Source organism: Cryptomeria japonica, chromosome 6, assembly GCF_030272615.1.
Source record: "Cryptomeria japonica chromosome 6, Sugi_1.0, whole genome shotgun sequence".
In the NCBI taxonomy this organism is placed as follows: Eukaryota; Viridiplantae; Streptophyta; class Pinopsida; order Cupressales; family Cupressaceae; genus Cryptomeria; species Cryptomeria japonica.
This window is the reverse complement of record NC_081410.1, coordinates 40,259,300-40,331,388: the sequence shown is the minus strand read 5'-3', so window position 1 is coordinate 40,331,388 and position 72,089 is coordinate 40,259,300. Positions and strand designations below refer to the sequence as shown.

At 36.2% G+C, this 72,089-nt stretch overlaps 1 protein-coding gene across 4 annotated transcripts; it reads left to right on the top strand.

Annotated features, from left to right (window-relative positions):
• Positions 1-12,534: 12,534 nt before the first annotated feature.
• Positions 12,535-32,749, top strand: LOC131072131 (vacuolar protein sorting-associated protein 32 homolog 2). 4 transcript variants are annotated; one of them, XM_058008195.2, is made up of 7 exons: positions 12,535-12,693; positions 12,989-13,113; positions 25,687-25,786; positions 26,538-26,623; positions 26,772-26,863; positions 31,886-32,000; positions 32,090-32,749. In XM_058008195.2, the coding sequence occupies exons 2-7, from the start codon at positions 13,042-13,044 to the stop codon at positions 32,294-32,296; spliced, it is 672 nt and encodes a 223-aa protein (XP_057864178.2). In that variant the 5' UTR covers positions 12,535-12,693; positions 12,989-13,041; the 3' UTR covers positions 32,297-32,749. The 4 variants fall into 4 exon arrangements, with proteins under 4 accessions (XP_057864178.2, XP_057864179.2, XP_057864180.2 ...); XM_058008196.2 differs by having other exon boundaries at positions 12,537-12,693; positions 12,986-13,113; XM_058008197.2 differs by having other exon boundaries at positions 12,678-12,807; positions 12,986-13,113.
• The last annotated feature ends 39,340 nt before the right edge of the window (positions 32,750-72,089 follow it).

The window sequence follows — 72,089 nt, the reverse complement described above, 5'->3', positions numbered from 1 at the left end:
AGAGACAATATTAGAAAAGCGTTCACCCCCGTGAGTTTGAAGTAGGTGATCTAGTCCTCCAAGAAAATCCACAGAATCAACAGGACTGAGAGAAGAAAGGCAATTTTGAAGCTAATTGGTTAGGGTCATGTGTGGTCACAACAAAATATGGTTTAGGGGCCTATCAATTATCAAATCCATAAGGGGAGCCTCTCAATGACCCCCTCAATATCCTACACCTGAAAAGATTCTATGCCTAGTTCGTGGTAGTGTACCTCATGTTCAAAATAAAAAATACCCCCAAAAATTGAAAAAATATTTAAAAAAGCAACAAAAATAGTCAAGAAAAATACATTCATCTTTTGGTGAAAACCACTCCCAATGGTGCCTTGGGCATGTACATATGGTGAAAACTTGGCAACAGGCACCATGTGTAAAGGATAACCCTATTATCCTTTGGTCATTGCATCCATCTTTCCTAGCACGATATCTGTTGTTACATACCCCATCTGCATCTCCATTGCATCCATCTTTTTCTGTGTGATATCTCATGTTATTCACATCCCCTCATCTATTTCTCACCCCCATCAAATTCGCCTTTCACCTCACTTGTGCTTAGCTGCTTGTAGATAGCCTCTGCACTTGGTCCTCTGTGCATAATGTCTCACTTGTCCTGTATATCCTAGTCTCCTTTCATTGGTCACAGTGTCGATTATACATAGTGGGCTTTGTATAAGTGTCATTGTACATCTATGTACATCAGTCCTATCCTTTGAGATCATATTGCCTTTTGCTGGCTCTTCAACAATTATCCTTTAGCATATCTATCATCATGATCCTATCAGGTCCCTTTTTTGTCAATCGGTCCCATCGATCCTTGATCTCATCATCAGTCTGCGCGGGATGCATCCTTCCTCTAGTCAAACAATATCATCAATCCTCATTCGTCAATCATCCTTTGACAAAAGATATTTGAGACTCTTGTGTTGGCTTTTGATTCTTTTCGATCTTTGTTCATCTTTTTTAGTGCTCCTCGGGTCTTGTTTCCTCTTGGTCACCAGGATCTTTAATATCACGGTGCACTTAGAATACAGGGCTCAAGATGTGGTCTTGTTATTTTATTGGTTTTTCTTGGCGTGCCTTTTTTATATGTCCCTTGTTGTACCCTCATGAGGTCTCAATTATCTCATGTTACACTAGGGCATGTCTTCTGCTTGTGGTTCCTCTAGCATTGTTTCTTGCAATGTTTCTTGTAACTCTGCGTGGTGCTAGATCAACCTTGTGTATCTGTTTATACAAGTCAGTCCATGCATTTACTATGAAATCACCTTGGTTCCTTGTACCCTGGTGCATCACATACAATGCTAAATCAAAATAAGTTCTCACTACATGGTGTCTTGTTTTCGCGAGTGCTCGCGCTCTATGGTATCTTCATCTACATTGCATTGTATTCGCTTGGTCCCTTGCCTAAATGTGTGCACATCCCTTGGTCTTTTGTCCATCTTTTTGTCCTTGCCTTGTCTCCCTGGAGTATCATACATCACATCCTGTATCGTATATGGATTACCACATAATCCATACGTACATATTTTCATAAGCATCACATCCTGCATAATCATAACATACATATCTCATAGCGTTGCATCCATGACATGTAGCATGACAATCACATCACATACATCCATATAGATATCATCTCATAACATATGCATCACGTCATACCCATCATAACATATGCATCGCATCTCATAACATTGCATCTTGCACCCCAATTCGATTAGCACATCAACCAACGCATCATATATCACATAAACTCATATCATAATATGCATTCATTTCATCCCATCCTGCATCACACGCATGTTAGTATCTCATAATCATGTGCATCCATACAACATAAATCATGCATGCATCATAAACGCATAAAAGTACCACATATACAGATCACAATGGCATATGTGTGTGTGTGTGGTACACCAAAAAGAAATCATCTGCATGGTCCTCTGCATCAAGCTGTCACAAAATGCTTTGGGGTGGCTAGGTAGGTTTCTATCCTGCTAGTCCTTGTCCCTGATCCTATCCCCGCGATCCTTGTGCGGATCTTGATGCCGAACCTGTGCTCTCCTTTATGCGGGTCCTCCCACCGCTTGATCCACTGGTGCTCCGGCTTGATCTCCCTGCCCCCGCTAGATCCTCCACTGTGCAAGGAGTTGGCTGCCCTAGCCTTGGGTGGTGGTACGTATACCTCCTACTAATATACCAACACGACTCTCTTGTACTATGCTTGGTACCACCCTGCCCGATGAGATAAAGCCTCTATCTCTGCCATTTGTCACTCAATGATCTCAACTAGTACCTTCCCTCATCCTCCCCCCTGCTTGTCGTCGGGCCTCGTTTCTCTCTATCTCTCTCTCTCTTTGATATTTGGCCATAGACTCCATTATACATCGTCGAGCATGCTCGATTGCATCTCTCGAAGCTAGTTCTGCACCCCTCTCCTGGAGGAGCTTATCCCTGTCCACCTGTAGTTGTGCCCTAACTAGCTCTATTACATCTCGCTCTTGGCCCAGGCTATCCCTCTCCGCAGTCACTATTTGTAACCTCTGTTCTGCTCTCCTGACTGCCTCCTCGAGGGCATGATTCCGTGTTACTGGATTTGATGGTGTTGTTGATCCCTTGCCCCTCTCCTCTCTCATGTGCCATGGAGGTTGTATCGGGCACAGAGATGTCCTTCCCCGACTTTGTCCCTCCTCTTGTGCCTATGTGGGTCCTTGTGTAGGTGGATCCATCTCCATGGCCTCCCCTCCCTCTCCTCCATCTCTACCGGCACCTATGGCTCCTCCCTGTCCTTGCCTCCCAATGGTCGATCTAGTCCTAGTTTGGACCACTGCCTCTGCAACCCTCTATGTTGGGCGCCTAGCTGGCTGGTACTGACCAACTCTCCCTTCTCTTACCTAAGTCTGCACCCTCCCGACACTAAGGGGTTCTAGTCTTTCCCTTCTTATAGGCCTCGACCTGTACTCCTCCGACCAAGTGCCAGTGCCTGCTCTAAAGATAGTTGCCCATGATGAAGGGGTACATCTGCACCAACTAGTAGTCTCATTGCCATTGCTTGCTCAATCCTTTGAGTTATCCCTCATACTCCTCGTATCAACAATCGGTAAATCCAATACACATGCTTTAGCGTGATGATGATCTCCCCCATTGGCAGGTGGAACATCACTATCTCACTCCTCCATTGCTCAATCAACGTTGCCAACATTACCATGTGCGATCTCACATGGGGCATTCACATCACGTATCCTAGTCCGATCGTATCGATCCATGCCCACTTTATGGTGCTTAGTTCGGCTTCCAGTCTTAGTATGGATGACCACCTCTCCCATCTCACCAACATGTCCATGCTCCACTACAAAACACACAACAACTTGTCATCTTGTTTGGTTTCCCCCTTTCTTCTAGCCTATCCCATTCACCTTTCGGCATATTCCTCAGTCTCCCTTTGCCCTCAATCATGCTGTTGTTTTCAACAACTTTCTTTTTCCTCTTTTTTTTTTAGAATATAATGTGCCCAAATTGCTCATTATGATCATCACATGCCCTCCCACACCTTTTTTAGCATATCTTCTTCCTATGGCCTCCTTTTCGGGTGTCATTTTCGCCTCCTAGTCTTGTTTCTCGTTCTCTTCCCTATCGTCAGCTAGGGCAATGTTTATTTCGAGATATCGCCTGGACCTCATTTCCCATGCACCCTCTCGAGGGGGCACCCCTTCTCTCGTCCTTCGTCCATCGTCGACCTAGTCTGGGCATCTTTTTCTCGCTCCTCTTTCCTTGGAGTCACAAGTGTCTTATTTTCTTCGCATCGACGCTATTTTTAGTGCTACCGCAAAGAGGGGCAAAATGTAGACACTTAAATTTGACTAATTAATTTAATCAAATTTAAATCCTTTTAGTCTCGTATGTTAATTAAATAATCCATATTATTTAATTAAATATGGCACCCCTTTCCCTTTGGCTAAATTAATTTAATTAATAACGCCATGTCCCTAGCCTATTAATTAGTTAACTTTGTTAATTAATCAATCCCCTTTTAAACCTTTCTTCTATTAAATAAAATAATTCATTTTATTTTCTTTTATTCATATTCCCCTTTTCCTCCAGTGAATCAATTAATTCTAAAATAATTGATTTAGTCGCATGTCTCCTAACCTAAACCACCAGTTAACCCAGCCCCTATCCTAACCCATGGGTTCTAACTAACCTTGCTCATCTAGCCAACATTGTCTTATCCATCCTAACCTCCCCCCTCACATGTGTGTGCACATTCCCTATTTTCCAAATATTGGAAAAAATCCAATTTCGGGTGGTTATTGCCCAAAATGGACATGTGTCCCTGAGGACACATGTCATTCCCTTCTAAGACATGTGTCCCTCTTGGGGACACTTGTCATTTTTGGTTGAGTCCTTTGAGGACAAGTGTGGAATGTTATTTCACATTACATCTTGAGGCTTACCACTTGTCCTCTTTGTGTCTCATTTTCAACCTCCTCTCCATCAATTTCCTATTTTAACCCTCCATTTTCTAAGCAAATGATCCACTTTTTGTATAATCATATTGCCATAATTCTGAAATTATCACTCACCATGCATATCATTTTCATCGATCTCATCTTCACATCGTCAATCATGGAGCAAAATCAAGCATGCGCAACGTCGTGAGCACACATCGAACCGAATCAAAGGACTATCAAATCGAAGCTTAATTTTGGGTTTGCAATTATTTTATTTCATTTGTTATTTCCCATTTTACTTCTATAACATTCTTATCTTGAGTGTCTGATGGATTTTGTGTTTGCTATTGATTTGTAAATTTAGTATTTCAATTATCTTTATTTTGCGCACATTTTCACTCACACAGTCACAAACCAAGGTCTATGATTCACTTTTGATTCAATTGCATGACTGGTAAAGTGGTATGAGCTCAGACGTAAGAAGTCAACGCTCTACCATCCACAATGTAATGGACAGGTTGAGGTGACAAATAGGGAGCTTGAAGCTATATTAACCAAGACAGTTAAGCTGCATAGAAGAGATTGGGCTGCCAAATCACCTGAAGTAGTTTGGGCATATAAAACAACATGAAAAATAATAGTAGGGTTTACACCCTAAAGCTAGTTTATGGAAAAAATGCATTCAAGTCCATAAAATTTGAGTACAAGACACTTTGTACAATAATAGAATTGGAGATAGACCCTAGTCAAGCAGAAAGGAATCACCCACACTGGTTGAATGCACTTGATGAGATGAGGATTGAAGCACTTCAACACAATGATATCCTACAAAAGTAGAGAAGCAAGTGGCATAACCAGTTCATCAAAACAAAGGAACTAAAGGAAGGTGATTGGGCATTGTTATTTGATTCAAGGTATAAGGACCACAAGGTAAAACTTCAAACATGGTGGTTAGGACCCTATCAAATTCAACAAGAATTTCCAAGTGGAGTTGTTCAGTTCACTACAATAGACCCATTCTATTTTTCGTTAATGGTAAATGGGCATAGCCTCAAGTTAACAAGAAACCCCATAATAAGGAAGAATGTTTATTTAGCCTACAAAAATAATTCATCTCACCACTAGAATCACCCATCTCATCCAACCTATCTCAGAGAGTGAAGTGAGATAGTAAGTCTGGGATAGTTTAATTGTAGTTTAGAAGAAGGATTTCCAACAATGTAAATGGGCAGTGACATCATAAGGAGAGCACCAACATACCACACATTTTTACTAAAAAATGCATAGAATTTTCCATTCTTTGAAAGGTCTGGTTGGATTCGTTATTGTTTAAGGCTGATAAAGTATAATGACCACATGATTGAGAAATTTACAAAATATTTCTGGAATAACGAAGTAGTGATATAAGGGTTGAGAGTGGAAGCATCAGAGGTAGAAATTATAGAAGCGTTTGGTCTTCTATAGATAGGAGAAGAATATCTAATGTCTCTAGATGCAGTCTCGACCAGGGTAGAATTTGTTAGACCGAGGGAAAGGTTTGACTCCTCGTCTCAAGGGACCAAGTGCCTCTCCTTGCCACCATTGTGGACAAAAGTAGCTAACCATGTTGTCAAGTAATTTTGCTTGTGACTGGAGTCATTCCCTTTTTTACACTATCCATTTCAAATTATCAAGTCATCTACACCACAGTAGGTTGGTTAATGTTCCAAAGTGTTTGCACCATATACTCACTAGGATGGACGTAGAGTTTAGAAAAAAAATGATATATTCATCCTCGTCACACCATTGTCTAGTTGTTTTATTTATAAAAAAATAGACACAATCAAAACTAGAAATAACAACAATAACTATTATGCAATGTGGAAAATTAATATGTTTAATTAAAAAGAAGCCTATTTGCTCAGTTTCCCAATGTTACATGGAAAGAGTTCAAGGGTTGTGATGGTATTATAACAAACTGTTATAACACATTTCAACTAATAATGAAAATTATAGGGCTAAATAAGATAACGATAGGGTTGAGGAAAACATTAAACAAACTAGGGATGTAGAAGAAATTGAAACCCTTTAAGGAAATGTGCTAGAAAATACTAGGGATGACCTACCACCTCCAATATCACCTACCCTTAGCCTTAGTGAGCACATAAGTGAATAATTGGAATAAGAACATAGAAGTGAAGATTTGCAACAAGGTTGATCTGTAGCATCTAAAAAATCACTCACAACATTCGAGAAAATGATTGCAACATCTTCACCTAGAAGACCTATTCCTCCATTTCCACCAAAAACCATAAAAATAAGAGAATATTTTTCTCCCTCTTTAGTTAAAGAGAAGCATGAGAAACAAGTATTTGATGGGAAGTCGAAGAAACATAGGTTTAAGTAGGAATCCAAGAAATAAAAACCTAAGAAGGAATATAGGAAACAAACACCTAGAGAGGAACTTGAGGGATAGAAACATGAAGAGAAATAGGAAGAACCCAAGAATTAAAATAAAGTTTGGAGGTAGAAGTATAAAAAGGAAAATATCAAAGCGCAAAAGCAGCCTCAGAGAAATAGCCCTAGAAATAGGATGATAATTTTTAAATGTTGGTGAAATTGATTCTAAAAGAGAACATATGTTCATAAATCAGAGAAATGAAACTAGGGGTGATAAAATGCAAAAAAGAGGAAACCATAGGTGAGGATACGCAAAGGGGTCATATGCATTATAATTCAGAGCATGAAAAAGAATATAATGACCCTTATATAACCAAGAAAAAGGCTAAGGACATACAGAGATCAGAGTTGAAAGAGATAATTTCTCCTATGGAATCCAATAACGATGATGCTTAGATGAATGTTGGAGCTAACATTTCATTGGAATAGAGAATGTTCTCAAAGGAAAAGAAGAGGATAGAGAGCTGCATAAAACTCTTAAGAAAATTAAGGACTTGGAAGAGCAATTGAAGGGCTATAAGGAAAGATAAATTGGGTTGCAATGGAAAGTCAAGGAACTAGAAACACATTTTATAATGCATCAACAAGAATGAGTGGGGTCAGATAAGTTGGAAAACCTAGCTATAGAAGAGCCACAAAAGAGGGAACCACCTCCTACTAAGGAAACATATGCTCTTGTGACACCCCCACCACTTACAACACTAACCTTGGACTTGATCTATGGTGTGCGCACTTAAAATTTAAATGATATAAACAACAATAGGAAAAGGGAAAATAAGTAGTTAGGTCCAAATATGAGGTAGAGTTGGAAGAAAGAGACTCATAGGTGAAAAATTTGACAGTTAATCTAGAAAAGATGGTTGATGTAACAAACTAGCTAAGAAGTTGTAGGTCATTAGCCTAGGTATATGCCTTGTATTTGCAAAAAATATTTCTATTTTCAAATAAGTCAGCTTATTAGTGATACACCTATTCCAATCATTACACATAGACCATTCTTAATTGCTTATTCAAAGGCCACACCATAAATGAAGGACCAAATGTGTGAATATTACCTTCATAACCTGGTTGTGCCTTATAATGTAGATTGATACCCCTTAATACATGTGGGAGATGTTTAGCTCAAAGCCCTTGCATATTACCTCAGGAATGAACAAGAAAGGGGAGAGTTGTTTCAAGCATACCAGGAAAGGAAAAAATCACATCCTTTGTAAATCATTGTAGAATCAATTGAGCCAAAAAATTTGAAAATGAATGGGCTGACCTCATTAATAAACGAGAAGTGTATGAGAAAATTGTTCAATGCAGGACAAACGATTATAATAGGTGTTGAGCTTTTTAATTGCAATTGAGGTTGGAGTACTAATTCACAACTCAAGGATTTTTATCCGCACTAAGCAATCCTTCATGAACTAGAAGCTATATTTAATTATCAACCCAAGGATGTGAACTTGAAATGAGACATCATTGTATATGCACTATGGAAGCCTTCTAAGCTACTGTATCAATTGTGCATAGAAAATAAACTCAAAACAATAAATTGAACTGAAAACACAATAATACTAGAAATAAAACTAACTACACAATAGTGGTTGCAGGAAGACTAGTTATTTGCAACAACAGTGGCTGCAGGAAGACTGGTTATTTGCAACAACAGTGGCTGCAAGAAGACTGGTTATTTGCAACAACAATGGCTGCAGGCTGACTATTCTAAAACTAGTGAAGATAAATATGCTAAAAACAAAACTTATTATAACCAACTCACTAATGAAAGTAAAACATAATGAATAAAAATCTAAACTATTGCAAATATAAACTTTGATGGAATCATAGTTCCTTAGGTGGCCCTTGCCTGAGTTGCTTCAATCTGTCATTAGCATTCCATCTTCAATATACAAGCTTCAATGCTCAAATAATATTATTATTGCAAATAAAATATTACATGGGCATGTATCAGACTTGCTGATTGAACATAGACACCATTAACAAGACTCAACATTAACTTGGCACTCTCTCTACACTCTACACTAACTATTCTCAACACTACTTACTCACAACTCAACAAGATTTCATATTTATGCTTGAGGCTTGAGAGTTGGAGTAATTACAAACTCAACAACTTATTACAAATGGCATCTCTCCCATGACAACAAGGAGATGAATTATTCTATTCAAGACTGATAATAAAGACTAAACTGACAAGAGTTGAGAGAGTTCTAATCATTTTCAAACTCTTACAACTATAAAATACAGTCATGGCTAAACATGTGTACAAAATATATTATAATTACTTATGAATCACTAAATATTGTTTCCACGAGTTTCTCCAATGTGACTTGACTTCAATAACTCCAAATACACGAACTCATGAAGAAATAGAAGAGTCCAAGTTGAATTAGAACTCGATCCTTAACTACTTCCTGGAAATCTGCTAGTTTGTCTCAACCAACTTTTGGTGAATACTACTCATTAAATATTGTGAATTAGATCAAACGGTTGAAAGGGTTTTTAGATCTCCTTTTAAGATTTCCAGATCATTTTGAAAATCTTATTTTGTTAAGAAATGAGTGAGATATGCCCATTTTAATGAAATTGATCTTTTGACTTTTTCTGCACTTTTAGTCAATTGCTACATTTGTCAATTGCCAACTTGCTCCTCCTTTCTTCTAGTTGTATGAACGACTCAAACCACTCAAAAAAATATGTTAATCCTTCTTAAGTACTTTACATTCAATAATAACCATTTATTATATTATTTTACCTTTATTTAACATTAACTAGCTAGACATACATATGCATATCAAACACCATTAATCCTAGTTAATGCTTCACAAAACCAAGGTAAGTTTGGAAATGACTTGAAAGGACATTATAAACATGAAGTAAAGTATCATAAACCATGAAATATTATGGTTAATTTATAGGCTCATCATTAGGCTCAGAGCATTGGTAGCTAGGTTAGGTAAGGACATAAAGGAACATTGTCAGAATAGGTGGAGTGAGCTTACTCTCGAGCTCAAAAGAAAAGAGCCCCACTTAATTTACAACTACATTGCACTAGAATCAAGGGCAATGAGATACATCAAGGCTTCATTGGACACCAAGTTCCCATTCACATTTCATCTCCCACTCCTATATCTAGTAGTGCAATGGTCAGAAAGGAAGTTGGTAAATATGGTCAAAGAAATAGAGAAATGGGAGAAGATCACATAACAAAAAGGTTTTTATATGATATAGGGTATAGGTGTCAACTAGTCAATAGAATTTAGATTTTATGTGTTATAGTTTAATCTCAGGCCTTAATTTGCTTGAGGACAACCAAAGTTGTAGTGGGGAGGAGTGATGAGTCTTGTAGTTGACACTACTTTATCCATTTTTATTCCTTCTTTCAGTAGACTTTTATATGTTTGATGACTATATCTTGAACCATGTTTTAACTTAATAGATGATATATATGACATGTGATAAATGAATATGTTATTTGGATTTTTATAGTTGATATAATGTCATAACTTAATAAACGGTGCCGATGTGATTGGATACTTGCCTTGAGATACTAACCTACAACTTAAGGATTATTAGCGATTGGCTCACAACCAAAGTGGAATGTGCCCCTGCGACCCACATGGAATGAGTCAAAGGATGCTAACCAAAATGTAGCTATTATGAAGCTCTTTTGACATTGTCTTTGAAGAATAAATGTGCAAAGGATATGGAGTAGTTCGCAGGATAATAAAGTTGCGCTTCATTAAGTCATGCATATTGATTCTTACATGTTCCTATCTTTTTGTTTACCATTTGAATAAGAGTCCAATTTGGATTGAGACTCTTATTAAGTTAGTTGTTGTTTTCAGTTTCATAGAATAATAAGTCATATTCAATGTTCAGGAGGGCTGACAACAAGTGTTTATAACAATTTATGGGATGTAATTAGCACACTCTCTCAGAGTATGTATAAAGTCTAGTTTTGCAAGACTTTGGGAGTTTTTTCACATATGTGATACAAATTAGATTTAGTCTGGATTTTTTATTAATTAGAGAAGTAACTACTATCTATTATGTACTGTTGAAGATGAATACATTGAATGAATGTTGCAGTTAAGATTACTTTGTGATTAGAGGTTGCATCCCCTCAAGCAAGGTCACTTGAGGTAGTGTAATCCTCTTATAGTTAGCTTCATTTATTTAACATTAATTAGATTGTCATTACTTTCATAGATTAGTTGTTATATTTATTCTTCTTCAGTTAGGTGCATATAATCTGTTTCTGATGTTAGTAGTCTAGATTACGAGTTAAAAACTACAACATAGTCATAACACTACACTACGCGCAACCATTGCTGAGTTAAATTGCCAATTACTCGTAGCAACTTCTATGCAAATAGGTTTATATTCCAGCATTGCCTTTGTTTCAGTTAATTGTCAAATTTAGTCAGTTCCCTTTACTCAACTGATAGTTAGCTTAAAGAGTCCTTGGCTACACAGACAGTGCCAACATCATCCAAGTATATACATCCCTAGTTGATAATTAAACGAGCCTCTCTAGGATAGTAGGCTACTTAATTTGGGATCTATTGGTTCGTTAAGAGTATGCATCGAGTTGTCTATATCAACCCATTGCACTTAGTAAAGACTAGCCATTTAGTATATGCCAATTGAGTGACACATCCAATCCCATATTTAATAATGGTATTTTGTTCTAAATTTGATGCAACTATCTATTGTAGATATCTGTAAATGATTCATTAAGGTGCAAGAAATTCACGAGCTTATGCGAATGCTTCAAAATCTATCAACTTACTATCTACCATTACAAGTCACTTTCACAATCGTGCCCCTAGCCACACATCTACAAATTTGACCTATACAAGTGCATATTTGATATATGTAAATCCTTGAATGCCCACTTTCAACCCATCATGTATTTGAGTTTGTCCCCACATAAAAATGGTCGCGTGATTAGGATTTTATACTTGATAGGGATAATTAATGAATAGAACAATTGAAGACAAGAACTAAACATGTAACAAATTTCTTAAATCACGGTACAAGTAAGGATTACACTAATAAATACTTGAATGATTATAGCTACGAGACCCTCTCGTGAATCATGAGTGCTACATAATTTTTAAATGAATTATGCTTATCCCTCTAATTACAACTCCAAGGTTCATAAATAAAAATGTTTCATGCATTTTGTTAGCATAAAATAATAAAATGGAAAGAGTATAGTCAACTCGAAATTTGAATTTGAATCCAATTGATTTAAAATCATTTATATATCCAAATCAAATAATTTGTACATCTAAAATTAAAATAAATGAATCCAAGACTCAAAACAAATTCTTAAAAATCTCAAATTGTGCACCAACTTTTAATACAAATCACTGCCATTTGTAATTTTTTTCCCATTTGTATTTTTGTTGCATTGCGTGGAAATAGCCTCTCTAATATAAGTGAAAAAAGGAAAAAAAAAGAATAAAAAAGCAATCTACCTATATCGTACATCAACTACTTTTTGCGTTTGAACGAACAAATTAAATTCTATAAAAAGTGGCAGATGGCTGGATATATGTAAAAATTCTAAATATCTAGAAATAAATATAAAAAAGGAAAGAGCGTAAATAGTTGGTTGACAATTATTCTCTGAAGTCATATGCCTAGATAGATTTTCCGTCGATTGCACACTGCGCTCACGCGGAGAGCGTCTTTTTTCTTCACAATTTCCCTCCCTTGTATTTTCACGGTCCAATTTATTTCCAAGGCAAGCACTGCTGATTTTTTTTCTCCATTTCATGGATAATGGAGACCGATCTAATATTCTAAATAAAACTCTTCCATTTCAATCTTTTGTATTAACCCATTAATTATCGTTTATGTAAGCGATTTAATGGGGTCTCTTTGTTTTCAGGGTTGTTTAATTCTCCGATTTATTCATCGTTTATGGTAGCGATTTAATGATATTGAGGTCTTTTGTATTTCAAGGAGTTTTCTTCACCAATTGATTTGTAGAAGAGGGTTTTTATTTCTTATTTTCAATTTAATTTTTTGTGCAGTAGAAGCCGGATTCGTTCTTTATTGAAAGGAGGCTGTGATATAAGGAATTATCAAAATGTTCAGCAGGATTTTTGGGCGTCCCAAGCAGGACACTAGTACTCTTTCAACTCTCGACAAACTCAACGAGGTATTGAAATTATAACCCGTCTCAAGTTTTTATGATCTAATTGTCTTATGCATGATAACTTCAATCTATTTGGAAGTATAGCCATTCAATTATGCATGATAAATTAAGGGCACTTTCAGTTAGGTGATAGGGGTTAGATGATAGCGAATTTGAGAGTCTTAATTTTGATTAGTGGTCAAATCCAAGTTGTAGGATAGAGGATTAGTTTTCTGATTGGGAATTTATCCAATTGTGGGAAATCTATGGATAAGATGCTAAAGATCGATGAGTATTTATGTTCTCTGTCAAATTTATCCGAGACTCACTCACAACTGGCCTATTCGCTTTGAGTTATGCAGCCCCTAAAATTTAGAGCGCTATGCTACACTATTTCACACTCGAACATACCATTGGGGGATTTTGATCTGGGGCTCTGCTATGAAAGCTCCGTTGGTTTCCCATTTGAGCTTATTCAATTGACAAAGATTGAGGATTGTTGCTTGCAAAATCAATTAGTTTTTTTGTTGTCCAGTTTCCTACATCATCCTGCAAGGTCCTGTTGAGACTTGAAACTGAAATTTTTGGTTAAAAATGTTCTACTCCTAGTTATTGCATGGGGTGCAGTCTGAGACCAAAACTTAAATTAGTTGATAAATAATGGAACTCAGTTCAATCTATTGGTCGCATGTCCTAAAGTAGATTGGATATAAGACATTACGTGCATTGAAAGACTTGCCAATCTGGAAGCTGGGTTTGTGGTGAAAGTCCCTGGAATCTGGATAATATTTCAGCATTCCTCATCTCCACAGTATCGACATTTCTGGCAAGCAGTGTTCTCTAGCAGGTTATAATTTCCTGCGTGATGTAGTTCATAAGCTGTACAGTATAAGTCGGATACACGTATGATTGGATTCTGTTCCATGTTAATCTCTGTTTTGATTGCCAAGTCATGAGCAGATGGGCGTGGGGAGGCATTGGAATCGGAACACATGCCTGGAATGTGGTGAAATGGCTTTCTTCTTTAGATCACTCTAGCCATAATCCACTATCAGAAGTAACGTAAAAACTTATATAGGTAAGGTTTTTAAATGGTGGGCTTCAAGTATGGACAACAATGGCCCATCGAAAAAGTATAATAAATATAGAAATATTATGGTAAATTGCGTGTCTAAAAAATATGTGTTATTTAATAAAAAGAATTGTGAACGATGAAAAACAGAACTTTTTTTTGGTCTGTAAGCAGGCTTAGGGAGCCATACTCCAATATATTGAAAGAGGAGAAACATTTACAAAATCTGGCTATTCCAGAGGAGGGCCATTGCATTGTCTTCACAAGATTACATAGTTTTTCCGATAACATTGTCTTCACAAGATTACATAGTTTTTCCGATAGATTACAAAATGCTCTAAGAACAGCTACATGTGGTATCTCCCGAGAGCATATATTTCTACTATCCATTAACTGTTCTAAAAGCTAAGCTTTAACTTTCTCAGTCTCCTCACTGCTCTTGTCATCTTCAGACTCTGAATCTGCAGTGAAAGCAAACGACCAGTCGCTGTGGTCCGGATCTGCTGCACTCATAGTGGTGATCAGGAAGTCTAAATCTCTGTGAGCCTGAGCATGATGCTTTTCCACATTGTCAACAATTGCCTCTATCACGAAAGGAACCCATGAGCAGTTGTAATTTGGGTAAACTGCTGACCAGTCCACATTACTTTGTATGCCTAAATGCAATATCACCTGCCCCAGAAATGGTTTGAGCCTTACCCTCCATTTAGGGCATATGAGACCCTCAGCCATCTTCACAACCAGAGCCTTTTCCTCCCCCAAATCCAACATTACAGCTACAAATTGTGATGAGATAAACGTATTAATTCTGTACCTTGCCATCTAGAACCATTCTAATTGCCTCCAGCACAATTGAAGAGTTTGTTTTATGGATCTTCTTGAGTCGCACGTCTATAATCACCCAATTGAATTCAATTTGCCTCCTCTTTGCCCATAAGCACGCCATTGGCTCCATCATTTTAACAGGAAAGTGATGATATCAATGTGTATTAAGTTTCTTCTCCATTTGAAGGGCTCAGCTTGTGCCTCTTAATTATTACACTCAGGCCCAAATCATCCCACCAAGATAGCCAGTCCGATGGGTGAATTTCACATGGCTGAAATAAATAATTATTGTGGACAATGCATAAGAATCATTAAGAGTCCTGTTCTTGCTCGATGACATCACGTGCTTTGCAATCACACTTAGTTATTCAAATTGTCTGCCACATTGGTAGCCTAGTTTTCTAATGTGTCTACTTTCTTATTGATTTACCTGTACACATGGCACACCTTGAAGTCTTCATATTCTTTTAGAAGGTTTAAGCAGCTACTTAGTATATTATTTAGCTTCCAATCACATGTTTTTCCTGTCCTGAGGGCGTTAATTGTGAGAAGGAATTTTCCCTCAATTATGATTGTTTTAAGTTCTATTTTAAAATCCTCATTTAGCCCATACCACACAGCTTGCATTTCGGATTCATTATTGGTGCCATAGTGTAATGTCCCTTCTGGGGATATTCTGATATTTTGCCCTAAAACCACAAATTTAATTAAAATAAGAATTGTAATACAATTAAGAGTATATATTTACCAATTGAAATGTCTTTAACAAGATAAATCCTGGTTTAGATCCTGCAATCATGTTAGTCAACATTTGAAATGTAATCCATTTGGCCAACTATTTTTATAAGGGTTAGGAATCCAACATCATATAAATGCATACATAATCAATTTCATTAATAATCATCCAAGGCATATTCCTATAGTAACCATATTAGGAATTAGATAGAAACATTGGAAATCGCAATCTCAAGGATATTTATCCTTGTAATGTGAGAGCATGAGAGTGGAAAATGGTCCACTCCATCTGAGGTTCACCTTGGAGGCGCTCCATCCTCCTCGATCAAGCCTAGGAGCACCAATCAGCCTCCTAGTCCACGATTGCTCCGTCTTGGGGTGACGTGGTTGATAATAGTATGAAGATTACCTCCCTCCACCAAGCCCAGGAGCACACATACACCTCCTGGCCCACGAGCCCTCCATATTGGGGTGCTGTACTTGATGAAAGATAGGTTGGGTCTTCACCCCTCGTGAACTTGGAAAGTTTGATTGGCCTTCCTCTGTTTTGCAACCATTTCTAACCAATATAAAATAGTTTGACTGTATCAATATATTATAACATATTTATCAAATAGAAATATAATTAATTTTACTTAAAATTGGGAAACAATACTCTAATTGAAAAATAATGCAATTACTTACTAATTATCACTATATAATTTCAGCAAGGAATAATTAATTCATTCCTAAATTCATATCTTATACAACTTCTAAATTAAGGTTGATAGCCATAAATCAGATTTCTGCTTTTTATATTATATTTCAAGATTCCAATCAAATGTCTATTTCATTCCTTTCCAATTTTGATTCTTTATGGGATGCCTTCTCCCAATGAATTGTTCTCCCATTTATATATTCATGTGGAGGTGGGGTTTATACCCTTTCACTTTGAAGGGATGTGACCTCTCAAAGTGAACTGCTGCCTTGATTACACCCCCTGCCCTCTCATGACACCCACTGCCCTTAGTGTTTCCTTTGCTGGATTAAGGGTAAGATTTTATAATTAATGAATGCTGCGACCTGGGATACTCCTGGTTGGATCATTAGTTACATTACTATTGTTATTTAATACCTTTTAATCTCTTTAATTCTGGGTCAACACTAAATTTATATTCTTTGTCAGCCCTCCTTTCATTTAATCACTCAGGCTTCATAATGCTGCTATTCGTCTTTAGAAAGCCCTAATTCCAGCCTGCCCTACCCCAGATTGCTTGTTGTGATGATTAAGTTGACTCCTCAAACAATTCCCAAGATTGCTTGTTGTGATGATTAAGTTGACGACTCAAACAAAACGGATTGGTCTTCGCATCTTCTAGCTTTCTTTTTATGAAAATCTATTACACAATTCGCTTCTGCTGCACTACTCTGATGTTATCACAAGGTGTCAATTTAACCAAGGCATTGAAAATTTAAAAGGTTTATAATTTTAAGACAAATTTTTTCTTAACTTTCTGAGAGAAGGAACAAGGTCATCTTGTAATAGCATCAATGGTATTTTCAAGAAACTGATTTGGTTGGCCCTGTGTTGCACAATATCATGGATATTTCAGATTTCTTCAAGCAATCTTTCCACATATTAAGATGACGATCAGAAGCATGACACAAATCTATGGCCTTAATTGTGTTGCTTTCTATTGATGCTTGTCTTGTGATATGTAAGGCTACATGCATAGTGGGTGAAAGCTCTCAGGATGGAAAAGAACTCACTAAATTATTCTGTATCAAGATACAATTCAAGGGTAAGAAGATTGATGCATTACTTGATACATGCTCACAAGGCAACCTAATGTCTCAAAATTGTAAAGTGAGCTTGCATTAACTGCTAAGCTTAATTCACAAATTATTTCCAATGGAGAAGATTAAATCCTTGATCGACTTTAATGTGGTGAATACACATCTTTTTGATGGTTAGACCTGTAATGTAGTGCTCATTATAAAATCTTATTATAATAGGAAAGATACCTCATGGCTTGTAATGGGAAGTTGATTAGAATAAAGGTTAAGTCGGGTTGGATGAGGATTGTTTGAAACTTGTTAAAAGTAGCAAGTTTATAATTCTGTTACAAGTGATTATGGGCTCTTTCACGACTTACTGATTTCCTATTGAATAGACATCCATGAGAAGGCCAACCCCGAGCCACTTTTTATATTTAACCTTTGGTGAGTCTATTTTTTAATTGTTTGATTGTGAGAAGTAATCTTTTATTTCTGTAACTAGAGTTACTTGCCTGTTGCCTGTTTAAAATGGCATCGCTAGTGCTGATAAATCTCCTTAGAGAATGCACAAAATAGAAGAACTTGAATTCTTCTCTTGTCCACCTGCATGCCTTGAGCAATAGTGATATAGTCAAGGTATATAATCTCTATGCCTCATCTCACACTTAAATTCTTTAACAAATAGAGCTTGCTGCTTTAGAATCCCAATGGTCAGTTTTAGGTACTTCATCTGAACACGAGATCCTTTATTTGCATGAATTGGAAAGTAGCCCAAGCATTAATCACATTGAAGGATACGACCACAAACTCTATGTGACCAACAAGATATTTGAAGTTGCACATACTCTCGACAAGCAACGATTACTTTCTGGTAGCTTGACCTCAAGTAATTTGAAGGCATGCTGGAATCTTTAATCTACTAACGATCCTAGGGACTGCTTGTTGAATGCTATAATATGCATTTTTGGAGTCGGCAGAGGTAGGTGGATTGGTTGTTGTTACTGACCTTAGATCATTTAAACCCACCCTACTCACTTCAAAAAGCATATTGTTCAGTAGGCTCTATGGGTTGGATAGCATTGGGCGGAATTTCAGTAACACTCTAGTGTGTAATATTTCCCTCCTCTAGTTGCTTGAACTTTATGTTCTATGGATGTTCCCAAATAGTATGAGCTTGTAAGCCATTCTATAGAAGCGTTATTTTCCAAACAGTAGGTTCAGGCTCTTGAATGTTTTCCACTAGGTTCTTTTTTGTTGTATTTATGCATTTTGATATCAATGCTGTTGCTTCAAGTTTAATTTATATCTCAGCCATTTCTCTTAATAGTGAATAATCTGATCTCATTGGACTGACATTTCAGTTTGGACACTCGGTTGTTTTTATGTATCTGACTATTTATGTTCACCCATCTTTCTAAGGGTGTTTGGCTACATTTATGCACATGTTTTAAGTTGAATCTCAGGTGTCAGGAATTATGTCCAAGTGTTGATTTAACCTCAGACTAACTGTTTCAAGGGCTATATGTGTTAGACTATTCAAGAAAATGTGTTTGTAAATCTTTATAGTTTCATTTCAAGAATGCACTAATGGCACATTGTGATTTTTGCTAAATCTGCCTCATTTTGTGCATTTCTACTCTTAAGTGTTTCAGCAATAATCTAATGAGATAGTGTTAGTGTTATTGCCCTGGATGTATTTCCAGTGGTTCATTACTTTTATGAGGAAATCTCTTTTTACTAAATCATAAGCTTTCTTGATGTCAACCTTAATAATCATCCTCTCAGATCTTGCCTTTCTGATTTTGTGGATTGCCTCATGGGCAACTACAATACCTTCTGTTATTGACTTACCCGGGGTGAATCCGGTCTGCTCATCTGAGTAGCACTTTCAGTTTATTGCCTATTGCTTTAGATGCTATTTTGTAAACAACATTACAAATGGAAACGGATCCGAAATCATCCATAACTTCTACCTGAGCCTTTTTGGGGATGAGGGCAATGAGTGTTGTTCCAGTCCCTAAGCATTATTGATTTTCTTTTAGCATCTTCAATCACCTGATGTACGTCTGATCCAACAATGTGCCCAAATTTATGGATAAAACAGGCAGGAAAACCATCCAGACCAGGAGAATTGTCATCATTTAACTGGAAGGCAGTAGATCTCACCTCTTTCTCTGATGAAGGACAGTTTAAAAGCTTATTCTGTTCTGGTGTGATTAGTCTAGGAATGTGTCTGAGAACTTCTTCCTGCATCCTTGAATTGATTTCTATGTGACTATTTAGTAGGTCCTTGAAATGATCCTCAGCTATATTCCCAATTTCCTCCAAAGATTCTACCTTTGCCTCTCTATTCTTGATGGATGTGATTTTATTTATGTTCCTCTTGGCTTTTGTAGCATTTTGAAAGTATTTTGTGTTCCCATCCCCGTCTTTGAGCCAGTTTTCCCTCATTTTCTGTTTCCAGTAAAGTTTTTCTCTAAGGAGCACCTCCACATATTTAGCTTTGAGTTCCTTTTCTTTAATATATGTATCTTGGTACACACCTCCTTTGATAATTATTTCATTCGGTTCTGCCAACTGCTCTTCTAATTTTTCCTTTTCTTCAAAGATGTTCTTGAAAGGGGTCCTGTTCCATTCTTTAAGTCTGGTCTTTAGGTGAGAAAGCTTCTTGAAGACCTTGAATGATTTTGTTCCATTTATGCTAGAGGTCTGATTCAACCATTCTGCAGTTTTGTTTCCTGTTTGGGATCCCACAGCCACATTTTCTCAAATTTGAAAGGACAGATAACCGGATAGAAATCAGATTTAAAGGAGAGTTGAACAGGGGAATGGTCAGACCCACTTAGAGGTAGGATTTCAGTTTTGCTGATGAGGGGGACACTGGCTGAATTGCTACTCTGTAGAAATCTGTCCAATCTTTCTCACACAAAAAAACTCTCCTTCCTCCTGTTTGACTATGTTTAAACACCATTTGTTGTTATGATGTCTGTAAGAGAGTTGTCACTGATAAAATTCTGGAAACCCTCAAGTTGCTGTGTACTTTTAGGGGTGCCACCCTGTTTTTCTACGTTGCTTGCTATTGCATTGAAGTCTCCCCCAATGATACATGTTTCGTTTTGCTATTGTTGTAAGATTTCAATCAAATGACCCTACACTATCTTTTTCTGCTGCAAACCAACTAGGCTATAAATGTTGAACAGAAAGAATGTTACATTTCGTGGCATAAAAGTTACATTGCAGAATTGCCATTACTTTTTTTCCTGGATTATTTCCAGGGATACCTTTAGGATTCCATACGATTCCAATACCCTCTGATGTCCCCTCCGCTGAGAAGAAAGCACCTCTCCATTTTTCCATCAATGTTTCAATTGTTATAACTTTATGATATTGAACATTATTCCTACTCTTCATGTGCATTGTTCCAAATGTCTTTTTCTTGTGGAATGACCATGAATATAATAATCAGTATTCAAGTTGTAACTTTTATATCTGATGTTATGCCATGACATAATTGCAGCCTTCATACCCAACATTTAGCTTAAATGCCCTTTACTTGTTTGCAACATAAAATGATAATCTACTGGATAATTAATTGTTTTGGATTTTCAACCTTTTGTTGATCATTTTGTGCCATTTTTTGAAGTTTTCTTGTTATCACATAAAATACTGGTGGGGATGTATATAGCCACTATATTTGGTAACCTTTATTGGAGCCATAGCATAAGTTTATAATGCTGTTGTACTGCCAACCTATTTCTAAAGGCAAGGCCAAGAAATTGCTATGAATATTATATGGGTTCAAGCCTTACTAGGCACATTCCCCTTATTAAAGTGGTTGTGTTAGGGTGATCGTCACTGCTAAATTTGGTGTGTGTGTGTGTGTGACCTTTGTTGGAGGCATGACAGAAATTTATAATGCTGTTGTCCTGCCAGCCTATGTCTAGCATTAAGGCCAAGAAATTGCTCTGAATATGATATGGGTTTCAAGTTCTGTTAATGTTTGTAGCTTCAGTCGAATGATCATTTAGAATACATATAATATATGTTGATTAATAATAATATTAATCATATAAAATTTAATATTCAATATTAATCTATTATATTATTCTAAATTAATAATTGATTGATGAAACATTATAATATTGATTAAATTATTATAATTAAAGGAGAGACATGTCCGTTCAAGGACATGCCTCTCCAAAGGAATATATAGAGTATAATGTTATTCAATTTGAGAACAGATTGAATTCCAAGAATGCAAGTATCAGATTGAATCAGATATATACATTAAAATACATCCAATAAAACCTGGGAAAATCAACAAGTTCTGAAGCAAAAGAAAGATATGGTGTGTGCCCTGCAAGCCTATTTCTAGCTGAATTGGGGGATTTGGACCCTTTGACCTCATTTTCATTATTATAGTTTTCTTGTTGTAGTTGATGATAATGTATTTTTGGAATAGCAACACATCCAGAGAAGACAGAAGCAAAGGCTTCTTTGTTGAGTCTTAGTGAGCAACTGATCTTAGTTTTGTCAATACAAAATTGAAGTAATTGTTTCCATCAAAACACTGGGTCACCTTTTTTGAAGTTTTATTTCCATAGATGGTTCTGTTATTTTTATTTATACAGATAGGCATGACATAAGAATCTTTCACGTAATATTGCATAACTTATCTTGTTTAATATTGAATATGACAACAAACCAGGTAAAACATGAGCTACATTATAGTGCTTATTTTGTTGTATATTTTGATAGTTGACAAATAAAGCGTGATATTCATTGAGTATGCATCATCAACCTATCTGTTATTGTCTAACATATCTTCACATTGCACCTATACCGATGATGCTAATTGCTGTCTGTCACTGGAACTGATATATATTATGCCCTCCTTTTCCTTCTTTCCTCCTTGTTGAATGTTGACTTTGCATAGCAGAAATGAAATGACATTGATCACCCTTTTTATTCACTCTTGCAATTTGCTTCCAAGAACATTTCCTTGGCAATTCAGCATGTCGCTAAAATCTTTCAAAGATCCATCAGTCAGACTGTTGCTGGCTGCACACCATACACAGTTTGCTTCCCCAGAAGATGCAAGAATGTCAAAAGAGAATCATCCACCTACATCCACTTCCTCTGCTTCTATATCATAGCTGCTGATTTTGTTGCTTAGTTTGTTGTGTGGGATCTAAATATCCTGTAAGTATGCTTCAGCCAATGCCTTTTCCATCCTGTTTTCTCTCAATATATCCATAAGATTCAATAGGAAAATGGGTGCCACATTGCTGTTAAGTCTATGCTGTGGAAACTCCATTAACAATTCATTCCCAAACACCTTGTATATGGCACTCTCAACCATAGGTGATCCTACAAAAAAACTTCCTTTTATCATTCCAAATTGTATTTTGTCATGTTTGGCACCTCCCATTTGCCTAACTCGAGGTGAATTAAAAAATTCATTGCTAAATTTACATTCATAGCCCTCTTTGAGGCTTGTGACAGAGAGAACTTTTCCGGCCTGTACTGTATTTCTCCTTGATCTTTTTACACGCACCACCTGAACCAGGTCTGGACATCACCCAGTTCATTCTAAATCAAAGGTGTGCTGTCAATCTGCATTTCTGTCTTTGCCTAAATTGCCAGAACATTCAATATCCCGGATCATGATGGCAGTTATTGATTGATTCCATTCAAAATATATATGGGGATGATAGCTCAGTCCGCCTTAGAATGAATAAAGGAGAGATCCTTTATATGGTTTTATTAAATTACCTTCAGCTTGATTTTCAATTAAGTGTTTATTCACTCAAATCCTCCTATGTGGAAATCCTTTGGCTGATGATTTCATTATGCGTATGATTTTTGGTATAATTTGCGAAGGCATCATCAAATTTGTTACCTTCCCTATCACCAAATATGTATTTAACAATGTTATGATTGGCCACACTTGTTCCATAATGGTTTTTCGTTTCCAACAAGTGGCGTTCTCATACTTATGGCATTTATGATGACCATGGAGTCACCCTCTATGATAATATTCTGAATTTCACTTCTTATACATGCTTAAAGGCCTAATAGATGTCCTCGTGCCTCTACTTCATTATAATTCTGTGAAACAATCACATCATTTGTCCACTTAAGTCCCTCATAATACAGCCAATTCCTGAAAATTTTTTATTACCCATATCTACACCATCAATGTTCAGCTTGTTCTTCCCATTTGAGGCCGGGATCCGTTTGATATTGCTACACTGTTAGACTTGTTTTGTTGTATTTACTTTCATGTGAATATTTCAAACTATTTATTTACACCGAAGAGTCTGTTGGAGGTGTTCTTTATTCAATACCATTATGCTTTCTCCTAGGCAAAAGACACTATGGGAATTTTGAATGGAATGATACAGAGGTTGGAAAGGCAGTTTATAGAATGTGATCTCTTGGGATTCATTTATGGGATTAGTTTGATGCAATGACCTTTTCACGTTTTGATATCTTATATCTGTGGTTGTAGAGTGCAATATTTAATAATTTAATTTTTCATTAAAAATAGCTGAATAATACAACACAAGGTACAAGTTGAGAAGAAGAAACACCAAGATTTTGGTTGGTACAACTGTATCCCTCTATTTGCATTTCATAGTTTGAGGCATAGATGGCACACTCGCCGAAAACTCGGCGAGTGACAAAAACTCGCCGAGTTTTTGGACCTGGCGAGTAGTAATGACTTCTACTCGCTATGAAAACTCACCGAGTTTTTGCCAAAAACTCGGCGAGTTAAACTCGCCTGCGTTAGCATAACAACAGAAAATGGCAAAAAATACATGCATTTTTTGTTTTTCGATATGGTTTTGGGCTGAGAAGGGGGAAACTCACTTGGAAGGGCCACGCTGAGAGCCCACTATGCCCTCAAGTAATCGCCGAGTTTTTTGGTCTGTTCGTCAGGATTCATATATGGAATTTAACATTTAAGTATAAGTCTTATACTTTAAGTTATATTCCATATATACTGTCAGGATGTTTGAGAGTGGTTTCGGACCTCCAGGAGTTATAATGCAAAATCTAGTTTTTGGAGGATTCTTCAATTTTCCAGACTTAGTCAAATTTCAGGATCCTTCGGTGATGCCCCTTGGCCCCAACTTGGGGGCGCTGCCCCCAAACCCTCATCAAAAAATATAGGGGGAAACTGTGCTGATGGAAGTAGGGAAAATTTAACCTCCGAGTCTGATTAGGCTCCATATAACAACATAATTAGCATTGAAGAAATCCTGGTATTATACATTTTAGAGTTGAAAGTTTGAAACTATAAGTATGGATGATGAAATTTCAAATATGATTGAAGTTTGAAACTAGTTTTAGGCTCTTTTAGCTAGAGCTGGGAAGAGGAAGTTGTATTTACTTTTGGTTTTACAAAAACTATTTACTATTTTGCTTCCAGCCATCAGCATTTCTCATGAGGATGTGATTTTGTAGACACTTTGCATTTAAATATATCTAGAATCAGCTTGTTTCTTTTGTGTTATCATTTATTGACTCATTGGATGCATCTTCTCATTAAATTTTGCAAAAAAATGCATTTTTTATTAAAATTAAGCGTGTTTTTACGTTGCCGAGTTTTTCCCGAGTTTTCGCCGAGTTTTTTTCTTAGGGGCTTGGCGAGTCGAGCCGAGTCGCGAGTAGTTCAACTATGGTTTGAGGGCTTGATTACCATCTAATTATGTGTTGTAGTAAAGAACATTTGGTTAGGAATCACCAATCACAAAACCAATGGAAGGTTGACCATTATATAATTCTAATTTTGTGTTCCTACAGATGCTGCAGCTTGAAAGTTCAGGGAATGTCAGGTCAAGGTTACCATCTAATCCTAACATAATATTTATTAATACAGGAATTCTAACATTGTGATTGAATGACAAAAAACGTCAGTTGTGAATTTCTTGATCCTTTGATTTACCTTTTCCATATTCTCTTCGTTTTACTTGGTAGGGACAAATAATTTTTTGCTTGTGTCATAGACAATATATGAAGAGAAAAAGATGGCCTTCTTTATTGATATTTATAATTTTAAATGGTGGATGTATACAGAATTGTTTGTTTCCTTCTACATAGCCAAATTGCATATTTATTCATATTATAGTTTCTAAATGTACATAGAAGGCTGGAGGCCTTGAAGATCAGTTGACTTATTGCACTATTGAATTTTTAAGACTCTGGAGATGCTCGAGAAGAAGGAAAAAGTACTGCAAAAGAAGATTCAAGGAGAGGTGGAAAAGGCCAAAGAATTCACTCGTGCAAAGAATAAGAGAGGTATTTAATAAATGAACAATCTTCAATGTGAGTTCTGTGAAAGTATATGTTTCTCTAGCAGAAGGTGCACTTTATACTGGCTATCTTCTATGGAAATGATTGGCACTTAGTATGATTATATCTGATCATCTTCTTGTGCCTTTTACAGATAACTGCATATTTTTAGGATTGAAGAGTAGTTTTCCATTCTTCCTGATAAATATTTATAGGTCTTTTTCTGATTAGAGGGAAACTTGCAGAACAAAAGTGGAGTTACCAAATGCAATTTTTTTGGCATTTCAATCATTTTATTTACCGATATCATCTTTTCATTTATCTGACAAAGTAGAGACAAGTTTAGGATAAGGCTAATAATTTGTCAAATTGATGAGGCTCTTTAGATCTATGGCATGCTGCATGAAACCTTGTCGTATGACTCTGATAATATGAATCTATTGGCTGCTTCACATCATTCCAATGAACCAGCAAATGCGAGAAGAATTTACTTGATTTTATAAAAATAGTGAATAATCATGCTATCAAGATTATACATGATCCTTTAGAAATTTAGTCATGGAAGATTTTTATGAATTTTTTTATAACTGATGAGTACTGACATGTTTGACATCCTTTTATTTTTGAAATAACACATCTCATATTGGCTTAGAAAATTGAGAATTTGACAGTTTTTTCTTTTACTGCCATAGATTCTCCTTGATAACTTTTTAGGAATATCTTCAAGCACATTAAGATTGCTAATTATTGTCTACAGCGGCAATACAATGCTTGAAGAGAAAGCGGCTTTATGAAGTGCAAGTTGAGCAGCTTGGCAATTTCCAGTTAAGAATTCATGATCAGGTGATCTTTGGTTACTAAATAAATTGTTAAATTTTATACAATATAGAAAGTGAATTTTATTTCATAAAATAATACAGAAGTCTAGAAGATACAGGTTCTCATGAATTTCATTTCAGTTGTGTAACTGTTGAATGGTGAACCTATTCAGATGATCATGTTGGAAGGTGCAAAAGCTACAACAGAAACTGTTGATGCATTGCGGACTGGAGCATCAGCCATGAAAGCAATGCAAAAGGCAACGTAAGTGATTTTATGCTAAATATTGCTGTTTTTAAATTTTTGCAGGGTTTTACAGGGTATCTCTGTATCACCAATAAAAAGGAAAAGTGGCTTAATTACATTGGCAAGATTGTAGTAAATAAAACTAGATACGAATTGTTTTTCCTTGCATTTTGAAATTACAGTCTCATCGAAACTGTCAAGTTCACTTGCTTCCCATCAGCTAAAACCCACTCGCTGAGGTGGGTACTAAACTGCAGATGCCTACAGATTTTCAATTGAAAGCTCCTCTATCAAAACACAATAAAATTAAACATCTACAAGCCTAAGTGATAGTTATCCAAAGGCTGTTTTGAACCTGCTGTCCCAGCAGTCTTTGGTGTTTTCTGAAGATCATATTGACCTGGATACTTGCAGTGGCCAGATATGCAGGCAGACTTGGAGCAGGTTGTGCATTGCTTCTACTTTATTGTGATTGTTTTGACTTAAGATCCTGTCCTACTAATTTTTTATATGTTTCGTACAACCTTCAAATGTGCGCATTATCAGGCTCACCTCTATCTTCCTCCAGGTCAAAGCTTTCTATAAGATCCTTTATGGACATTATTGGGCCAGTGCATTACATAAGAACAGCCTCACATTGAAACTGTTAGGTCCACTTTCTTCTCATCCCTAAGTTTCAGGCTTCAGCTAACACCGGTTGTAATGTCCTCACTTTGAAATAAAATTTAATAATAAATGATAATAATAAAATTAAAATATTTAAAATTAAATTAAAATATAAAGTAATATAATTAAATACAATTAAATATGATTAATTATAAATTAATTAAGTTAATGAAAAGTCAAAAGACATGAAAGGAAAAGTTGTGACTCCCTCAACAATGAGATATAAAAGGGAGAAGAGAACCTCATTTGAGAGGGGGAATAATTTGAAAATGAGAGGTGCAGATCTGCTTTAAATAATAAGTGCAGATCTGATAATTAGAGGTTGTGTCCCTTTCAAAGGGCAGAAATAATGAAGAGTTGCACTCTTTCAAAGGGTGCTAATGGTGAAAGGGCGTGTCTCTTGCCAAAGGGTATACATGATGAAGTGGTGTGACCTCTCCCTCACATTGAGAGATATAAAGGAAAGGAATCAAAGCATCCAATAACATCACCATGGATTGATAAGATCAGAACTGTTATTATGTTACAAACAGTAACATCTTTGTTCTTAGTGGTATGCATGGGGATGAGCTGAGTTGTTCATTCACATTTTGGTATAAAGTGGTTATATATACTTATGGACAGAAAACCGGAAGAACAACATCATCATTGCCCAGTTGGGTGGTTCTATATGCACAGAGTCAGTAAACCAGATCACATGAATACATGGACTGGTGTCAGGGATGGCAGTATATACATAGCATAGTGACAAAGAACTACAACACAAACCACGACAGTACAGTTGCCATTACAAAATCAGTCATAGACACAAATTGCATACTCATATCAATGAATGACACCTTCAGAACTGCTGGTATCATTAACTTTATCAGTCATTACATATCCTCACTTGTCAAAATCCGGAAAGCTGATCAAGATAAGTTCCATTATTCGAACTAATCTCAGAATTTTATAGTAAAATATATCTAATTCTGATAAAATTGTATTTATTAATATATTAGTATTCTAATTTGTGGTTAGAATGGATGTCTCAGGTTTAAATTAAGGGAAATCCCAAGTGGGGACATTACACTGGTTCACTGAAATATCCACTAAACTGCAGAATCCAGCATATTTTTAATTAAAATCTCCTCTAACAAAACTGTAAAGACAACAAAATTTTAACATATATATATATAGGTCTAAATGATCGCTATGTAGGGGCTCATTTGAACCTGCCATACTAGCAGTGTCCAGTATTTTGTTTAGTTAACGTTGGCCTGGATACTGGTAGTGGCCAGGATATGCAGACACATGCTTAAAGCAGGTTCTGTATTACTTACACTGATTGTGGTTTACCCTGTTTCACCTCCTTTCCCGCCATTTTTTATCTGTTTACTAGAGCCTTCAAATATTCGTATTATCAAGTCTACCTTCATACTACTCCACATCATAGCCCTCTATCAGCTCCTCTCTGGATGTTATGAGGCCATTGCATATCAGATCTATGCATCACTCTTCATTTTTCTTCTGTGGCTTTCCTACTTTCTGATCCTAGCTCACTCTGGTTTTTTAATCTTGGACCCCTGTGCTGGTGTCTGCTAAAGAATGGGTAAGGCCCAAGACAATGATACATCAGGCTCTGAAATAGTGCTTCTAATTAGATATGTTTGGTTTTTAAGAGATCAGTTCAAAAGTCAAAGAATTCCCAAGTAATCTTTAATGAACATATGCATTCATCCGTTACAATACGTAGTCATAACTCCTTTTTTAAAGACGACTTTGGTTATAGAAAGGCATATATTCAAGTTTTTTGAACGTTAATCACTAAATTCAACATGCAGACCGAACAGATAGGTGCCTTTAATTCATTTAGATTGAGCAGCACACTATCAAGAAATAACATTTAGGCTTCATATTTTGCTAAAGGGAGCAGCTAATAGTGTATTCACATCATAGTTACCAGGTTTGGAAAATTTTATTCATTCTGGAGGTCAAAAGAAATCAGAAATCTGAATTTTAAGCAAAATTGAGTAAATTTTCGATCACACTTGGAATCCATATTGAATCAGATAAATCCTGTCCAAAAAATGCGGATCAAACTTGATTTGTGTGATCATGATTTAAGTTCATACTGCAAAACTCAAATCTTCTAGTTTAGATACCAGTTGAAGTGACCATGGTAACATTGACAGGATTCTTACTGCTAGACGTCTGAAACTTCTTCAGTGGATTTGAGGAAATCATGTTAGATGGTAGCTAGTATGAGTTCCCAGAAACATGTATTCATTCTGCCCTTCACGAACAGGACAATTTATTATAACCTAAGTTGCAGGGCATACCCCTCAGGTGCTGGTCCCATATCAAACCGGTCTGGATACTGGTCTTACAATGGGAGCAGCCTAGGGCCATGCCCTGGCTGCTCCCAACCATGATGACAGTGTGGATTTGAAAAAAAGGAAGTCAAAGCCTATTATTTAAAGCATTTTTTAACATTAATTGACAATTAATTTTACCTTTATCACTATTTTTGATTAACCATGAAGTATCAAATTATCAAAAATTCAAATGTCATTATTATTGTATGATACATTAAATGTATTTTCAATTTTTTTGCATATATATAAATATTATATAGCTGCATGCAAGAATGTTTTTCTTGTACCGGCTACCTGAACCAGCAACTTAGATTATAACAGCAACTGCAATTAGTATTTTTGACTATATATCCGTCAGTGTCATCACTTCATTTTGACTCATTAAATTCCCTCATTTCTATTTTTAACAAATGGTTTATCACAAGATTAATGGATGGCTTTTATTTCCCTGTCTATCAGATGCCATGGTATTTTCATTTTCTTGAAGCTAGATATTCAAAACTTTTAAAAGCACTATCTTAAACAATTACATTCACAACATGCCAGAAGGCAATACAGCCACCTGTTGAAAACTCTTACAAAAAGAACTGGACATGGGTAGCGATGAAATGAGTTAATCGCATTTAATCGCATTTGTACCGATGACTTCTTAAAATTCGTGCCATCAGTATGGGTTCCTCCTGATTAGGATCGTACTCATGGTTTGTGTTTTTGGATGAATCTTTCTTGTTGATGATTTTGAATATCTTTAGTAAGAATCTATTGGGAATTCTTCTCTTTTAAAGTATGGTGAAATTTCTGCTTTCTTTAAATTTCCTCATGGTAAAATTTCTGCTTTCTTTATATGTACTTGCATGCATGGCCAGGGAATATATATACGATTCATTCTTTTCAAGTAATTACATTCTGTTAATCTGATGTTATTTCATTTTCTAAAGAATTTTCTTTCTTTCCTGGATTAAAGTTGGGGCAAACTTCTCTTAATATAGAATATGTATGTGTATGCATATTTGTGTATTAAATGAGAAAGAGAAGGGAAGGGAAGGGGAGAGAGTGTGAGCAAGACGGGTTGTCCACCTAGTATTTTTCAACTGGCATGTGCCATAGGCATTTAGAAGAACAAAGCCATGTGCCAAATCTACCAATCACTGTAGGTAGTTTATTGAGATCGATTTCTGGCAAGTCTTCAATAGGCATATTTAAAATGTTAACCTCTGTTGTTGATCATATTATAAAATATACTGAAAAGGTTGATATTCAAAACAATAATACAGTTCTCACAGAAGACATTTACATAAATTGCTGGTTTTGTCTATTCATATAATTTGGAAAATATCAAGGTTACCATTGCTAGTGAGAGAGTTGGTTCTTGAGAATAAATTTTAAGTTTTTCCAGCATAATATGCATACCAAATATGTACCACTAATTGTTGGTTCTCATGTTAGTTAGGTGAGACTATTTGTGCCAGTAATCTCATCTAAAGTTTGTTTTCACAGATGAAGTGATATGTACCCCTTGGGAGCAGTTATTAGTTTCCGAATAAAATATTTGTAGTCATCAAACGTAGTTGAATGTTGTACCCTACAATTTTATAAACAAAAATATCCTAAGATCTTTTTAGGTTTTATCAGTCAATAATATGATTCCTTTAGTTCAAAACACAAGCATTGTAACTTATCAATATTATCATGTCATATAGAAACTTCAGGTTTTCTTCTTAATTTTGCACAAATTATTCTCTGTTAGCTTTTCAACTTATATATGTTTTCTTGGTAATACGGCACAAATTATTATCTGTTACCTTTTCAACTTATATTGGTTAAATTGAGAGATTGTCAGTGTCATTGCAACATAAGTTAAATTGAGAGATTGTCAGTGTCAACCAGGATTTTTTTACATAAAGTTAACTGGTAACATTTTCTTGGATGTTTGACATATTGAAGATGCGAATCAGTGATAGACTCAGAGAATGTTGTTGAAATAATAGTATAATATGATACAATTGTGTTTAAACAGTAATATTGATGATGTGGACAAGACAATGGATGAGATCAACGAACAAACTGAGAACATGAAACAGATTCAGGAAGCATTGTCAACACCTATTGGTGCAGCTGCAGATTTTGATGAAGTAAGCAGAAACATCGATTTAATAAAAGCTCCATTTTTTAAATAGAAATTTGCACTATATACCATTTCAATATGGTTTCACTTTTGCAGGATGAATTAGAAGCTGAGCTTGAAGAATTAGAGGGTGCGGAGTTGGAGGAGCAACTGCTGCAGCCTGCCACAACCACCCCAGCAATGCCTGCACAATATATTCCTGCTGGCAAGCATCCCACACAACCGGCACCCCAGAAAATGCGTCCACAGAATACGGCTGAGGAAGATGAGCTTGCCGCTCTGCAGGCAGAGATGGCAATGTAAAGGTCACAATCCATCAATACAAGCAGGTTGTAAGAACATTTAATACATAATATCTGCTTATTAGTGTTCAATTTGGACATTAATCTACTAATGAAGTTCAATATGGGTTCAATAATTGTCACATTTTTGTTATTTAATGATGTTTTCTGGAGCAGACAGACGTATGAATTGTACTAAGATTGTGGTTAATGCCAATGAATATATTCTCAAGGGGTGGGTTAGGTTATGCAAAAAAATTGTGATCTTAATTTTTCTATTTTAAATATGAAGTAATGTTTCATATTGGGTTGCTGTGAGCGTAAGGTTTTGTTGGAGGATGACAATTTGATCACCATGGTTGGCTCACAACTTTCCATGGTGCCATCCTCTTATAAATTTGTAAAAAGGAATGCTGTATTTTACATTTTTAGTGCTGAGATCATTCAAGATGCCTTGGCATGTGTTATTGTACAATTATGTTGTTCAGCATTTTTAGTTGACATCTAGTATGTCTTGTACAGCCTGAGCATTCAGATTATTTAGTTGATTTTTTGTGCTTATTTTTATTGTTCAATTGGTGATGCTTCACATCAATCTTGTGCCTTACCACTTAACTTCAATGTTTGGAATGTTGTGTAGTGTAAATGAGCCTATATGGAGATGCGATTTTTGGTTTGTTTCCTGAAGTTGAGAGAAATGCACAAAACTAGGGATTTGATGAGACAAAGGTGTTCAAAATGATTGATTTCTTTTATATGATGTGAGAAATGAAATGTATGATTTATTGAATTAAAAAATGGATATATTATTTCACCTAGCTTGTTTTAGATTTATTTCTATGCCTGATTACTCATGCTTGTTCGAAAAGCATGTGATATACAATTTTTGAATAAATTGCTTAAATGGAATGGAATTAATCAATGTCTTATTTTGCAAATACATGAAGGAACAACAAAATTTTGAGGTTTGTGAACACAAATGGCACTCATCTAGATCCTTCAATTCAAATATATTTCGTTAAAGTAGGCTTTTGGTGCAAATGCTTTAGAGAGTTGAATCTCTCTAATGCTTATCCAATTAGACCCAGGATGGACTATAATAAATTAGAAAAGAGGTTGAAGCCAAATGGGCAAGGCCTTGATAAATTATTTGGAAAGCAACAGAGAAATAGTCATGTGCAAGGTTTCTAGTCTTATAATCAAAAATTTGAGTTGAGCATTAATATAAACTATATTGTCAGGATATGGGACAAAAATAGGCCCAGACTTGTGAAAAATATATGTTTTACAGTGATATTTTCTTGGGAAGAATTCTTTATTTTATTTGAATAGCATGTTGGGAAGAATTCTTAATTTTTCTTCTATCTGGGGAACATAAATGTCAAATTTTTGTAGTTGGAAGAGTCCCCCTGACCATTATCTGATTCATAATATGTGCTTACTAACTCTGTTGCTAGAATACTGACCTGAGAAATCCTCAAGCCTACGACTCACATGATATCACCCTTGAATTCATTCCATAGCTATTATAAGTGATAGTTGAAGGAGGCATCTAAGAGCCACTGACTCTGTTGCTAGAATAATGGCCTAGATAAAACCTCATAACTCAATGCATTCGTTTAACAGATAACAACAGAATTGTTTTAAAATGAAATAAAACACAATAGAAATTGATCCGGTCAAGTACATAGAAAACTCATTGGAAACCATGGTAAGCATCTTACCTCAAGATTCTGCACAAATTGTGTTCTGTTGTCAAGGATGCTGATGATAAAAATTGGGCAGAGTTTGTAAGAAAAATAGTATGAAATCCAACCAAAGCAGAAATATTTCTAAAATGAGATGAACTAAGACAACTCAACTACTGTTGCTGCTTCAATTCATGACCACATAATCCAGCTACAAATATAATGTATAGCCACGCGCTAACTAGAATTTGCCAGCACATCCCACCAATGAACAAATCACGCACAAACATGTTGCATTTTTAATGATACATTGCTGCAGCTTCCTTCATATATTGGATATATCAATGGTTAACGAAAGATAATAACCTCTAATACAGGGAGCATAATTTGAAGCAATATTTTAGATTAGTTTGACTTGCATTTTATTTATTTGTCTGGTCGATTACATGCGTTAATTGTTAAATTTGTGCCCCAGATCAGTAATCAGATTTGTAACATTTAATTATGCTCTAGTTTATTAATCAGATTTGTAACATTTGATTAGTTTGTTGTAATTTAGTAAACTATAATCAAGTAAACTCAAGAATGAAACAAGGAAATAAGAGACAAACACAAATACCCTGGGAAAACCTCCAAGGAGGAAAAACCCAGCATTAAAGACCCACAAGTCAGATTATGTATTCACTCTTATTGCACAAATACAATACTTAGCTTGCTTCTCTGGATCTGATCTTTATATATCAGATCTGCCCTTTTAAATACTTCAAGACTGCACCAAAATGCCATATATCCTCTTGGATAAGTTCGCACAATCCTCTTTAGTGATTTTGCACCTTTAGTTGCAGAGCTAATTTGTTGATTGCCTGAATGAATGAATTGTGTTTGTGTTTGCAATTTACCCTTTATTTATATGGGTCTTTAACCCATATATCCTAGGTCGACTTTAGTCCCTTTTGGCGCCAATTTACTTTATTGTGGCGTGTTACTTTTAGTGTGGCATGGAGGATGGGCCCAGACTTGTCTTGGGGGCACGCTACCCCTTTAAGATAGGACCCAGTCCTAAATGGATTCGGATGTTGCCTTAAGGCAATCCGAACCCATCTTCCCTAGTTATAAACAACACTCCCTCTTAACTAGGGAAGAAGAGAATACACAATCCGAACCTTTAGAGTTCCATCTAGCACACAAGCATAGAATTACATCTCCCACCTAGCACACAAGCATAGGATGGTTCTAGCACACACGCATAGAAGGTGTAATATACAAGTGGGACTTTACATAATTACAATTTTCCATCTAGCACATAAGCATAGATTGGATACCTTTCATTCTTGCACACAAGCAAAGAATGATCAAAGCACAACAGATAGAGTCATTGAGATTGGAGCTCCCTCTCAATCAGGGTTTCATTTTCCACAATACCAAGTCTGTCTCTGAAGTATTCGAACTTCACCTTGGATAAGGGTTTGGTAAGGATGTCCACAACCTGTTCATCTGTGCCAATGTACTTTAGTTGAATGGCGCCTCTTTGCATGGCGCCTCTTTGCACCATGTCCCGAATGAAGTGATAGTGCGTTTCCACATGTTTGGACCGGTCATGGAACACATGATTTACTGACATCTTTATACAGTTTTGATTATCACAGTGAATGGTGGTAGGACCACTAGCTTGACCAAATAATCCAACAAGGAGTTTGTGAAGCCACACTGCTTCTCTGGATGCAACAGATGCTGCAATGTATTCAGCTTCTGCAGTGCTCAGTGCTACAAAAGATTGCTTTCTACATGCCCAAGAGATCACTGCAGAGCCCAAGTTGAAGCAGATACCCGAAGTACTTTTCCTATCCTTGACACTTCTTGCCCAATCTGAGTCTGAATAGCCTTCCAAGAAGATTGAAGTATTAAGTGAATATTTTAGCCCATAACCAATAGTGCCACACAGGTATCTTAGAATGTGTTTGGCAGCCACCAGGTGAACAAGTTTAGGCAAGCTCATGAATTGACTGAGGGCATTCACAACATAACATATATATGGCCTTGTATTGATTAGATACATCAAGGATCCAATCAGCTGCTTGTACTCAGATGGATCCGCAAAATCAGAGTTAGCTGCAAAAACACTTAACTTCAAATTAGATTCCATAGGAGTATGCATGGGTTTACAATCCATCATTCTAAATCTTTTCAGATTATCAATAGTATATTTTCCTTGATTTAGAAAAATTTCATTGGATTTTTGCCATACTTCTAACCCTAGGAAGTAATGCATTAGTCCTAAATCTTTCATTTCAAATTTTGAGGCTAATTCTTTCTTACATCTTATGATTAGTTTATTTTCACCAGTGAGAAATAAATCATCCACATACAAAACCAAAATAAGCATATCATTATAAATCTTTAAGTAAATGTTAGCATCAACATCATTCTTACGAAATCCTAAGCTTAGTAAGTATTTATCAATTCTTTCATACCAAGCACAAAGAGCCTGTTTGAGCCCATATAAGGCTTTCTTCAACCTGCAAACATGAGAATCTTTTTTATGGATTACATAGCCTTCTGGTTGCTCAATATAGACTTCCTCCTCAATAACACCATTGAGGAAGGCAGTCTTAATGCCCATTTGATGCAGTTCCCACCTTTTGGCTGCAACAATAGCTATTATAGATCTAATAGAAGTATATCTAGCAACAGGAGCAAAATTTTGTTCATAATCTATTCCTTCATTTTGAGAAAAACCACGAGCTACAAACCTAGCTTTGTATTTTTCAATACTACCATCAACATTATGCTTAATTTTAAACAACCATTTAGAAGAAACAACAAACTTACCTTTGGGTTTGGGTACAATGTCCCAGACATCATTCTTGATGATAGACCCATATTCTTCATCCATGGCTGATTTCCAAGCATGATGGGACATAGCTTTTTCGACATTGTGAGGTTCAGACTCAATGATATTGCACATCACAGAAATGTAGTTGGCGTGATTTTGGAATCTCTTGCTATCTCTGAGAGCAGCAAATCTTTCAGCATCTTGAATCGTGTTTCTAACCCAAAGTGGTCTCTTCTTGCAGACCACAATATCCTGAGGTATATCAGTAGAGTCCATGGGTTCTATTGGGTCATTCTGAACTTCCTGATCCGGAAGGTAAGTGGACTCCTCCTGTATCTCAGGGTTAGCATCAACTATTGAATCTTAATTTTCAATCACCATATCATTATTGTCAGATTATGAACCTTTAGATCTTTTGAAAGCAATATCTTCTTCAAAAGTAGATTCTGAAGGCTTTGGAAGATTCACTGTATCCCACTAAGATGCTTTTCTTTCCAGAGGGATCCAACCTGGTTCATTTTTCTTTAGGCACATGAACATACACCAGGCTCCTGAATATCCTTAGGTGGTAGATGTCAGGTTTGATTCCTGTAAAGGCTTCTTCAGGAGTTATATCCTTTAGAGCACGGTGAGGACATCTATTTTGAATGTAAACTGTTGTTTTGGATGCTTCCACCCACAGAAAAGGTTGCAGGTCTTGATCATGGATCATGACTCTTGCAGCTTCAGCAATGGTCCTGTTCTTTCTTTCAGCAACTCCATTTTGCTAAGGATTGCAGGGAACACAAAACTCCCTCTTAATTCCTGCCTTAACACAAAAGTCATAGAAACTACCCGAGGTGTATTCACCTCCATTGTGAGACCTTAAACATTTAATTCGATTTCCTATAGTGTTTTCAACTAAGGCTTTGAATTCTTTAAATCTGTTTAGGACTTCTTCAGACTCTTTAGATATAAGAAAGTAAATCCATGTTTTCCTAGAGAAATCATCTATGAAGATAACATAATACAGGAAACCACTAGGAGATGCTACAGACATAGGATCGCATAAATCTGAATGAATAAGTTCTAACTTTTCTTTAGCCCTACTATCGCTTTTATGAAAAGGATTCTTTACATTCTTACCCATTGCACAACCTTTACAAGCATCATCATGAGATAAACTATGTTTAGGCATACCTTTAACCATTTTACCGAGAGTGGGAAGAGCTTGAAAGTGTAGATGTCCAAGTCTTCTATGCTATAGCTCGCATGATTTAGGGGCCTCATGGATGAGAGCTTGAATTGGATTAGCTGCAAGCTTATATAAACTATCACATCTATTTCGAATAACACGAGCAGTTTTGAAATTAGATTTCTTAGACCAAGCGAGTATTTTCCCTTCAGAAAATGTTATTTGCAAACCCTTATCTTCTAAGGCAGAAACGGAAATAAGATTTCTTTTAATACCAGGTACAAAAAGAATATCACAGAGTTGTAAGGAAATACCAGAATCTAGTTTTAAAGAGGTAGTACCAGAACCTTTTACCGAGTATCTAGTATCATCACCGATTACCACATGAAGGTTGGTGTCTTTTTCAATCAGATCTGAAAGATGCTCATGAAAACCTGAGATGTGTTTGGAGGCACCACTGTCAAGTATCCAAGTATTACTGTCCATAGGAACATTGCTGGATAGAGCAGAGATAAGAAGATAATCCTCACTTTGTTCGGCAACTTCATTTAAATTGACTTCCCTTTCCTTGGGATCATTCTGACAATCTCTGGCATAGTGACCATACTTATTGCATCTGAAGCAACGAATGTGGGAGGAATCTCTTGACTTCTTCCTTGGATCATAAGAGGAGGATCTAAAATCTTTGCTTCTCTTTTCTTTCTTCCAATGTCCACCTTTCCTAGATTTAGCCAAGAGAACATGATTATCTTTGTGAGAGTTCTTGAGTTTTCCTCTTACCTCAATTCGATATTCCTCTTCAATGCAATCGGATTGAAGACGCTCAAAGTTGGGACGATCGACTCTTCCACCAATGCTACAAATGAATGGTTCCCATTCATCAGGTAGACCATTTAATGCAATCATAACAAGATCTTTATCCGAAATTTGGCAATCAAGAGCACTTCGCTTGTCCTTTAGTTCATTGATCTTCATGAAGTAGGCTATGATTGAGTCTTCTTCTTTCATTTTCATGTGAAGAAGATGCTGCCTTAGAGAAAGAGCCCTGCTGAGGTTGTTGACTTCATACATCCCTTCCAAGTGTTTGATCATTTCCTTGGCAGATGCAAATTTTGATATGACGGTGACAAGATGATTCTTGACGGATTCAATTATAATCTTCCTAGCCTTGAGGGAGTCTTTCTTGAACTGCTTCAGCTCTTCAGCATCTTCTGGAGGGGACAACCTTTCTTCTTCTACGAACTTCAGTAGATCATTCTCTTCAAGGATCAATAGAATACGGACTTTCCAAGCAGCAAAATCAAGGGCTCCATCAAGTCTATCTTCAACCCTCAAACCTAACATTTTAATCTGAAAACAAACAACAACAATATGCAATAAATATTTTACTAAAATCTGAAGTTAGTGACACCTTAGCTCTGATACCATGTTAAATTTGTGCCCTAGATCAGTAATCAGATTTGTAACATTTAATTATGCCCTAGTTTATGAATCAGATTTGTAACATTTGATTAGTTTGTTGTAATTTAGTAAACTAAAGAATGAAACAAGGAAACAAGAGACAAACACAAATACCCTGGGAAAACTTCCGAGGAAGAAAAACCCAACATTAAAGACCCACAAGTCAGATTATGTATTCACTCTTATTGCACAAATACAATACTTAGCTTGCTTCTCTGGATCTGATCTTTATATATCAGATATGTCCTTTTAAATACTTCAAGACTGCAACAAAATGCCCTATATCCTCTTGGATAAGTTCGCACAATCCTCTTTAGTGATTTCGCACCTTTAGTTGCAGAGCTAATTCGCTGATTGCCTGAATGAATGAATTGTGTTTGTGTTTGCAATTTACCCTTTATTTATATGGGTCTTTAACCCATATATCCTAGATCGGCTTTAGTCCCTTTTGGCACCAATTTACTTTATTGTGGCGTGTTGCTTTTAGTGTGGCGTGGAGGATGGGCCCGGACTTGTCTTGGGGGCACGCTACCCCTTTAAGATAGGACCCAATCTTAAATGGGTTCAGATGTTGCCTTAAGGCAATCCGAACCCATCTTCCCTAGTTATAAACAACATTAACATGTAGTTGAGCTTGTAGGATTGTGTTGGCACATTATCAAATTGGCTGCATTCAGAAGGGGTGATGTGGTAGTGTTTCACTGGAAGACACATCCTTATAATCCCCGCTAATTTGTTCTGATCACCTACTCCCCAACTATTTGAGCTCTCCTGAAGGAATTTCATCATAAACAACAAATTCAGGTAATGCTTCAATATCTTCTTTAATCTCTGGAAATTTCATAGCAATATTACTTTCATTAGGGTCTGAAAATTGTTCCGATCTTCTATTTTTTTTGTAGGGCATGCCCTCTGTGATTCATCTTATATCTCAATGGTTTCTCTGTTTTCTTATCAACCTCATTATTTTGACTAAATATTATGTTTTCTTTCTCATCTTTTTCAGAGGCAGCTGCAGACTATGGCATCTTTCCCTCTAGCTCATTTTTTCCAGGATATTGACTAAATTCTATTATTTTTCCGTTTCCATCGTCTTCATGGGTAGCTGTAGATTTTGGTAAATTCCCCCTTCCACATCAATTTTATTAATATGACTCTATTCCTGCAGCTTCCTTTTACTAGACAACATCTTGGTTGACACTTCCTTAATTTTTGGTAATTTCTTCGGGACAACGATTTGAGTACAAGTCCTCGCTAGATGTTGCTTTTTTAAATCCATCGTTTTGACGACTGGTCAATATATACAATGATTAACATATGCCTCATAAGGTGTAATACAAGTCATCCAATGTGATTGAATGCGTTTGCTCTATTAAGTCATCTAAATACATAGCAAGTCTAAGAATGCCCAAGCTCTACGACACAAACACCATCATTAGTTTATAGGAATATTCAATTACTATCTACTATAATTTATGCAAGTACTATTATGGCAAGTTTAGTAATATATTTTAGAGTGATTTAATAATATATATGAAATTAATGTTAGTATAGTAATATAAGATTGAATTATAAAATTTGTTCATTATAATTGTGTAAAAATCAGCTATAGATACTCAAAAGATTAATATGATGAAAATAAAAAATGTATTTCTATCAAAGAATGCAAATAGAATGGATGTACAATGTGTGCGAGACCCTTGGTTATATAGGACAAGGTGAGAGATAGGAATAGACAAGATCATGATAGGTGCCTTAGTCTTATACATTGAGACAACTAGTATGATAAATATTAAATGACCTAGGAGAAAAATTAAATGCCAAGATAAGATCACATGACACCTAAGCTTTTTAGAAAGATTCTTTTTTTTTTTTGATCGGTAATTTTGATATATTAATTTTCAGAAAATTTCAACAATGTACTAGGGCCAAACGGATATCAACATTAGCCCAAAAAATAGTTCAAACCTACTATGCAGAGTTCCAGCTAAAACAAAAAGTATAAGGTATCATAGTACTATGCATTTATGCACGACATATTACAGTAATCCATAAAAGTTTTTTTAAAACCAAACGAAGCAGAAAGCAAAAAAACCCCATAGATTTGTACCATGACCGCTCAATCCGAGTTGCTCTGGTTCGACTTCTTCATCTCCACATCATCGATGTCTGCCAAAGCTTTCCCTTTGGCCGCTTCCGACTTCATCTTCGGGATGCAGTCCAGGTTCCCAAAGTCTGGGTCACCTTCCAGGCTGGCTAGGAACTGAACTGCTCTCCCCTTCTCGAAACGGTCTCAGAGCTCTCTTCCCACCTCCATGCGCGCCACCACCTTCAGTGCCTTTAAAACCTCGTCTGTTCTTATCAACTTCACAAATAGCTTCATGGCTTCCCAGCCAAGTCGAGCACGTTCCCTGCATTTCTCCTTTAAACGACTCTCAGGTCCCCTGACAAATGGTAAAATCTCCTCCCCCGCTTCTCCTTCCCGGATACGGATTCCGGTCTAGGGGATCACCCATTCCAGAATGGAGTCCATATTAATTAAGTAATCCCCATCAATAAGTTTTTTCATTGTTAGTTTAACTTTCTCCACTTCAGGTTCGAATTCGCACGCCCACACCATTATCAAGGAGTAGACTTCCATATTTGTTCTGTACCGGAAATGGATATGCACCAAATCCTCCCCCAACATTAATCTAGTCGCGCTCCATAGCTTGTCTTCCTTGTATTTGAAGAGACCCTGCAGACGTTTGTTTGAAACCGCTCCTAGGAACGAAACCAATTTCTTCTCTGTTCGGAGCGTGAAATTTGCCTCCATTGAAATCTGCTTGAAACCTGTTAAAACCAGAGAACTAAACTACAAAGACAAAAACAAGATTCATTACTCCGGTTTTTGGCAAATATAATGCACAATATTCAAATTGGTTATAAATCCGCCGTCGTTTGCAACGGGATATAAATGCATAATCTGTAAAATAAATGGAAAGATATTCCGCAGCAGATTTCCTGCCCTCCTCCATTGTCTCGAACCAATATTTTATGCTTTTGAACTGCCACATTAATTACAAAGCCAGGGATATCAAGTACTCGTCCTTGCGAGCCGTCTAGCGTGCTTGCTAGTTTGGCACTGCACGAACTGCATTAATACCACTTCCAAACGCTACCATTACCCTTCCACCATTTGGCCACTTGGTCTAACATATCACATCCAGCGTTTGAGAGGAGATCCGCCACTACGTTAGCACCTCTCCTGACATGGGAGACCCGAAAAGCTTCAAATGAGGTAAGTTTTTCGCGTATTATCTCCACCCAATGAGATAGTTTCCAGGAGGGGGTGCTACCTTTCGCTATTGCATTGATAACAACTTGGGAATCCCCTTCCAAATGTAGTTTTGGCACTTTCATGTTAATAGCCAATTCCGCAGCCATTAGTGCCGCCTATGCTTCCACTTCATTGTTTGTCCCATTCTAGAGTCGTCGGGCCCCCTTGAATAGGATAATCCCCTTATCATCTCTTGCAACTACTCCCACTCCGGAGATTCCCGGGTTTCCCCTAGACGCCCTGTCAAAGTTGATTTTAATCCACTCCTTAGCTGGCGGTTCCCATTTAGCCTCGCCTTTTGTTGGTTCGGACAGGGGACTAACCCTCCAGGACCCATTAACGAGTTTTACAAAGATTCTTAGAGTTTAAGTAAACATGTGAATATGATGTACTAGGCGAACTATTTAGGTAAAATATCTTAACCGTGCTAACAAAGGCTTTTGCATAGATTTGCTTATAATAGATAACAATTCAATTAAATATTATTAGTAGATAATTTATAATTTTGTAAGAGAATAATTATTCATATTTTTACCTTTCACATTTATGGATAAATATTTGGAATATTTGATTAAATGAAGAAGTAGAAATGTTAAATTATGAAAGTATTTATTGTTCAATATTATAAAAAATATGTCATAAATATTGTTCTTTGTTATGACACTAGTACATTTGGGTCGAATTTCTGACGGCTAATTGTCGGAAGTCTGACGACACCACGCCGGACTTTCGACAAATGTAACTGTCGAAAACTTGTCATCGGTCTTCCCGACGATGCCATTTGCGTCAGCAGTCTGACGACATTATGAACTCTTTCGATGGCTTCTATATTTGCTCCTCTAGCAAAAAATATCGACGGATTACGGTCAGAATTCCAACGGTTGCTATGTTTGCTCCTCGACGACTATCCGACAAGGAAGTGGCGTCAGACATACAACATCCTTGTCGGATGTTTCTTTAGTTGTCGTCGGAATTCCGATGGTATCCGATGTTGTGGGTCAGACGGCTTTGCCGTCGGTGCATGAAAGCATTGAAAGAGTTCTACTTTTAAAAATTGCATAAAACATTTTTAATTTATTTGATTTAGTGTTATTTGCAAAAAAAGATTATCAATGATGTTTCCTTTCTCCAAGAATTGTCTAGGATCTTTCCGTCAGATAATATGTAACATCCAATGACTAAATCTTTTCTTTACAAATGCTTATTTTATTTAATTATCATCTGAGCGTGAATTATAATTTATATCTGTGTGGAAGCAGAAGATACAAGCTGAAGACTCATGTGCAAGTAAATTTCGTAAAAGAAAGCAAGCAGGCATTATCTTGGATGACATGGAAACAAGCTCATCGGCTACCTAGAAGAGAGCAATTGGAGAAAAGTAGAGGAAAGTGTGAAAGGGTGATAAATACATAGAGAGTATGCAATACAAACAAACAATGTCTGGAGTGTGTGATGTGACGTCTCTAATTTATGTCCGGAGGGACTAACTAGTTTTGGAGTTCTTGGGAAACCTATTGGGCCAGGCTTGGAGGAAATCAATGTGTTCATGCAAGGACCACCCTTTTTATATTATGAGAATGATGCTTTTGCACCTAAGGATATTTGAAAGGAAATATCCAAAAATTTCTATAGTGTGGAACTAGAGTTGGTCGACTCGAAGTACTTTTCGGCTTCCAGAAGACCAAGAGATTATGTACACAATCTCCCAATAGAAGGGCGATTTCAAGAATTACCTCTCCCCCCCACGACTATTCAGGAAGGACTTCCTTAGACAAAGGACTATTGGCCTCCATGGGATCAAAGAAAAAAAGTGAAGCATAGACTCTAGATGATGTGGTGTCCTTCGTGAAGAACTCTGCACTATAATTGAAAATTCATGACAGAAACTGCAAGATAGCGAACAAAAATACATTCTTAAAAAGTGTGAAGAATGGAACTTGGTTGGGGTGGGGCCAGGTCAGGTGGTTCCTCTAGAGGTTGACGGGATAGAAATCATATTAGTATTTGAAAAGATCACACTCGTGGAACTTCGTGTGTGACTGATTGGTTGCGCTATTTGGGTAATGCATTCCAAATAGATACAGTTGCATACCATTTATCTGTCTTAAAAGCCTTTTATCCCGATGGCATTAAATTAAAGTTCTTTCTCTATTTTCTGGTGATCTCTGGAGTAGAGGTTTCTTTGTATCGACCTGGGATACATTTAACTTGTGTTGTATCTGTGGAAATATGTATCCTAGGTCGATGCAATGCAACCTTTGCTACACCAATACTAGATAATAGAGAAAGTAATTTAATTTAATGCCATCATTATAAAATGCTTTCAAGACATATAAATGGTATGCAACTATATCTATTTATAATGCATTACCCAAACAACACAATCGATCAATCGCACACGAAGTTCCACGAGTGTGATCTTTTTCAAATCTTAATATAAATTCTATCTCGTCAACCTCTAGAGGAGCCACTTGATCTGGCCCCACCCAAACCAAGTTCCATTCTTCTCACTTTTCAAGAATGTATTTCTGTTCACTATCTTGTAGTTTCCCTCGTGAATTTTCAATTATAGTGCAGAGTTCTTCACGAAGGACACCACCACATCGTCTAGAGTCTATGCAATTCATTTTTTTTCTTTTATCCCATGGAGGTCATCCTTTGTTTGAGGAAGTGCTTCCTCAATAGTCATGGGGGGGAGAGGTAATGCTTGAAATCGCCCTTCTATTGGGAGATTGTGTACATAACCTCTTGGTCTTCTACAAGCCAAAAAGTACTTCGAATGCACTAACTCTGGTTCCACGCTATAGAAATTTTTGGATATTATCTTCCAAGTATCCTTTGGTGCAAAAGCATCATTCTCATAATAGAAAAAAGGTGGCCCTTGCATGAACACATTGATTTCCTCCAAGCGTGGCCCAATAGGTTTCTTAGGAATTCCAAAACCAGTTAGTCCCTCCGGACATAAATTAGAGACGTCACATCACACACTCCAGACATTGTTTGTTTGTATTGCATACTCTCTATGTATTTATCACCCTTTAACACTTTCCTCTTCTTTTCTCCAATTTCTCTCTTCTAGGAAGCTGATGAGCTTGTTTCCATGTCATTCAAGATAATGCCTGCTTGCTTTCTTTTACGAAATTTATTGCACACGAGTCTTTAGCTTGTATCTTCTGCTTCCGCACATATAAATTATAATTCACACTTAGATGATAATTAAATAAAATAAGCATTTGTAAAGAAAATATTTAGTCATTGGATGTTACATATTATCTGACGGAAAGATCCTAGATCCAATTCTACTTTCTTGTAGTTGGATATTTGTTGTTACACATCTAATCACCAAAACTTTTTGTCTTTTCTCTTCCACCTTTTTCTCTACATCCTTCAAAACTTTAGCTTCTAATTTGAAAGCACGTTCCTTAAATCCATTAAGCATCAATTGTATTTTCTGTGCACTTGACAAAGACTCATCCAAAAATACTTCTAGAAGTCCTTCATCAAGGACTTTCACTGCATCATTAATAAGTTATGAGCCCTATATTTGAGACAATAAAATTCTTGTGAGTAGACTGGTGAAGTATATCACCCAAACAAATCATATGCAAGGGAGACAATCACTTAAGGTCCATCTGATCTTGAGACATCGATGCCCACTTTAGCATGTCCCATCCTAAATATCCCCTAGGCATGTTTTGCTTTGTGCCCACTTTGATTCTACTCACATCATCTTGAAATCTCTATTTTCAACTCCTTCCTCAACCTTTGTTCAATTTTAAGTCCTCATTGACAAGACAAGGACGCCTTAGGTGCCCTGGTACTCATGATTGGGACCCAAAATATGACCCCTCATTTCTTGCCTTATGTGTGCGAAAAAAAATTAGCTTCATGTCAGTCGGCTCCAAAAATTCAAACACTTTATGTATTATTAGGTATAAAAGGAAGCCTACCCTGTCATTTGAAGGGGTCTACCTACAATTCAAGTGATCTCTTATTTATAAAATCAATTCAATTCCAAGTGAACAAACAATCAAGCATTCATCAAGCATTGAAGGAGAATTCAAGTTAAAGCACAACATTCATGATCAACAGTGTTCACCCCAACAATAAGAATAATAACTCTAATTGAAGTCCCAATCCGAAGTTTGAATATTCATTTGGTAAAGTCACTATTTCCATAGCTAGTGTTCATTTGATTGTCAACCCAGGGACGTAGTACTTGAAATGGGTCTGCACTATATATGCACTAAGTTCATGTAACAACTATTTTGCATTACTGCAACAACTAATATTATGCGGAAAAAAAAAGAAAAGGCTACATGAATAATTATGCATAAATTCTTAAAAGCAATGCTAGATAAATTCAATATGGATAAACAGAAATTACTCTGTTCTGGCTTGACTGCAGGAACAGTCAATGCAAGAACTTCTACTGCTGCTAAAGAAAGAAAACTAATTTTAACAAACACACGGGATCACTCGCCAAGTGGGCTACCTTGGATGAGTGATACCAGGCTTCCCGAAAAACAACTCTTAACAGATCAGAATAACATAACTTTTATTCATCATTTTCTGAAAGTGATTACATAGTTTTAAAAAGAAACTCAAGAATGACTATAAAAAATTCTCTGCTCTATTCTTCTCCTTTTCTGTCTAACTCTTGAGAAGAAGAAGAGCTCTTTATTAAAAAGAAATTAACTACAAAAGACCACACAAATCACGCCCAGAAGAAGAGGTGGATGATTGACTGATAAAGAAGATAACTGGAGCTATGCTGCAGGAAATGTGGATCTAAACCGCACCACAGCCTTTACATGCCACGACGGTATTTGCAAATTCAATGCCCACTGAAGTTAGACATTGGTAATGTTGCTTGACTACTCCGCTTACGCCGTACCTTGCGCTTTCTCAGGTCCTCTATAGTTTGATCTTCAATTATCTCATACGTATCCTTTCCTTCATCAGGCGCGATAGGAGAACATCCACTGTGGTATCATTTATTACCTGCACTACAACATAAATAATATACAAGGACATACATACGCATTTTATTTAATTAACACATCTATTAATTCACATATGATATTACCCTAAATAATCTGCATGGATACAGGAATAAATCACATGGCTGGAGGAATAAATCACATGGCTGTAGGAATAGATTGGCAAAGGTAGAACATGATTTAATAAGTTCAAGCTTAACATATGGAATACATATAGTCAACTTCCAATACATTGCTACTACTATGCAAACCAAAAGATAACAAAAACTCAAGAGTTCTAAGGATAAAAATATAACAAAGTATCAACTCATCATGCCCCCCAACTTTAAGAGCCTGCTGATCCTACAACAGAAGGAAATTTTTTGACTCTTGCACTAACTCTCAAATCACCAATGGTGCCCCGATCGGTCCCTCCTGAAGCCAAATTCCAATAAAATCCCTTCATTTTTTCTAGCCTAGACCATCTGGTTGATTCTTCTGTGAGTGCATCATAGGCCTGATCTGTAGGTTGACATCCCAATAGTGGCCACATGAGAATAGGAGGCTAAAAGATCAGTGGTAGCCAATTGTTGGTTTTCTCTATGCCTAGCTGTATATATCTAGGGACTCTTTGCATAGCTGCTTGAAAATTTTGCAATGAATAAGGTTCCCCCTGCTTTAATTGATCTGGTAAGTTATTCCAGTGTTGAGTTAACCCATCTATTGCAGCTGCTTTGTCGGTTTGAACTAGATGCTCATATGCCTGATAGATTTCTTCTCTCATTGGAAGCACTAGTTTTCTAACATCATCCCTTACGAGTAATTTCTGCCATTCATAATAAAGAACTCTTGGTTCTTTTGATTCTTTCCTTAATGGCAATGGACAGTCAAACTCTAAATCCTTATATGCTCTGGCTTGTGTCCCCATGCTGATCTCATTCTGGATCCATGATATTAAAGCTTTGATATGGATATCCCCAATATATAATAAAGGGTTCCACTCACTGTCTGAGGATACAACATAGTTATGTAAATAGAATTCACATAGCAAATTTTTCACAACTGGTGGAGAGGTTTGGTAAGCATAAAAGAACTCTTCAGGGGTTTCTAAAGAGGGGCTAAGATCCCTAACAATGCGGTTCAATTTAAAATTTAAATATCGCTCCTTCAAATGCACAGAATAAACCCTTGGAGGTGCCTTACATTGCATCAATTCGGGGACCATACTAGCAATTATTTCAACTTTAGCCTCTAATTCCTCAATTTTGCTATCCCTCTTTTCAATTTCTTTTTGTTGTTTATCAATAATCCCTTGCAACCTAGCCCTCTCTATTTCCCATTGTCTATAAAATGTTAAAGCAATGGATAAACTGCTTAGGGATGAAGGAGGTCTAATAGGTGTTACCTTAGGCCATGGGATTTCTTCAATAAATTCCTCAATCTATGCTGGAATCTCTCCAATATTTTCCTCAAACTGATGTGAAGTGTCTCCACAAGTTTCTTCAATCTGTTCTGGAATCTCTCCAATAGTTTCTTCAAAATGATGTGAAGTGTCTCCACTAGTTTCTTTATTAACCTCCTCAAGCTGTTGTGCCACAAAAGCAAGATTTGTCAATCTATCTTCATCAAATTCTACCTGGATTTCAGCATCTGCAAGACTTCCTTCTTCTTGTAATTCAATATTGGCGGGCCTTCCTTCTTCTAATGTTTCCACTACAATAACCTCTTTTGGATCACCTGTTGGATGAGCCTTCTGGGTCCTACTTCGTGTTCTTCTTACATAAAGTTTTGGAGTGGCTGTATGAATGGTTTCAGTTGCTGCAGGAGTTTTTCTTTTTGTCCTACATCTCTTGGTTGTAGGAGAAATTTGAGTTGCCTATGGCTGCATCATGGGTTCTTCATCTGTTTCATTCCTTTCCAACTCCTTCCCTTTTCTCCTAGAAATTGGTGACTCTCTTTGAAGAGAGGTAGAGGGTTGTTCCACATTCATTTTGGCCATCTCTTCCTCCACAATAACCGCAGCTCCTTCAGCAACAAGCAAAACATCTTCTGCAGCAACTACAGGAGAAGAGGGTTCTGCAACATTTTCTTCTTCAGCCAGTGGATTCTCTGCAACAGGGGCATCTTCAACCCTAAATTGTAGTATATCCTCAATTACTCCCCATTCCATTTGTGAAACATCTCTAAGGGAACGTTCTACAAGCAGTTTAACCAATCCATGATGGCTAACGAAACGATTTCCATTTTTCTGTGTCTCCTTAGCACTTGTAGAAACGAGGTGGTACAAAAAATTAGGGATATTCACCCTCCGGCCATGCCATAAATGACTAAGTAATTTAAAATGCGGTGAATGTAAATTTGAATATCTCCCTTCACAAGTAATGTATTTCATAACATACAAAGCTACCTGAGGCCACTCTGCTGGCAGCGAAACCCTTCTAGTTCCTTGCTTGTCCACCATTAGAGGGCCATCCATGGGAATTGTGAACTCTGCTCGGGCGCTCCTTGCGTCTTTTGATTCCGAAAATAGTTCCCCTTCCTGCAGCAACCCTGTTACTTCTGCTATTCGCTGCTCCGTTGCAATAACCCTTAAGCCTTTAACGGTAGCTTCTCCTTCATTAAAGGAATGCGTAAATTCTGCAACTATTTCTTCATTAAAGTCTCTGATTTTTAAGAAGTAATCCAGCCAGCCATGGTGTCTAAAATGATGCTCACAAAGAGCATCCTGCAGCAACACCTCATGAACTGTTGGCTCATGGCGGATTATATCACCACCCATCTCTTACTCTGCTAGTATTGAACACTATGTAGCTAAGAAACAGAGAACCAAAATATCAGTCAGACTTGCTAAATTAAAAATTCCATAATATTTCAATTCTGGTGGCATAATTTATTATTTGCTTGCGTGAAATAATAACTTGATAAACAATGATGGCATGCAATCAATTCTAAGTACCAAAAATGATGGATAATCAATAACTTTGGAAACTAAATCATAAAGCAGCCCCCCAACTTAACCTAGCACGTGTCCACACAAGCAGACGACATTTCGAGGAGTGTAGCAGATTTTTAAAAAGGAATAATCATAATGAAATAATAAATGCGTAATTAAAACAAAACCTAATATGCACATACCTGCAGTCGTACGGAAAATGACGACGAAATGAAGTGAAATGACAGATAAGAAAGTGGGATGGAATGACGTGGATGAAATTTTATTTACGAAGAAGAATATTCCCATAAGATATGGAAATATTTATTGTGAAATGATGCGAGAAGAATTATGAAGCGGCAAGCATGTTCACTGCAGTGGCTGCAGGAACCTCACCGTTATTACTTTGCTCAATTGCAGCAGGAAGTTGATCAGTTGCTGCAGAATCCTTGGTAGTGGTTGCAGGAACCTTGTCAGTTGCTGCAGGAACTTTTGTTTCATCCTTTTGGTCAAATTGCTGCAGGAACTACTCTTTAGTGGTCGGCTTATGATATAGACGTAGTCGGTGACCATTCACTAAAAGCTTAAACCGAATAGGATCAATTGTGGTCAAACGAACTGCTCCATTATTGAAAACTTCTTCTATCTCATATGGACCTAACCATCTGGTTTGCAACTTCCCCATAACATTTTTATATCTGGAATCATACAGCAGTGCCTAGTCACCTGCTTTGAACTTCTTTTCTTTGATATACTTATCATGCCACTTTGCTCTCTGATTTTGAATCAGTTCTGTTTGGTGGACAACTATTTTCCTCCATTCATCCAACGTATTCAATTGTTGAATACGTTCTTTCTGTGTTGTAGACAATGTCATATTTAATTGCAAAGTTGTCCTCAAAGTTTTATGCTCGAATTCAAAAGGCATGATTGTTGTTTTTCCATAAACCATCTCAAAAGGTGTAAAACCAATTGGTGTTTTCCAAGTTGTTCTGTATGCCCAAACTGCTTCTGAAAGCCTATGAGACCAGTCTTTTTTATAAATAAATATTGTTTTGGTAAGAATAGCCTCAAGCTCCCTATTTGTAACTTCTACCTGTCCATTAGCTTGTGGATGATACAGAGTAGATTTTATGTGCCTTGGATTGTATTCATTGACCAAAGCTGCTATTAATGTTGAAGTAAATTGAGGTCCCTAGTCTGAGACAATCTCTCTTGGTACTCCATATCTTGTAAATATCTCTTCACAAAGAAACTCAACCACCTTATTGTCTCTTGCATGTGTCATGGCACGAGCTTCCACCCATTTTGTTACATAGTCTGTACATACCCAAATGTAGGATTTTCCATTAGAAGGTGGATCAATTGGGCCAACAAAATCTAAACCCCATTTATAAAATGGTGCTACTGATATTTGTGGATATAATGAAATTTCATCAGATTTTGTAGCTCTTCCCATACGTTGGCATCTGTCACATTTCCTTGTATACCGTGTTGCATCCTTGTGTAATGTGGGCCAATAGTATCCTGTATTTAGTACTTTCAGTGTTGTTCTTTTGGCAACAAAATGTCCTCCACATGGCTCATCATGACATGCATGCAAGATATCATATGTTTCATCTTCTCTCACACATCTTCTCATGACTTGGTCAGGCCCAAAATAAAATAAACAATAAAAAATCCATGAGAAGTTAAAACTTTTTTCAACTAACAATCTTCTTTCCTTAGGAGAGAAATGAATTGGCATTTTAGCAACAGCTAAATAATTGGCAATATCAGCATACTAGGGAGTATGAGCTTGGATAAGAAAAAAATGTTCATCTAGAAAAGCATCATCTATCACTGTAGAATTTTGTTGTAACTGAAGTCTTGAAAGATAGTCTGCAACCACATTAGACTTCCCTAGTTTATCAACAACTGTGATATCAAATTCCTACATCAACAACAACCAGTGAGCCAATCTACCAGTTATTAAAGGCATATTCATGAGATATTTGATTGCGGTATGATCTGTATGCACAAATATAGGATATCTCGTGATATAGTGCCTGAATTTGTTGAGTGCATATATAACAACCAACATTTCCTTTTTAGTGACTGTGTAATTCACCTCAAGTCCATGTAAGTTCTTGCTAATATAATATATTGCATTTTCCAATTTATCAATCTTCTGTCCTAAGACTGCCCCTATTGCATAATAAGATGCATCGGTGTGGATTTGGAATGGTAAAGACCAATTTGGACCTTTAAGAACTGTTGCTTGAGTCAATGCATGCTTAAGCTTTAAGAAAGATTCATTGCATGTTGAGGTCCATTTAAATTCTATATCCTTGGTAAGTAGTGAATATAAGGGACTTGCAATTTTGCTGAAATCCTTGATAAACCTTCTATAGTATCCAACATGACCAAGGAAACTTCTTACATCTTTTTGCTTCACAAGGACATTGATATTCTTAATGACTTCAATCTTTGGTGGATCCACCTGTATTCCTTTTACAGAGATATAATGACCAAGGACTATTCTTTCTTGCATCATGATGAAGCATTTCTCACTATTTAATGACAAACTATAGTCTTCACATTGCTACAAAACTTTTTTCAGGTTTCCTAATGCTTGTTCAAATTCAGAACCATAAGTTGTAAAGTCATCCATATAGATTTCCATAATGTCTTGAGAAATATCAGAAAAGATACTGATCATTGCTCTTTGAAAAGTGGCTGGAGCATTAAACAACCCAAAATGAAGAACAAAATATGCATATGTGCCCCAAGGACAAGTGAATGTTGTCTTCTCTTAATCCTCCGGGGCTATCTGAATTTGATGGTAACCACTGAATCCATCAAGGAATGAAAAGTATATTTTACCAGCCAAGGAATCCAATACCTAATCCACAAATGGTAATGGAAAATGATCTTTTCTTGTTGCTAAGTTCAGGGCTCTATAATCAACACATACCCTCCATTTTCCTCCTATCTTAGGGACTATGACCAAAGGTGATACCCATTGGCTATCAGAGATATGATAGATAAACCCGACCTTTAACAACTTTTGCAATTCTTCTTTAACTATCTCCTTCAAGGCAGGATTAATTCTTCTTTAAGGCTGTCTGAGTGGGCAACACTCTTCTTTTATATAAATATGGTGGGTGCAAACTATTGGATCTATTCCATGTATATCCTTGTAATCCCATGCAAAAATGTTTTTATGACATTTCAGCAAGTCCACAAGGGCCTCTTTTTGAGCAACTGAAAGATCTTTATTGATATTCAAACATTTATTCAAATCAACTTCTATCTTGATAGTAAGATTAGTCTGGTTTATATCAGAAAAATGAGAAGAAGCTACTTCTTGCGGCAACAGAGTATGCAATATATCAGTGGCTGCAGGAAAGTCCAAACTTGCAATATTTGGAACCAACTCCTGCAATTGTTGTTCTTGTATCAATTCATTTATCAGAATTTGATAAAGAATTGAGTCTCATCATGTAATTGCATGAATGGCCCTCGATTAATCATCATTTAGAGTCAACTCCCTCAGATTCTTCTCCTAAAATAGGCCAAACGACTTGTTGTTGATCAAGTTGGGGTTGTGCAGGAGAATAGAAGGCTAATGTTTTTGTAGAATTCTCATCTGAAATAGTCATATCCCCTGATCTACATCCAATATATGCATCAACTATGGAAAGCCAAGGTCTTCCCAAAATCACCAGATATCCTCCCAATGTTGCTTTTGGAGATAGAATCATAAAGTCTACAGGGTATTCCCATGAATCCAAAATAACCACTACATCCTCAATGATACAATCAGGTCTTACTATAGAACTATGAGCAAGTTGTAGAACTGTGGGTGTAGGCCTTAGACTATTAATTTCAAGCTGTTTCATTACTTCTCTTGTCATCACATTAATGGTTGCCCCTAAATCAATTAAAACATTTCTTATCTGGTTGCCATTTATGAATATACTTACAACATGACTACCCGGATCATAATATTTTGGAATTGCAACCTTGCCTAACATAATATCTGCCAATTGACCCATAACATGCACTGTTTGTGGATCCTTCTTCTTCCTACCAGGTTTTTTTAAACATGCTTCTCTCAGTGGCTTACCAGATATGGGAACATATTTTATTGCTTGCAACAATGGAATTTTAACACAAATATGCTTCAGTTGATCTATAATATCAAAGCCTTGCTCTTGTTCTGTGGAAACTTCTTTTTCTTGAAATCTATGGGGAAATGGCGGTGATACCTACTTCTAAGGGATCGTATCTGTTGGATCAAAGATTTCTTGTTCTTCTTGTACCTTAGTGATAACTGGAGGAGATGGATTAGGCAAAGTTGTCCCAGATTGGAGGTGAATATCACTTAGAGATAGAGAATAGGCTGAGTATTGATTAAGATTTGTTGAATAAGCTTGTTGTTGTTGCTGAGGCTTAATATTAGGATTTGGCAGTGGTTGAGTAGGCAACTGCGTTGGCTTAGGTGGGACTACAGTGACTGCAGGAGGCTATGGCTACTGAATAGGCTGTTGATAACCAGAAGATTGGGCATTCCATGGCTGACTCCCCCTCCATTGAGAAGTAGGTTGCCAATTTCCTTGAAACTGACTTCCTTGGCTTTGAGGTGGATACCAATTCCCTTGTGGCTGCTGTCACTGTGGTATTTGATTACCAAAATTCTTCCCTTGGGCTTGATAACCGTACCAATTTTGATAATTACCAAGATTTTTTGCATAAGGTGGTTGCCATTGATTATTTGGCACATAAGAATTTCCACTATAACCAAAAAAAGAAAGTGGATCTAGAGGCATACCTTGTCTTTGGAAATTTGGCCTTCTTTGAGCAACATAGAAGGCTTGCTCATCTTCACCTTGTATTGGCTTGAAGTCAGGAACTTCCACATTTGCAACCATTTTGCAACGACAATCCTTCTTTTGCTGTCTACAATGAGGGCAAAATTCTGCAAGAAACGTACCAGATTCTTCATGCTTCTTCTTAGCTGCAAGTGTATCCAACTGGTTAGCCATATTATTTATAATGTCCTCCTTAAAGTCCTTCAATAAATGGCTAAGTTCCAATCCAGAAACTCCAGTACCAGATGCTGATGATGGTGCTCCTAGTTTGAAACGCCTGTTCTTCTTAGAAGCAGATCTAGAATACTTCTTACAAATTTGTCCTATTTCAGCCCAAGTGGACTGTGTAATGTCACCTCCTCCCATAAGATCTAAAGAGTTAGTGCATTCATCACTGATTCCCCTCAAAAATATCAACTTGAGCGAATCTTCATTGAGAGTACTATGTTTAGACTTTTTGACACTAAATAGGAATCTTTCCAAATAATCTTCGAGACTCTCATCTTCTTTTTGTGTCATTCTAAAGATGTCATCCCCATGACGATCAATGCCTCTACAATAATCTTTGTATTTTGCAAGAAACAACCATTTCATCTCATCCCATGTATTGATTGTGCTACTACCCAAGCTCATAAACCGTCTCAAGGAAGACTCCTTCAAGGCGATGGGAATTTTTTTGAGTTTATGGGAATTCAGATTCAGGGTTATTCAAATTCTCTGGGGTTTGATAAAGTTCAACAAAAGGATTTATATCCGAGGAATTATTTTTTGCATGATTAGGATGACTCGGCAGAAATCTACCTAGAACATCTCTTCTTCATTTATGCATGCAGATTCATGAAATTCATTTTCAAACAGTCAAGTATGCCTAAAAAATAATTAACTAAAAACTGAAAAGATAATAACCATAACAGGTTCTTAGCTTGACACCATCCCCGACAACGGCACCAAAAATGTTCACCCAAACAATAAGAATAATAACTCTGATTAAAGTCTCAGTCCGAAGTTTGAACATTCATTTGGTAAAGTCACTATTTCCATAGCTAGTGTTCATTTGATTGTCAACCCAGGGATGTAGTACTTGAAATGGGTCTGCACTATATATGCACTAAGTTCCTGTAACGGTTATTCTGCATTACTGCAACAACTAACATTATGCAGAAAAAAAGGTAAAAGGCTACATGAAGAATTTTGCTTAAATTCTTAAAAGCAATGTTGGATAAATTCAATATGGATAAACAATAATTACTTTGTTTTGGCTTGGCTACAGGAACAATCAATGGATCTGTTTCCAGTGGCTGCAGGAACAGTCAATGCAAGATATTCTACTACTGCTAAAGAAAGAAAACTAATTTTAACAAACACACAGGATCACTCACCAAGTGGGCCCCCTTGGATGAGTGATGCCAAGCTTCCCGGAAAACAACTCTTAATAGATCAGAATAACATAAATTTAATTCATCCTTTTCTGAAAGTGATTACATAGTTTTAAAAAGAAACTCAAGAATGACTATAAAAAATTCTCTGCTCTATTCTTCTCCTTTTTTGTCTAACTCTTGAGAAGAAGAAGATCTCTTTATTAAAAATAAATTAACTACAAAAGACCACACAAATCACGCCCAGTAGAAGAGGCAGATGATTGACTGATAAAGAAGATAATTGGAGCTATGCTGCAGGAAACGTGGATCTAAACTGCACCACAGTCTTTACATGCCGCGACGGTATTTGCAAATTCAATGGCCATTGAAGTTAGACATTGGTAATGTTGCTTGACTGCTCTGCTTACGCTGTACCTTGCGCTTGCTTAGGTCCTCTATAGTTTGATCTTCAATTATCTCATACGCATCCTTTCCTTCATCAGGCGCGATAGGAGAACATCCACCATGGTATCATTTATTACCTGCACTACAACAGAAATAACATACAAGGACATACATACGCATTTTATTTAATTAACACATCTATTAATTCACATATGATATTACCCTAAATAATCCGCATGGCTACAGGAATAAATCACATGGCTACAAGAATAAATGACTTGGCTGGAGGAATAGACTGGCAAAGGTAGAACATGATTTAATAAGTTCAAGCTTAACATATGGAATACATATAGTCAACTTCCAATACATTACTACTACTATGCAAACCAAAAGATAACAAAAACTCAAGAGTTCTGAGGATAAAAATATAACAAAGTATCAACTCATCAAATAGTCTGCATGACATCCTAAAACCTTGTGTGAGGATTCAAGAAAGATTAATCAAGGTATCATGTTCAATTTTAAGCATTTTTAGATTAGATCTATCCTTTCCCTCAAAAGGAAAACATTATACTTCAAGGACGTTAATTCAGAACCTAAGGTTTGCCCTAGGAAAGCCCCCATCAACAAACCTATTTTTGTCATTTTGTGTGTAGGAAATTGATTCAGGAGTTACGTGTGAAGAATTTGGCAAAGTAAATGATGAAAATCAAACTCAAATTTTGATGGCATGAAAAGCAGAAGACTAGGCCAGTTCACACCTCCTAGTCCCAAGATTTTTTGACAACCTTTTGATAGTAGATTTTGTGTACCATCCTAATCCAAAAAGCATTCATTTTGTCTACATCGACAGGTGGAGGATCTGGTTGATCCGCACCTCCTAGTCCCAAAAATTCTACATGAACAATTTGTCACAGGAGAAGAGATATGACTTCTAGGTCTACTAAGGAGATGCTTACTATTAGTCATATGATAAGAGAAAAGAGAAGAAATGTGAATACTACTAGCTAACAAGTTGTGTAATATTGGGTGATTCATGCTACATCATGGATTTCATTGGCTAGCAAGTTGTGTTATGCTAGGTGATCCATGATAGAGAAGATTAACAAACAAAACCATTTGTTCGCAAGGCAATCCAAAAACTCTACTACAAAATGGTTGTTGTAGTGACACAAAACACAAATAAAAATAATAACCAACACTTGCAAAGGTGTAAACAACAACAATGATCACAATAGCATTAATCCATGCTATTCCAAGTAACAAATCTCAAAAAACTAATAACCATGCCCTAGGGGGGGCTATGTAAAACAACACTTCTAGTTTGAGGATATAACATAAATGAATTAACACGAGAAAAAAGGAGAGCTCATATGCCTCCCCTTAAGATGTCAACATACCTCTAGGTTGATATCTTAAGGTAGTTAGTGATCAAGGGTAAGCACCTTCAACACCAAGAAGATACCCTTAATAAACATACATGCATTCCAAGCTAGGAAGAAAGATCCTTGTACTTGCCTCATTGCTATAAGAAAGGAAGAGATAGTTGTAAAAGAGATATTTTTCAACAAGTGTAAAGGGATCATTTTAAAGAGGGAGGAAGAGATCTTTTCCTAAAGATGTCTACCTCCAAAAATAGAGGAGATATTTAATAAAGATATCATCTTTTAAATTAAGAAATGGGCAGGAGATTAAGAATACAAACCTTGCATATTGCTAGGAAATGGTATCCTTGATGAAGGATTGCACACTTTCTATCACTAAGGAGAGATCGTTCATAAAATACACACTGTTTCAAGAAAGAAAGAGGTCCTAATCAAGGAACACACACGTCCAAGCAAGGAGAGAATTTGGATTGAGGACAATTCTATGCAAGAAAGGATATCAAGTTATAAAAGATAAAAATAAACAAAGGTAAAGTGGATCCTTAAAAAAGAGGAACAATTGACAACTATTATTCTTACTCCACAATGTAGAGGCAAGAAGAACTAGGCTATTACGTTGCCTCCCAAGTATGATTGCACATGAAATCGTAGTACCATGAATGACAATAAGCCCCTAATAGGTAATTAAGCTACCGATGTCATATAGCAAGATAAAAACATAATAGGTTATAAATGTCATTTAGAAGGGATATGATGAGTGTATAACTCATTGTCACCTATTATTTAAATGTTACTAGAACTACAATAAGTTGTTGAATTTTAATCTCCAAATCATGACATTCATTAGTGGAATAGTTGATGATGCTTGAAAAAAGGTTTGTCCTAATTTTGTTTATGGTTTTTTCTTCAATTTTTCAAGGGGAGAGTAATAAAGTTGGCTTTAAGAAACTCATACAAAATTATCTCTTGTTGTGATTAAAAGTTGTTGGAAAAGTCATAGATATATTAGACAATGGGGGAGGGGATGTCAACAAAGGAGGAGGATAGAAACCTAAATCTTCTTCAGAAAAATGTAATGTATATTTCTCATGAACCTCCACACTTCATTGCACACATCCTAAATCATGTCCATTACATCCATGTGTATAATTAAATGTGGTATTTAAATCATGTCTAGAGGAGTGTTTTCATTCATATTTTCAAAGTTTAAAGATCCTCAACCATCATCAAGACATGTGTTGGAAGAAGAGGTTGGAATAGATTTAGAAGAAGCTTGAATAATTGACACATACAACTCCCTTGAGACTTCATATTTGGATAGAGGGACCTTATATCAAATTAAAGAAGGCATGAGAGTGATAAATGTATTAGTGTAATTATTATACTTTTTAAATATTTATCCTTAGTATAATATTGGAAATAGTATCTTATACTAATTAGGGAGTCATAATTAGGATATTATTTTCCCATTTTTAGTTGTTGATCTCATTATTTAAGACACAAATGATTTTCATCATTTCTTTTCTTTATGTGGAATATATATCTAATGTAATTATTTATATTTTTAATAAGAAAATAAATTTATTGTAGTAATCATGTGGTTTTTTAATTTTATCTCTTGTCTAAGAGAAATTATTGAAGATCATAACTCTAACATGGCTTTATTTTGGATGAGTAATGTTGGTGTTTACATCGCCAGACCTGGGCATAGCTTAATCAGGTTCTTCAGACCTTCTTTCATTGTAATTTTGAGATATATGCTTCAATTAGTGACTGACTAATGTCTTTAGAAAATTAGTAGCATATCTCTTGGTAGTCGGCCTATGTAAAGATCCTATGATTGCATTGGAACTAGTTTATAATAAGATTTGAATGGGCTTGTGGCTGTAATATGTTTTCAGAGGTTGCATGACATGATTGACGAAATGTCAATAATCTAGTGAAATCTGATTTTCATACATTATTGTGACAGTCCATGTAATTTTACATTAGCTGCCTATAACATGTATTTATGACTGTCAATGAGGCATTTGTTTGATTTAGATATGAAATAAGAGTAATTTGAGGTTGCATCATCATATGCCCATTTTCTGAGGACTCTTGCCAATTGTTTGACATAATGTCAGCAAGCTATACATTCTGATTTTGAGTCTAATTTGGTGTTAGATCATCATAATTTGATTGTATATGCATTATTGGCTATCATTCTTTCACTTGCAATCAATTGTAGTTGTACATTTATGAGAAATATGTGATGGTTCACCTCTATACCAAACTAAAAACTTATGAGACAGCAGTCCGCATAACACACAATAGTAGCGAACAACATAACACACAAATTTGACAGCGAATATTCCTTGTTTTTCAGTCATCATTGGACAAGGGATATTACACAATCATACTAAACAGATTTCAAAACCCATAATTCATATAGAGAACAACAAATTTGGAGTCAAGAGCTTCTAGATTAATTTTTGAGGTTAAATGAATCTATGAACAATAGTTTAAACATGAATAGTGTTTATTCACACTATGAATATTATTTGATGTTGTGATTAATGTCTTAGGCATGGAAAATGTTTTAGGTGTGAATAATGTTTTCAAGTATGAATAGATTTTTTTGGTAATGAAGAGATTTTCTAGGGGCTATGAATAATGGTTTAAGCCTTGTGTAGTTTTTTCAGGCTTTTTTTGCTTGCCTAAAGGAATAGTTTCATGAAATTAGACATTAGTAGGGAATACAATATCCAAATTTTAAAAATAAATAGACATTGGAATGTTGATTCTATGATATAAAACGCCTTTAAAACATGTACCTTAGCAATTGCAGCTACAACATGTGACAAAATTCCTCTATTATTTATCCTATGATAGATGTTCATACCTTGTTCCAAAACTTCCAATTTCTATGAGGCAGTTTATCAAACAGTCGGCATGCCATTTCAAAGCTCCCATTTTCGTACAGGCTGGGGGATGTTGACAAAGATTTACACCTGCACCTAGGCCAACATGGAATCAGAAACATCACTATCTGTAGGTGCAAAATAGATGGGTGACCAATACTAATGAATGAAAGAAGGGGAATGAAGCCTATTGGTCTTTAGCCCCTGGGAGCATGCCCTATTCCATGAGCAGAAAATGCTTGGAGCTGGCATTAATCAGTCAAAACAGTTCATGTGTCTCACCAAAACCTGGAGTACGCTTACTCTGGGTAGGAGTACACTGCTGGGGCGGCAATGCAAGAATGGGAAGAGACCGTGAAAATGATTTGAAATGTCTTGGTCTTTTCTTCTTCTTTTTAAGTAATGCCCGCAGTCATTGAAATTTTGACGAACGTGGGAACTTTTTATAAAAAAGCGCAAATTTCATTGCCAATTCCTTCTCTGTCGAAAACAGATATTGAATTATCATCGAAATTTCGATGAATGCGGGCAATTTTTCAAAAAAAATCAAATTTGTTCACAATATACCTTCTTTGTCAGAATTTTAGGCCAAATGTATTAGTGTGATGGTCATCACACAATAATTACAAATAATATTCACACTGAATTCTCTTGCAAATACTTGAAGCTTCAATGAATTCCTTGAGTGAGAATTCCCTCCAAAAATAAAATGGTTTTTGTCCCTTGATTTTAACAACCAATGGATTTTTGTCCATTGATCATATTCTCCTTTAGGTTTTTGTCCACATAAAGACTTGAACACAAAGTGTTTGATAGATAGAATAACATAACACAAATGAAACATTTTCCTAAATTTTTATGCCATCCAATGAGAAAACTAGATGGCCTAAACCTAAATTGACATCAAGAACCAAATTTGAAATCTTCCACTACATCATAAGTCAACCTTAATGACCCTTTTACATTTTTCAACATAGGTCGGCCTTACAGGAATTACAATATTTTCTATTAGAGGTTGAGGATTTCTCCAACTTTTCGACTTGTCATAGGTCAAGCAATAGCTCTAACCGTGAACTCCTAATGTGTCACTTATTTCTTCCATTCTCTTGTTTTGGCATGGGTTGGGCCATATCTCTAAACCTCAATGCTTAACACCTTTTTGACATGAATTAGATGGCATGCCTGATCTTCAAATTTTGACATCTCCCTAGCATGCAATGAGAGAAAACTTTCATCCTGGATCTTTGACAATTCTCAGCCATGAATTGGGTGGTATGCTTGTTCTCTGAGCTCTGACATCTCCTTTGCATGTGTGGGGAAAATAATTTGATCCCCAATCTCCAAAAATCAAGCTACAAGCCCGATCTGTAATCTCTGATGTTTCCTTGGCATGAATCAATCAACAATCCTGATCCTTGATCTTTGATGTCTCCCCGAGCAAGAAATATTTCTTTTTTATTTTTGAAAAGGGGAAATGGAAAATGCTCCCTCCCTGATATTTCTTGTCCTCAAGAAATACAACTTGGGATTATTAAGTATCCCCGTGCTAATGAGTTGGATCATGATGTGTTGTCCATAGAGCCTAAATTATCTACTTCTTAGATGATGCATCATTTGCCAAACAGTCTTATGCAAAACCAAATATTCAAATGTCTCCATTCGAATATCATTAATCAGACGATTATTCTCATGTAATCTGGATCTTATCCCTTCCCATCTTTGACTTGGATCAAACAATGAAGATAACAATTATGCGTGTGTTAGTGATCCACAAACTCCCATAAGATCATCTACTGCTCTATGCATTTCTCACCATATTTTTGTTGTGCCACTCTAATATCTAGGTGAGTATGATGGTAACTCCCTTGAATTTTAGTGGATCTTATAATTGTACTATAGGCTATAACTCTTATGAGTTTGGACCACTTAGCTTGCATACAAGGTGGAATGAAGTAGTAATTAGCAAAACAATATTACAAATCTCATCCAGAAAAATAGTGCAATAGCTAAAATATTAGTTTTCTCTTTCAAATTGGTGTTATAAGGCTTATCACTATGCAAGGAAGGTACTACTAGTAGTAGCACCATATCATGGTTCTGAGAATGCATTTATTTGTTATGAATAAATAATATAATGATTAGGAACCACCTTGTTTGATTACAAACTCCTCAACAATCATAACGATTTGTAAACTCCTCCACCACGTGACTATAAAATTTCTTTGGTTGCATGGGAGATATTGAGGGCAATAGATCTAACATATATAATCATACTTAGAGCAGACATTCTCTCATGTCTACTGCAACCAAGACTTCTCATCATTATGTCAAGTAGGTGGATCTCAACAATAAGGTTCCATCTTACAATTGTTTCATTAGGTGGTTACCCTAGGAGTGTAAAGCTTCCTTCCATCCACATCAGACCAAACACCATTTGGATCAAGCATTTCACCTTTGAAAGAAGTTAGGTTTGCCACCTAATGGTCTTCCATAATGACCATTATAAGGTCTCGTCCTTTAATGCCTAAAGGTTCTACCTCCTCTCCCTTGGGCTTCAACTCCATTGTGGTCTTTCTCATAGGATGTTTCCTTGGCATGCCCCATATTATATTGATTTTTCCTATGACATATAAGTTTTTACATTCCTTATCCATTTACTATGTTAGCATGTTGTCATGCCCACTTATTTTCCTTATGTAATAGGGGATCCCAAACATCTTGCTGAGCTTTATGACTATACCCTTGATTTGGAAATAAATCATCACCATTCACTTGATACTTTATTAACATCATTGATAGAATTATTTCCTTGCATAATAGTGCCTTTCTACTAACATTACCATTCAATAAAATCCTCCCAAATTGTATCACTCTAGTATTTTCTATAAATTGAAACATAAAAACAAACACTATTGAAATAATGTAACAACTACAACTATGAAAAAATTGTGCAAAAGTCAATTGTGTGATTAATGTTGGAGTTGTAAAAAGTAATACGTAGATAGAGAATTATCCATTAGAAGCCATTAACTGTAAATTTCTCTTCACCATAGTTGAGAATCCGTACAAAACCACTTGTGTTAATGCTAATGAAATAATGGGGTTGTTTTTTACAATGATGAAAAAACTATTAGGATTGTAAATTAGGTCCATTGTTGTCTTTGGAATGCATTTTCTATGAGACAAGGATATTGTCAAGTATCATAACCCAATTGCCTCATTCTTTGTTGGAGATTGTTAGCATTTAGGTGCTATCTTCCTTGTAGATATTTTAATTATTTGATCCCCTAATGTTATTTCTAGTTGTCCCATAAGAGGTAATGTTATTTCTCATTGTCCCATAAGAGGTGAAATCGTTTAACCAATGGTGGTGAAAGAGCTCACGTGCAGACGAAGTTAAGGTTATTGTTTACAATTTAGGAAAAAGACAAAATAGCGAGGAGTCCCCTTTGAGATCTTCTTTTTTCAAGTTCTTGGACACATGTAATGGGTTGTAAGTGTATGTATGATAGTTATGACATATGTCATAGGTTATCATGACATACTATAAGTGCATTTATGATAGAAGACTACTATATTGGTCTAATTTGGTGAGATACTTTATGACAACTATAAGAGCATTTGTAAGTGGCTATTTTGGGCTACATGCATGATTCCAAGAAGGTAGGCGTGGGATTTTTCAAGTTCTTTTGTTGCTTGTTGTATTGTTCTACCATATTGGTATTCACTCCCATGATTATCTATAAATTGGGGCATTGAGCGAGTGAAAGAATCACGTATTGTTTAGGTTTACAAGTAACAAGGTGTTGCTAGATTCTACAAAGTTCTTCAAATAAGTGCATTGTTGTTATAATCTCTCTTTAGATTAGTAATATACTTGCCCCTCTTTATGTGATGGATTTTTTTTCCTTAGAAATTTCTCCACGTATATCTAGTGTTAACTGTATTATGGTTTTCTCTTTCTTTCTTTGATATTATAATCACATTCTTTAAGGGTTAATCTTTGTATTCAAATTTACAAGCACTTAGTGTAAGTTCATATTGTAGGCTTTCTTCACCTTCTTAATTAACATTTGGTATTAGAGTTAACACTTCTAATAGAGAGGAGCACATTTCTCTCAAGTGTTAAAAGTTTTTTTGCTATGGTAGGAGATTTTACTTTGTGGATTTTTTGTACATTGTGAAGGATTGTATAGCATGGCTTCTACCTCTAATTAGGATTTTGAGAAGTTCAATGGAATTGGTTATGAGATATAGAAGTTGAAAGTGGAATATCTCCTTGAAAAGAGAGATAAGTGGTTGGCAATTTTGAAAGAAAAGAAGCTAACTACCTCTACCATGTTAGATGAAGAATGGAAGAAATTGGACAAGAAGGCACGAAGAACCATTTGGTTGTTCTATAGAATATGTCCTCCTAAATACACCCACAAAAGATACTACATACAATAATGGATGAATCTATTGGTGAAATCTACCAAACTAAAATTAACTCTTAGTTTCATACAGAAAAACAGGTTTCATAGGTTTTATAGGGGGTGATTCTATTATTGAACGTTTAAATACTTCTAATTTGGTTGCAATCTAGGTTGCATCAATAAATGTTAATATTGAAGATGATTATAAGTGTATTTTTCTACTTTGCTTTGTACCTTATTCTTGGAAAAATCTAATTGTTTTCATAAGTAGTGGTGGTATATAATTGAAGAGAGGAGAACGAGGTGATTACCTTGGATAAAGAAGATTAACAAGTGGCTTGTCTATATATTTGAGAATGGAGAAAATAAAAGAAAAAAATTAAATCGGATAATTTCTAAATAGTAAAAGGTATTAGGAAATCATACAAGATGCCACTGAAATTTGTGTTCTTGAAGTTTATTTTTTATTTCATCAATAATAAAATTTATGTATTCCTTGGTGTTCCTCATTCTTTTGGAGGGTCACCTCCTCTTTATTTTAAAAGGCATAAAGCACAACATCCTTCAGAAGCATGTAGATCGTTGGACAAATATTGTAATTACAATAGGCAAAAAATAAAAGCTCCTTATGCCTCCATCTTAGAAATAAAATAGGACTAAAACTAAAATATATTGGTGTAGGTTTTTTCTTCATACATTGACATAGGAAAAATCCAAACACCCCCATGAAATCTTTATTCTTGCATACAAAAATAAGCAACTCTAAACAGTGATATCAAGGAATACCATGCACACATGGTATGCACAAGATGGGTTTACTGAATCAATAGGGTTTGGACATTCATGTCATCATAACAGAAGGAGAATTTCTATAAGCATGTACAAATTTGGAAATATTGGCAAACTTGTGAATTATATACGAAGAGGTTATCTGATGGAATTTGAATGATGGTTGGGTACTCGCCAGTGTAGCTAGAGATAATATTTTTCAAATTTGGCAAATGAAATAAATATTTATAATTATGATGACAATAGGCCTTTAAAAAAATCCCTACTAGAGCTGCTAAGTTGCAAAAATGTAAAAGGAAAATATTATCATTTTCTATCAGATATTGCAAGTTGAAGTTGCTACACTTTTTCTCTTCAACAGGTCATATATTTCGCCTCATAGCACTTTAAAAAAAAATGAACAAGCATTGGAAAGATATTGAAGAGTATTACACACCTATAAGGTTATTTTTGCAAGATTTCATATCCGAAGTTTTAATGAATTTGTTGCAGAATTCACTAGGGAGTAAGACAAATTGGTTTAAATGGGCACAATCAAACCTTCTAAGTCACATTCCTTAGCTGTAAATCAAGGCACAAAAGAACATAAAGAGTCGAGTAAGAAATATAAGAAACAAAAGAACCAATGAGAGAAAAAGAAAGATAAGAAATATGCTACTTCAAAAGCAGATAACCAAACCTCTTCATCAAAAGTTGAACAACCTAAGAATGAGAAGGTCAAGTGTTCTTATTGTAAGAGACCCGACCATGATGAACATAAGTGTTTAAATAAACAAATTAATCACCTTTCACATTGTTTGGAAAAGAACAATATGAAGGTGTCTGATTCAATCAAACATAATTCATTAGAAGGATCTTCTGAGGACACAGATAAGAATAAGGGGAAAGGAAAGTGTAAGGCCCTAGTCATTGTTTTTGATTTAGGGAAAACATGTTTTGAAGGGCTCCTGAAACCCTTTACAACAATCTTTTACATCAGAATATAAAATAGATATAGCATTGAAAGCCCAACAAGATAGAACAACAACAACAACAAAAAACAGGGGCTACTCCAAAAGACAGGAGGTAACCTATACAAATCATACTAGGGATAGAACTTGACTTCTCAACAAAGAGGAGAGAGCCACAACAAAAAAACAGAGACTTCCCTAGTCATTGTTGCTTCGCAACAAAATTCTTGGATAATTGACTCGGTTACTTTGCACCACATGGCTTCTTTAAAGGATGATTTCACCTCTTCAGAGCCACATTCTATGCCCACCGTACCAATGGGTGATAAAACTCTCATTGAAGTGCATGAGAGAGGGTTTGTTGATACGGGTGAAGGAACATTTGAGTATGTTTCTTGTGTTCCATCTTTATCAACTACTCTTATCTATTTATTAGATCACTCACACTATTTCTGGAAAGCGAGTTGAGTTCATACCAGATACAATGGTAATTAGTAAAATGTATAATGGGTCTATATTTGCTATGAGAAAAGTAGATCATCAATCCAGATTGTATCGATTTGCTCACTTTGTTATCGAGTCTCCTTTGATATTTTTACTCACTCATGCAAATGAGGTGAGTTGTTTGTTGCATAAATAGTTTGGCCACTTGAACTATCATTACTTGCAATAACTCAGTCAATAAGACATGGTTTTAAGGTTGCCTTCTATTCGATTTTCTAATGGATTTTGCCAGGGATGCATTCTTGGTAAGCATCTCAAGGAGAAATATGATAAAGGCAAAGCATGGAGAGATACATAGCTATTGGAGTTGGTAAATAGTGAATTGGTAGAGCCATTTCCACAAGCATCTTGCAACAGGGCTAGATTTGTCTTGCATTTATTGATGACTATTGTAGATATACTTGGGTTTACTTTCTCAAACAAAAGTCTAAGGTATTTGATAATTTTCAAGATTTCAAAGGTTTTGCAAAGAAACAATATGCGGAGTTCTTCAAGATTCTATGTACAAATAGTGGAGGTGAATATGTTAAGAATTAGTTTGAACAATTTTTTGCTTTTGAAGGTATCAACATGCAAAACATATTTCCATATAGTCCTTAATAGAATGGTGTCATAGAATGCAAGAATTGATCCTTGAAGGAGATGGCCAATTGTATGATTCGCTCCAAGTCTTTGGCACCTCAATACTAGCCAGAGGCCATCGACTGTGTGTGCTACATCCAAAATTGTTTTCCTCTCAAATTTTTGAAGGGGATAACTCCTTTTTAAGCTTGTATTGGTCGAAAACCCACAGTTAAGAACTTTAGTGTGTTTGGTTCTCTTGCATGGGCCCATATTGTAGTAGAGAAAAGTAAGGCTATGGATCCACAAAGAAAGCCTTGCATATTTGTTGGGTATCCAAAAGATGTCAAAGTGTATAGACTTGTCCATCACACCACTCATGAGTTGTTCATTAAGAGGAGTGTTCATTTTGAGGATAGTTCTTCTCGTTCTTTTCCATCCACCATTATATTGGAGACAATGCATCATGACGACAATTCTACAAAGGATCTTAATCCTCCTAATTTTGATGAGAGTCCTTCTTCATCCACATCAGATGGCATGATGATGAGGATTCACATTCCTCTCCTATTCATCATTCAAAGGTTGATGATTCTTCTCCAGACTCTCTAGCCTTAGCACCTCTTTGGGCTCGACAAACATTTGAGTAGGTAGGTGATTAGATTGGGTACTAGAAGAACACAATCACAATTATAGTAGGCTCCACATCCCTTCATTGCTTCAACTTCTAATCCATAATATTTTTAAAAAGTTTTAGTTATTCCTGAGTGGGATGTTGCAATGCAGGAGGAGTTCAATTCCTTCCAGAAAGGAATCACACATGGGATTGAGATCTTATTCTTAAAGGAAGGAAAATTGTTCAATGCCAGTGGATCTATCAAAAAAAATTCACACCAGACGGTTCAGTTGATAAGTATAAGGCTCACTTGGTAGCAAAAGGATTCTCTTGGGTTCTTGGAATTGACTACTATGAGAAATTTGCACCAACTGCTACGATAAATTTCATTCAACTTGCCTTGCTATAGTTGTAGCCCATCGATGGGTAGTTCATCAAATAGATGTGAAGAGTGTCTTTCTTCATGGTGACCTTCAGGAGGAAATCTACATGGAGCATCCACAAGGGTTCATTCTAGATTCCTCACTTGTGTGTGGACTTCCAAAGTCTCTTTATGGCCTCAAATAGGCTCCTCAAGCTTGGTATTCCAAGATGGACTCATTCCTTCTGATAATTGGTTTCACTTGATTCCATTATGATCTGAACGTGTACATTCTGTAACATGATGAAACTCTCACATTTCTAGTTCTTTATGTTGATGACTTGTTGATCATAGGGAGTCACTCATCCACCATCAAGGTAGTGAAAATTGATCTACATGATAGATTTCTAATGTCAAACTTGGGTATTTTACATTACTTCTTGGGGATTGAGATTACACATTAATTTTCAAGTAACTTCCTTGGACAACCCATTTATGCACTTGATATGATCTCCAAATTTTACATGGTTGATTGTAAGCTTGCATCAATTCCATTTTTATCAGGGGTCAAAATTGAGGCTAAGTGTTCTGCACCCTTGGTTGATGGCACTTTATACCGATTGCTTATTGGGAATCTCATCTACTTGACTCATACAAGACCCAACAATTCATATGTTGTGGGCATGGTCTCTCAATTCATGTAGGAGCCAAATGAGTTGAATTGGAAAGCAACTAAACAAATGCTTCACTACATTAAGGGTTACAATTATGGAATTCAGTATGCAATAGGAATGGATATTGACTTGGTGGGATATACAAATTCAGATTGGGCAGGTGATTCTTAGGATCACAAGTCTACTTCAAGATATTGCTTCTCACTTTGTTTCAGTCCAATTTGTGGTCAAGCAAGAAACAATCTGCAATTACTCTTTCATAGATAGAGGTCGAGTATCAAGGAGCGGTTAATGCCACCACTTAGGTTGTTTGTCTTTAGAATATTCTTACTGAGTTTGGTATTCTAGTAAGAAAGCCTACAATCATTTTATGTGATAATCAAAGTGCTATACAAATCTTGAGAAATCCAATTCATGACCAAAGTATGAAATACATTGAGATGTACATATGGACTACATTTGGGAGTTGACTCAAGTAGGCATCATTGATCTTGAGTATTGTTCTACATCAGAGCAGACAACGAACATCTTCACCAAACCCTTCATTGAAAGAAAGTTCCTTTATTTGCAAGCTTTGCTTGGTATGCGACAAGTTTCTACTTTATGAGGAGATTCTTAGTTCTTCATTTGGTCTCTATTTTGGGGGATCTATGTGTACATGGTTCCTAACATGGCCTCATTTGTTGGGACCCATATTTTGACCCACCTAATATATGCTTAAGGGGGGGTGTTAGTGTAGGTTTTTTATTTTCCTTATGTTAGGGTGTATTTATTTTTCCTCTACATATTATTTAAGGTTGCTTGGATTATTAGGAGTGGTTAATATGATGATATGTGGCAAAATACTTCAACTACATGTGTAACTCTCTCCCTCACATGGGTAGTTGAGTTACACACCCTCTTCTACCTTGTTGTGCCACCTCACGTAACCACTATTTTTTCATTTTCTAAGTGGATTATGGGGTAGTTGGGTTTCTCACGCTCATTTGGCCTTATGTGCCACCTTTTATAACTCATTTCCTATCTTCATGTAAGGAGGTTGGCCCACATGTTTTTAAATTTTACCAAGGAGGTCAAACCTCCTACTTTTTATGGGGAGTATGAGTTAATGCACCTCTTGGATGTATATGCTCTTATTTTCTAAATAATAAACACTCTACACTCACATTCACTACTTTAGTGATAGCTCAGTGAGAGTATTGAGAGTCTTCTCAAAATTCCCTTTCTCTCTATTTTTCGCTCATTTGAAGTTTAACTTCATTCAGTTATTTTGATCTTCTATCATCTATTGCTTGGAGTTGCATGTGATCTACAACCAACATCAAATCCTAACTCGGTTCTCACTTCTCGCAAATTCTAACACTTCATGCATCAAGAGAGCATTATGGACAAGAGCAATTCGAAGCTATACATTCAAAACCTAATATATTTTGTACTTGATCAACTTTGTGGAATTTGCATTTAGAATTTTTGCTAAGTGGGGAAGACACACCTCATGTATGCCTGTTATAAAGTAGAATAAGAGGAAAATGGCTTCTTCTTTTGTTCAATGCTTGATATGCTTTGTTATTAAATTGTTTTAACTACTTGTAATTGCCCTTCTGTTTAATCTAAACATCAAACACAAGTGAAAAATAAAATCAGAGATA

What these genes read in the sequence shown, in the direction of transcription:
- LOC131072131 (XM_058008195.2), top strand. Translation starts at nt 13,042, where the DNA reads ATGTTCAGCAGGATTTTTGGGCGTCCCAAGCAGGACACTAGTACTCTT. An exon ending in CTCTCGACAAACTCAACGAG is followed by an intron (nt 13,114 to 25,686) that starts GTATTGAAATTA and finishes TGAATTTTTAAG; the next exon opens with ACTCTGGAGATGCTCGAGAA. An exon ending in AGTTAAGAATTCATGATCAG is followed by an intron (nt 26,624 to 26,771) that starts GTGATCTTTGGT and finishes GAACCTATTCAG; the next exon opens with ATGATCATGTTGGAAGGTGC.